The sequence below is a fragment of the Prunus mume genome, linkage group LG2, assembly GCF_029339155.1.
Source record: "Prunus mume cultivar Tortuosa linkage group LG2, ASM2933915v1, whole genome shotgun sequence".
Lineage (NCBI taxonomy): Eukaryota > Viridiplantae > Streptophyta > Magnoliopsida > Rosales > Rosaceae > Prunus > Prunus mume.
Window position 1 is genome coordinate 14,390,404 of NC_142699.1, and position 53,718 is coordinate 14,444,121.

A 53,718-nucleotide genomic window follows, 5' to 3' on the forward strand; every position below is an offset into this window, starting at 1 on the left:
AATTACAACCAACCAATCAAGCCAATCCGACAAGATGAAGACGTTGTAAAAGGAGCATGCAGAGCTATATGAAGCAAAAAATTAAGACGAATTCGAAGAAGGCATACTTACAGATGAAGATTCCACATTGAATTGCCTAATCTATCTATCAGAATTAGAGTTTGTAGGGACCAAATCTCACGTGTTATGACTTAATCCATATGCTATGATTAAAAGACGTGGGGTGATCGAACTTCCCTCCCACTAGAGAAGTGTGGAGCCAGAGAGACACAACCCGGTCATCTAAACCCCATGACCATGAAGTGGAGGATGGGATGCGCAAAGCTAGGGAAGTGGGGCTAAACCCAAGGACTCGAAGCGCTATGAAAGCCCAACTAGACCTCCAACAAAGGTACGAGAAATTCAATTGAGCACTAACAGTTATAAGAATAAAAAAATACATTAGGGCTAAGTTAGGACTTAGGACATCATGCCAAATATATTTAAAATAATAAGGTTAATTTATTTTTTATGGAGCAAATAAAACTGCTAATTAAATGTATCTTTTCTTCTTGAAGAGGGGCAGGGGCTATGTTAAAACCTAAAGCATAGATAATATCAAAACAAACGTTAAAAAATAATAGGACTCTATGAAACGACGACATCGCAAATGCGCCTCTTTCCTCAAGCAGATGCGGCTCGCTGAGCCTTAAAATGTCACTTTACAGAGCCTTCCTACGTCTCATCGTCGATGCGCACGCTAAGCTTGCAAACAACTAAACAAGGGAATATGATGTAGAACAAATGGCAGATTTTATCGCGGTTGAGCTAGAAAAAGGGCGTAGCGGGAATTTGCAGATTTGTCGTCCGAGCTTTGATTAAGACGCAAAATACCATTTCGAAAATGGAACGATGCCACGAGTCAAACTCACCGCTTTGTTGTGATGTATGATGGATTTTGGCATCTTGAGGTCGTTTGACCTTCCAAAAATGCATTCAAAGTTTCGTAGTTAATTTTCGGAATAAATTCTGTTTTTCAGTTTTAATGTAATAACTCGCCTAGCAGTTCAAGTGTTGAGAGATGTGTATTTAGACAGATTTGGTGAACGTTTTTCATCATCTCAGATTTTAATAAACTTATCCCAAGAGAATTACTCTTAATTTCTGATGGAATCCAGATTTCTTGTTACTCAAGGTTTTCGTTTGAAACCTTTGTTGCTTGTGCTGCGTCAGAATGCCTGATGCGATTTGCTATCGCCTCACTCCGACGTGCAATCCAACACACGCTTTGACGCAGGCCTACGCATGCCTTTGAAAACACTATTCAAAGCAAGTGGGGTAAAAATAAACCAATTACCCAAAGTAATTTTGACAAATTGGAATTTAATTATCACCAATGGTAATTTAATCCAAGACCCAAGATTAATTGGTTTAATATTTGGCCAATTTACAATCTCTTGACTTGAGATAGTTCATCACCACCGTTCTCAAAACCAAATTGGTAACCTTGAAGCTAGAAAGGTAAAAGCAGAATTCACTTTAAATCAAAAGCCATAGCCATTGGCCTCCAGGAAAATAGGTTGTGTTCCTTTCATCAATACCCATGTAGTTTCATTAGCAGGATAATTGATCCCGATTTACAAAGAACAGGCAGGAGGCATTTAGGGAAATTGGTTGGCAAAGAGCCAAGACTCATCTTATTGTTCCAATTGGCTCTTGAAATTTCCATCCCAAATAAATATGGTATTGTAATTTTTTTTTTTTTAAACATTCATGGATAATTGGCATGAGGCATCATATGGGAACTAGTAGCCATATACATAAAGCATTCAGATGTCTAAAAATAAACTCATAAAAGTTATAGTCAACTAGTGAAATAGAAAGGAGTTTCATAGTCTCCTCCACAGAGAATAATAGAAGTTAGGCAATATCAGTAGGAGTATCAGTAGGAGTAGCAGCAGCAGTGCTAGTACTAGTACTAGTAGCAGTAGCAGTAGCAGTAGCAGTAGCACTATCAGAAGCAGTAGCAGTAGCAATAGCAGTAGCACCGGAGCGTCTGGTATCATCAATGCGGGAGGCAGCAGCAGCATGCTTCTCTACTTTGGTCCGTAACTCGTCTTTCTTGGCACCCACAACCTTGTCCACTACCTTGCCTTCCTTGAGGAAGAGGAAGGTAGGCACTGCATCCACACTCCACTTTTCAGAAACAATCTTCAGTTCATCCACGTCCACCTTTAGGAACGTAACTTCTGGGTTCTTCTTAGCCAACTCCGCCAAGATTGGGGCTATCAACTGGCAGGGTCCATAAAACCAAGCCGTGAAATCCACCACCAACTATTAAATTAAAGGCATCAAATTAATGTACTAGTTAATCAAAGTATAAAACCAATTCCACAACCAAAATGTTAAAGGGATGGAGGACACAACCGTACACCTAGGTTTTTAAGCCATTTGCAAATTACAAAACCCCTATCTAGAGTCAGACAAAATTATTTCTATTTGAAATGTAAGCGCTGGAATACACCCAATTCTTGCTCTTGATTTCAAAATTTGGAACTAAATTTCTAGGCACAAACAATTTCAATATGGTGAACAAGAAAATGAAAAATTCCCCATTGAAGCTGATCACAGAATATAAAGGGAATATGGTAAGACAATCTTGTCTTAGCCACGAAATGAGATCTTCTAATCATATGAGGAGTCGGAGAGTTTGTATTGATCAAGAAGTACTGCTCAAACATATCTGCAGCTGTAGTCTAAGTGCAATTTGATTAGAATACTAGAGCTTTGAGGGTTCGTAGTCTTATATGGATTAAAATAACCTATCCTAACAGTTTGTCTAAGTGTTTCTTGATGGGCAAGACACTTGAGTAAGGTTCACTTTCTCTCTCCTTTTTTCCCCTTTTTTTATCATTATTTTTAGTTATAGTGAATTGATGGAAATGCCCTTAAACTTATGGAGACTAAAATTAAATGTTTTGTAAGCGAAGAAAAAAGAGTGCAAAAAGATATAGAAGTGTAATTGGAGATTTGAAAATTAATACCAGTTTCTTGTTCTCGTTTCCCTTATGGAGCTGCTCTTCCCATGCCTCAGTAGTGTGGCAGTCGATGACTTGATTTTCTTCAGCCATTTTTTCTTTGCTTTCTTTCTCTCAAAGGATTGTGATATTCTCAAGCAAGCAGGTTGTCAGAAAAAATTTTCTTCCTGTTTTTTTGTTTTTGTTTTTTTGCAACGAATGTAATGGGCTCAGCCGCAGCGTATATATACTGCCCACAATCGACCTTAACCAAGAGGTCAGATTTTTAATGTTTATTGCGGAAATGCCATTGCCATTAGGTAGCTGAGGCATTCATATTAAGAATTTATTATGATAATAAATGAAAAGAGACTCTGACAGTGAGAGGTGTGTTTACATGGAGACGATTCCCTCTGGTTGTAAGATTGGATTTTTCTTCCTCTTTTTACGGAGAGACTTGGTTGATTCCCTAGGTTATTCTTACCCCGTCTTGTGGTTTGCTTGATGCGTTTGTTCTTGTTGGTGATTGTTTTATCTTTGTCTTTCAATCAAGTTTCACTTATTAACAAACAAACAAGACTAGCTTTTGTGGAAATGGGAGATGATTCTTTGTGGAGACCTGAAAAGAAAGGGAAGTTGTAGGATTGAGTTGAACTCTTTGGAGTTGGTAATTATTGTTGATTATTAAGAAGTGTCAACTATTGTTGAGACAATTATTATTTATTTATTTTTCAATGTGATGTGTCAACTTTCATGCCTTTAGATGAAATTTAAATGTGTCAACTTTCATGCCTTTAGATGAAATTTAAATGTGTCAACTTTCAAACATTTTACATATAATTATAAATGAAGGCGGATCTAGGGGCGGAGGCAAATCTGGGGGCACCGGGGATGAGATATGTGGTTAAGATGAGGGAAGACGTTGGAGAGAGAGAGAGAGAGACAAAGAGGCAGACAGGCAGAGAAAGAGAGAGTGGGGCAATTTTTTAGCGGTAATTACATTTTTGGTCACTAGGATTAGGGTTGGGATCAAATTGGCAGCAGAGAGATATTAGGAGCAAGGCGAGAGACGTCTATGAATTGAGCCATAATGATAACATGGCAAGGAAAATTGCCGCCCTCAACAAGAAGATGGATCCTATGATGTCCAAGAACGTCACTCCTAAACCGGTTGAGGTCTGTTCAATTTATAATGGTTTTGGTCATAATTTTGATTCATGTCCTTCTAGTAGTGAATTTCCTGGATTTGTGAAAGAACAACAAATTACAAGATGCATTTTAGCCGTCATGTAAACTTCCATGTGACGGTTCTTACAAGTTAAATAATTTTTAATTGACACTCATTACATGTCAAATAACTACAATATTGATATTTAGAGCTATCAATGAAGTGTTACTTGACGGTTAAAAGGAGTCAAGCAAAACTATTACTTGACGGTTAAAAAAGGTCAATAAATTGGATACCCCTTCCTGACAATGGTATTCTTGACCGTTTATTAGCCGTCAAGTATTATGTTTTCAGACACTTTTTAGCCATCACTAAAGGGCATTTTTCTCGTAGATGTTAATTGGTCATAATAGTTGTGCTTTGATAGAAAATTGCAAATACGCCCAAAGAAAACGAAAGGGAAGAAAAAAAAATTATATAAAAAAGTACACGCACTTGCTTGATAATCCACACTACTATATCCCAAACCACTAGCTAGTAATCTGGATGAAGTTGGTTTATGAAAAAAAATTACATTAAATCATAAGAAATTTTCTACCTCCTAAGAAATGAAAGTATATTCCTTATACCTGAAAAATAAAATCAAAAGAAGAACTGGATTTTATTTCTAAATGTTGAGATAATGAAAAATCATTGATAAAAGATTATTGGAATTGCATATTTCGACCAAAAAAAAAAAAAGAAATTGCGTACAATATGAACTCATTAATCATGAATTAATAAAGGGGGTCCTATTATCTGTATCCGACACATGCATATCATGCATATAATATGAACTCATTAATCATGAATTAATAAAGGGGGTCCTACTATCTGTATCCGACACATGCATATCATACCATGTTGATCTATATGTCTACGTATACAGTACAAATTGGATGTTGAGCTGATGAGTCTCGGCATTAAGTTGTTACTATTACAATTAAGTTGGTTGGTATTGGTCCTTCTCCTTGGACAAGACTTTCGTGTTGCTATCCCAATTCCCAAGTGAAGGAAATTAGAGCATTTACAATTATACTCTTTATTTTTTAGTTAAAATTTTGTTTAAAATATATAAAATCTATTTTAGGAGCTCTCTATAAAATTTTAACTTCAATAATATACTCTCTAGTTTAAGGACTCATAAATACTATAACTATTTTTAATTGGTCCATCTCTATAAATAAATATATATATATATATATATAATAGTTAGTCTTAATTAAAAGTTTAAAATACTCATAAAATAAAGCAACATTAAATTATAAGAAGCCATTAGGAGTCCTTTCTCTCTCATCAGATTTATAAGCTCCTAGAGATCTTCATATTTTAGAGGTTGGATAGGGAGCATAGTTGGAGTAGTATTTTTTCAAATCCTCCCTAAAATTTGTCTAAGGAGGTGGTTTAGTGAGCTCATTGTAGATGCTCTTATTAGGCATTGTAACCACACCTCCAACTATGCTCCTTATCTAGCTTCTAAAATAGGGAAACCTCTAGGAGCTCCTAAATCTGAAGAAAGAGAATGACTTAACTTATGAGATTTTAGTATAAAGTATACATTGACTTATTGAAGTATCAATATTGGTATAAATTGTATCTTATACTAAAATTGGGTTTTCATATTTTGATTTGTTGGGAATTTTATTTTCTAGTATTTTTTATTGAATCCAAATGGGGTGTACTTCCTTATTTACATTGTAAATTTAAGTAATTGAGTAATATAAAACTAATTTAAAGTAAAAAGACAAGACATTTGTGATTAAAAAAAAAGCCTTTGTATAATATACCAGGTCTAACTGTTCACACTATCAAGTAGGGAAATTATTGCATGTGTCCCCAGTTCATGTGGGCTTGTTTAATGGAAGAAAAAGATATAATAGGACTAGATAAATGAGTAACTAACCAAAATTCTAACTAAGTAAGGACTCGCCAACAATGTGCTAATTTAACTTGAGAGAGAAAGAACACCGCCTTAGCCAATTGGTGGGTGGTGTGATCTCCTACAAATCCCCCTCCTCGCCATTGCATTTGCATAATAATGTATGGGATCAAATTTTAATTCAAAGTGAAAGACTAAAGGGAATTTTCTTTTTTAGAAGGAAGGGATCAAATTTTAATTTTAATTGCCTTTATTGTACAAAAGGAAGATACGTAACATTTGACCAAATTCTATTTTATTATACTCTTTTGGGCTTTAATCTATGAGGAATGCTAGCAACCTTCTCTCTAACCTTCTTCTTTGGATTTTTTCCTTTTTTGCTTGATATGTGTCATTCTCCTTACACTTAAAACAATGTCATTAATATATTATACAAGCTAACTTTTGCTTCCCAAGTTTACCCTTATTAAATGTATTCAATTTATCCAAAAGAATTTCACAACTTTCTTACCATCTTCTTTAAAAAAATAATTGACGTTTAAAAATAATAATAATAAGATTGTAAGAAAGTTGTGAAATTTTTTTAGATAAATTGAATACATTTAATAATGGTAAACTTGGAAAGCAAAAGTTAACTTGTATAATATATTAATGACATTATTTTAAGTGTAAGGAGAATGACACATATCAAGCAAAAAATTGAGAATGTCCAAAGAAGAAGGTTAAAAAGAAGGTTGTTAGCATTCCCCCTTAATCTATTTGGAAAATATGTTCTCTTTGAGCCTATACAGAAATCGATCGATAGGATGTCTTTGCATCCCTGGCCGTAGAAACGTCCAGAAATGGTCATACAATCAATTTAACTATCTGGACCTAGCTCGATATCAGTAGAAGATAGAGCCGCTAGCTCGACTGGAGATGGTTACGTGCTTGTCTGAGAGGAAATGTTTGTCCGGTTCATTTCGACTTTTCTCAATAAACGACAAAATCTATTAACGTCCCAACACATACACATGGGCATGCGTCACGTCACATAATATGAATGCCTCAGCCACCTAATGGCAATGGCATTTCCGCAATAAACATTAAACATCTGACCTCTTGCATAAGGTCGACTGTGGGCTGTATATATACGCTGCGGCTGAGCCCATTACATTCGTCACACAAAAAAAACAACTTGTAATAACCTAGCTTGCTTGAGAATATCACAATCCTTTGAGAGAGAGAAAGCAAAGAAAAAATGGCTGAAGAAAATCAAGTCATCGACTGCCACACTACTGAGGCATGGGAAGAGCAGCTCCATAAGGGAAACGAAAACAAGAAACTGGTATTTCAATTTTCAAATCTCCAATCACACTTCTATATCTTTTTGCACTCTTTTTTCTTCGCTTACAAAAAATTCAATTTTAGTCTCCATAAGTTTAAGGGCATTTCCATCAATTCACTATAACTAAAAATAATGATTTTAAAAAACGAAAATATTGATTTTAAAAATATTAAAAATAATATATATATATATATATATATATATATATATACAAAGAGCTTTATTGAGGATCCTCAAATAAGTTTTATTTGAGGACACCCTTTTAGGGCCCACTCCGGATTGTATTTCACTAATCCAAACCGTCTATTTTGTAGATACACATTCAAAGATTATCTCTACAAAAAATCACTTGAATCCGATATCATTTGATCATTCAATTGAGTTATTGAAATTTTAATACTTTCTTGAAGCACCGTGTTCATTGATTTTGTAGGACACAATTGGATGTCGAAACGGTTTCCAAATTGTCTAATTTTTTGTAAGGATGATCTATGAATGAAGACCTAAAAAATATATGGTTTTGATCATTGGAAAAAAAATTGTAGGGTACCCTAAAGGGCGTCCCTCAAATAAAATTATTTGAGGATCCTCAATAGAAGGGGACTGTATATATATATATATATATATAAAAGTTAACCTTACTCAAGTGTCTTGCCCATCAAGAAATACTTAAGCAAACTGGATTGCATTAGGATAGGTTGTTTTAATCCATATAAGACTGCGAACCCTCAAAGCTCTAGTATTCTAATCAAATTGCACTTAAGACTATAGATGTAGATATGCTTGAGCAGTACTTCTTGATCAATACAAACTCCTCGACTCCTTATGTGATTAGAAGACCTCATTTCGTGGCTAAGACAAGATATTGTCTTACAATATTCCCTTTGTATTCTGTGATCAGCTTCAATGGGGAATTTTTTATTTTCTTGTTCACTGCATTGAAATTGTTTGTGTCTAGAAATTTAGTTCCAAATTTTGAAATCAAGAGCAAGAATTGGGTGCATTCCAGCGCTTATGAAAATACCTGCAGGATGACTCAAAATGCCTAGAGGATGGTGAATAGGCCAATTTAAGATTCTAATCAAATAAATAAAAATAAACTTCGGTAGCAGGATTGATATGGCTTATCAATCCTGTAACGTGCTGGGCATAAAATAAAAGAACACGCAGAGAATTATTTTACGTGGTAAAACCCCACCTCTGGGGAAAATCCACGGGACTCCTCAGTCCAACACAAATCCACTATAGAACGATGATTACAAGAAGTACTCACACACTTATCCTAGACACATTCTAGATAATGTTTACCGACTTCTTCGTAACTCAACTTCTGTCACGGGATGATCTTCGACACTCCTTATGTTGAACGCAATACTGGCCACGATTGCTTCAAGCTCACCGGAGGAAAACCGCCACCACGGTCTTGGTGCCTTCAACCGTATGAGTCACCGACATGCATATGAATGCAATATGAATGATTAAAGTGTTTGATAAATCACCAAGTAAAAATTAAACACTTGATGATTTATCTCAAATATACGCACAGCAGCTTTCTTGGAATTTTAGATGCTCAAACCAACTATATGAAAACTCTACAAAACTAAAGAGATGCACACAAAGATTTATACAAAACTTATTCTCCACAATCCACGTGAAGGCCCACAATCACAACACAATATCTTGCCATGCATTCAATCTGATAGTCTTAGAATCCTATATGATTTCGTCATATTCTCCATTGCACTACAATCAATTGTTTATCCAATTAAACAATATATATCAAGATGTAAACACGAAACCAAATAGGATATTAATTAAAACATCATTTCCAAGTCCAAGATAATGAAAACATAATATTTTGATCTAAATCAAAATAGAGTCCAACTAGGAAAGTAATCTCAAGAGATAAAATATAATCCTATTAAAAATAGAATTAGCATAAAAATACTTGAGTGAAAATAATTCCAACTAGGAATCCTATAATGAATGCATGATTATGTCATGATTTACCTGTTGTCAAGTTTCTCATATGATCAGGTCATGCCTCGAAAGTGTGGGGTTGAAAGAGTAGTGACAAAGCGTTCAATAACAATTCCTCACAAACTAATTTTCACCCTATACTAAAGTCTAGGAAATGCCAATACGAATTTCGTACTAACAGCTTATATTTCAAAATAGAAATAATTTTGTCCGACTCTAGATAGGGGTTTGTAATTTGCAAATGGCTTAAAAACCTAGGTGTATGGTTGTGTCCTGCATCCCTTTAACATTTTGGTTGTGGAATTGGTTTTATACTTCGATTAACTAATACATTAATTTGATGTCTTTAATTTAATAGCTGGTGGTGGATTTCACGGCTTGGTCTTATGGACCTTGCCAGTTGATCGCCCCAATCTTGGCGGAGTTGGCTAAGAAGAACCCAGAAGTAACGTTCCTAAAGGTGTACGTGGATGAACTGAATACTGTTTCTGAAAAGTGGGGTGTGGATGCAGTGCCTACCTTCCTCTTCCTTAAGGAAGGCAAGGTGGTGGACAAGGTTGTGGGTGCCAAGAAAGACGAGTTACGGACCAAAGTAGGGAAGCATGCCGCTGCTGCCTCCCCCACTGATGATTCCTGCCCCACCAGTGATACCTGCCCCAGCGGTGCTACTGCTATTGCTACTGCTACTTCTTCTGAGAGTGCTACTGCTACTTGTACTGCTACTGCTACTTCTACTGCTACTTCTACAGATACTGCCTAACTTCTGTCATTCTCTGTGGAGGAGACCATGAAACTCCTTTCTGTTTCACTAGTTGTTTATAACTTTTATGCGTTTCTTTTAAGACATCTGAATGCTTTATGTATATGGCTACTAGTTCCCATATGAATATGATGCCTCATGCCAATTATATATGAATGTTTTTTTTTTTTAATAATTACAATGCCATATTTATTTGGGATGGAACGTTCAAGAGCCAATTGGAACAATAAGATTATGCATTGAAATATATTTTGGAATGACAGTCAAAACCGGAGCCAATCTAATCAAACCTCGAGGCAAAAGCACTTGCCTTTACTTAACAATACTTCTAAAAGCCTCCTTGAGGCAAAAGCACTTACCTCTACTTAACAAACTACTATACACAAACACTCTGTGAATCGAGGGCATGGTCAAAAAGTTGACGGCCAGGTTGTCATTACAAGTGGACTGCTTACATATGTATAAAACGAAGTTGTAGCGTACAAAAATAAAAAATAAAACTATTACAGATACAGATACAGCTAATCCTGGAATTTCATATTAGGAAAAAGACACTCAGGAGGAATAGAAATTGTACGACAAAAGCTTGTTATTTATTTATTGCTGTGTGAGCTCCAATTATAGCACTGAGACTGAGACATATTGATCAGAATTTCTTGAAGAGAGAGATCTTGGAGGTTTTCTGGCCACTTCCCAGCCAATGTTGCATATGAACTCCAATGGCATCCAAATACAAGCTGCTCCTGCCATGCAAGCCCACCACCTTGCCCTCTGTGGTAGTTGAAGTGAAAAATGTCCCAACTTCTTCCCCAAATGGACCATACTTGCCTCTGCTGGTATAAAATGTCAAAGACTTTATAATTTGAGGTCGCTCGTTTTTACTAATGCAACCATAATACCCAGATATACAAGTCAGCACTTCATGAGGATACTCCAATTTAATCTGCAAAACAAATTGAACAAGTAATAATTTGTTAGATGGACACATACAAATTGAGATTAAATTCGCTTGATCAAGATGTTAATTAAAGCATTTAATTTGTACTCGATGTGGGGCAGTTCCTCCATTGCCTCCATGCTTAGCGGACCAAATGAATTGACCGTTTCGATCATACTCAATCTGCACTGAGCAAATGCCCTCTGCTGCTCTTGTCAAATGAATCTGCCTAATCCCAGAAAACACTCCATCATCCCATGCTCTGCCTCCATCTCCACCCCATGGCCCTGGTCCACATGGGGTTGGCTCTTTTATCAACCCACAAGCAACCTGGCCACCAACACAGAATTACCTATCCAATTAGCACATGTATAATCTTTGTATTATCTACTAATATATATGCATGGAATTAGATTAAACTCAATTACCTCTTCAACTTTTCCTCTGTTTGTCATTAGCAGCTTGTTAGACCAGTGAGGATTGTCCACCTCTGTGATGGCCCCTGCAGGCTCCTTTGGGATGATTGCAGTGCAATTATTAGGAGTATTTGTGACAGGTGGTGTCTGTGTCTCAGTCTCGACATTGACCTTCCCTTCTGTGGCATGCACCCCAAGAGCATCTAAGAAGAGACCATTCCTCCCGTGAATTCCAACAATCTTGCCTTCCTTAAGCTTGGTGGTGAAAGGGGTTCCTTGTTCTTCTCCATATGGCCCGTGCTTCTTCTTCGTCGTGTGGAAAGTGAGGGACTTAATCACATTAGGCCCCATCATCATGGCAGCCCCAAATGTTCCTGTTATGTGCGTCAAGATTTCGTTCGGAAAATCAAAAACTATCTGCACATATATAGTGTAAAACAAAACATTGCAAGTGAACGTTGATGTGCGTTCAAATCAAATGAAAAAATAAAAATAAAAAACAGCTACCATAAATCAATATATAGTGTAAAACTAAATTTAATTTGAGACAAATTTCACCTTGTCACTTTTATAACCTCCAGTCCCGCCATGTTTGGCTCCCCATACAGCTTCACCGTCGCAATCATACTGAACCTTTATGTATATTACAACTCCCACGTTTCTTGATAACTTGATTTGTCTAATTCCTGAATAAACTCCATCATCAAATTCAAAACCACCTGTCCCTCCCCACGGACCATACGTTACCACCCCTTCAGCAGCTATTGCCGGAACCTTCTCAATACTTGGCGTCTAAAATGAAGAACTTTATGTTAATGCACATTTTCAAATTGAATAACCTTGAACTTGTAAAGGCAAGTTTCTCTTACCTTGAACTTGGTTTCTTCATCACTTAATTCTCCAGAATTAGAAAATTGCATTGAGAGCTTGTTGTTGGGTACTGGTACTGCAGCTTGGTTAGCAGTGTAGTCATCCTTGGGTCTTATAGCAAAAAACACATCACAGTTTTGGAGGACAGAGTAGCCGGCAAGGTTCTGATCAGTACCACCAATCATATAAGACTGTGTTTGAAGCATAGTTTTTGAGGGTTGGTTTTGATCATTCTGAATAGGCTTTAGGTAAGCTCCTATTGAATCAAGAAACCAACCAGACTTGCCGAAGAACCCAACAATCTTACTACTCCCAGCTCTTGCCGCTGGGAGCGAAAAATAGGTTCCTTGTTCAATTCCAAATGGTCCATAAGTTTTTTTGTTGCTCTTGAATTTAAGTGATCGAATTGAGACCGGTCCCCATTCACTAATCTTACCATAATGTCCCTCAATTGAAGTTAAAAATTCTTCCGGATAAGCAAGCTTGACCTGCGGTAGTAAGAAGTAGACAAAAAATTTGCGAAAAATTATGTGATTAGCTAGCTTTAATTAATCATGTCATGTACTCTATGGGATTAATAAAGTAATGGTGACTTGGTAATGAAGTAACCGTGTCTGTTTTCCAGCCTCCATTTCCACCATGCCTCTCAGCCCAAAATGAGGTCCCTTTCTCATCATATTCAACCTGAATGGAATCAATGGCCGCTCCATGAGCTATCACCAACTGCTTCACCGTTGAGTAAACTCCATCTTCCCAAATGAGCCCGGTTTGGCCTCCCCACGGCCCAACTGATACCAGTTTGTTCTCGGATCCTTCAAAAGTACTCTGCCACCATGCATTAATATAGTCCAACTCTAATTAGTCAGTTGAGTTGTAATTAAGTGACGAGTGGAATTAAGTTGAAGAACAATAACATGAATGAATTAGACAAAACAAACAGTTACCATTTTGGTGCAGTGAGCAGAGCGGGTGAGCGTGAGAGTGTGAAGGAAGAAACTGAATGTTGCGGTGTGAAGGAGGGATGGGTGAGCTAGGAATTTATACAGACAAAAAGGATGCTTTAGGTGTGAAGGTGCATGAATTAAGGGAAATAATTTATTTATAGGTGGATTAGACTGTGGAGAGGAAGAAGCTAATTCTCTTCTCCACTATGGAGGGAGCGAATGGCTTCCAAGTTAAAGAATCAAATGATTGCTCAAAATATCCCTTGTGCCTGATAAGAAACAGAAAAAAGAGTCTTATCTTTGGCTAGCTTTCAAGCATTCGTGACGGTCTGGAATTTTTCCCATACATTTTATGCAACGAATTCAAATTGGGAGACAGAAGATTACGCAGTAACTCCTTTATTCGGAATTTTCGAATATATATATTACATATCTTTCTGCATGGCATATATCGTGATCAGTTCGACATCCATAGTGTTACATTTCCCATCATTGTTCATTCGTCAGAGGTTTTTTTAAAAGGAATTTGTTCAGAATTTGAAAACAGGAAGGAATCTTGAATTGGGCATTTTAGATTTAAGAGAAAGGACATTCCGATTCGGCCCAACATAAAAAAGAAACTGAAACCCAATTCTCTGTTTCATATTCTTCAGCTGTCGTAAACACAGGCCCATGAAACTGATTTGAGCATGTATTTTTATTAATTTTAAAATCACCTTAAAAGAAAAAGAAAGGTGAAATAATATTAATAATAAGAGTAGCGATAAAAGTGGGATTTGATGACTCCAGAGCAGAGTAGCATCCCTCCCGGATAAACCAAAACCTGGGACAGCTAAATGCTTGGTTGGTCCGCAGCACCGACGTAAACGGAACGTAGATCTAGCTAGCAAGCCACCAAATTGCAAATTCACATGTAGACGGAAGAAACAAACGGCCCTGAGAGGTGGCCCGTTACACGCTTCTAAACTCATTTATTTGGGACCCACCCACATTCCCATAAACCATACTCTCTAGTCAAAAGCACCATCTGTCCTTCTTCCGTGTTTCTTTTCCTTTGTTTAATAAATCATTCGTAATCTTCTTTTTCCTTCTTTTTCTTGTGTCCTTGAGTAGACAAAGTTGTATCGTTGGTTGGCCACCTTTTTGTACCAAAATTGAAATGGCGACGATATCAAATCCCGCTTTTAGAGTTTAGAATGATCAATCAAACGTCCACAGTTGCATGTGAAAAAAGATAAAAGTCATTTCTTTAAATATGATTGATTTCATGCTTGTAATTGAAGTGAAAAAGCTAACCCCCATCATCCATCTGCAAACACAGTGCTGATTCAAGGAGGGAATTATTGTTTTTCTATTTTATTATTGAAATCATGAGAAACAAACATTATATACATCTTTTACGGATTGCCAATTTCCAACAATTTAGCCTTGAATACTGTATATGGTGCCTTAAACATAAGGATAAGGGTACCTCCCCTATTAAATGAAGAGTGAAAATGAAGTAAACTCTGCGCTGGTTGCACAATTGCATAATTGCATTGCCTTGCCTAAACAGGGAGAGAGAGAGAGAGAGAGAGAGAGAGAGAGTTAAAAAATGGTTGGGGTTTTTATTACAGAAAAAGCAACCCAACCCAACCCTAGGAGGAGTTTTATGTACAGACTACAGAGAGTCAACAAGTGGGCCAATGTCAAAGAATTCACAATATTCGATAGAACAAAGCATCTGTCTGTCTAGTCTTCTCTTCTGGCTCCTCCTCCATCAACCTCATTTCCTCTTCCCTTTTTGATTTTGAATATTTGTGGGAGACAGGTAGAAAATAAATATACATTATCTCTGAGTCTGAGTGCTTCTGAGGTGACGGTGCACACATATATATATATATTCACGTGTGTGCGCCCAAAATATGTAGTTTGGTTAATGATAGATAGCAGAAACACATGTCACATGGCCTACAACCCAATGGGACATATATACAAGACAAGGCTTTGCTTACTCACAGAGACTCAGAGACTCACAGGCAAGCATTACCATATATATATATATATATATATTGTATAAATGATTGATGAAATGGGTTTTGGGTAGTGCACTGTGCAAGCAAACAAAGCAAACAAAGCAAAGAGCACAATTGATGAATCGAATGGGGGATGATGGGGTCCATTTCTGGATCAAAGCATGAGAGCTTGTTGTTTTACATGCTTTTCAAAAGCAGGTGGTTTCATCATGAACCTACTCCACCTCACAACACATTTACTGACATTTAGAGACTCATTAATTTATGGTTAATCAATTCAAAATTAAATCGTTTGGTAATAACCTGACGTTCATTTTTTTGGCAATTTAATCAATGCAAGAAGCTTTTGTTTGTTTGAATTATCTTGTTTTTCGGTTCCCTGAATTTTGACTGAACCGACAATTAAAAGTCACATTTTTTATTTTCATATCATTGATTAAATTCAACCCTCCACCTCCAACCTGACACAATCATATCTATATTAAAGTAGTTAATAGTAAGTATCAGACAGCTATTTTAACTAGTTTTTGTACGTACAAACCAAAGGCCGGGCAGAGTTGCTGTCAGTGTCACTCTGTCATTGCAGAGTTATAGATCAGAAGCTCAGAGCTTCATTCTCACTTTGCCTTTCCAAACATTTCCAGCATTCTAAAGCTCTCTTTTCAAATTTCCCTCCACATATCAGACATGGAAACTCACTTGGTTTCCAAGCTCTTAACTCTGTTCTTGATGACCTTGTTTATGAGTTCTGAGCTGATCCAGTGCACCACCGTCACCTACGATAAGAAGGCCATTATCATCAATGGCCAGAGAAGATTACTAATTTCTGGCTCAATTCACTATCCCAGAAGCACCCCTGAAGTATTTTCACTCTCTCTCTCTCTCTCTCTCTCTCTCTGTCTTTCATTCTGTTACTCTGTCTTTTACTAGCCCAAAATCATAAAAATGTGATTTTTGTGACTTTTCTTTTGGTGATCCCTGTTAAATGATGAAATGGGTTTTGGTGCAGATGTGGGAAGGTCTTATCCAGAAAGCCAAAGACGGAGGCTTGGATGTCATTGACACCTACGTTTTCTGGAATGGTCATGAACCTTCTCCTGGCAATGTATGCTTCATCTCCTCTGTGTCATAGCTCTATTAAGTTCCAATCTGCTTACTTTTGCTGTCACTTCAATTTTGAAACGTTAGCTTAATTCCGTCTCCTTTTTATTTTGATCTTTAGTACAATTTTGAGGGGAGATACGATCTCGTACGGTTCATAAAGACAGTACAGAAAGCAGGGCTCTACCTTCATCTGCGCATTGGACCTTATGTTTGTGCAGAGTGGAATTTTGGGTACCGTACATCTTCTAATTATTTAATTTATTTTGTTTTTGTTAGAGTTATTATATCTGAATTCTTCTGTGCATTGTGGAGTAAATGCTATATATCAGAAATTTATTATTATTTTCTTTTTTGGGTTAGTTGCATATATTTCCTAACTTTAAGTTGAGTGCTTAATTCGACTCTCATTTGTACAGAGGATTTCCGGTTTGGCTGAAATATGTCCCTGGTATCAGCTTCAGAACAAATAATGGGCCATTCAAGGTATTTCTTCCTGAAAACCTTCAGATTTTGTTAGAATGTGGTCAAACTAGAGCTAATGTGGATAAACTTCTCTTCTCTCTGTTTTTTTCTTGGGGGAAGATGGCAATGCAAGGGTTCACCCAGAAAATTGTCCAGATGATGAAAAATGAAAAGCTATTTGCATCACAAGGTGGTCCCATCATCCTTTCCCAGGTACTGATTCTTGATGCATGGCCTTGTAACTATTTGCGTTCAGTGAATTCTTCTAGGATAAATAATTCATGAATTCTTCTTTATGTTTTGTGTTGTGCAGATTGAGAATGAGTATGGGCCAGAGAGCAAGGCACTTGGAGCTGCTGGTCATGCCTACATTAATTGGGCTGCCAAAATGGCTGTTGCATTGGATACAGGAGTTCCATGGGTGATGTGCAAGGAAGATGATGCCCCAGACCCTATGGTTAGCTATCTTGTTCTTTTCACTTTTCACATACCAAATCTACTCTGCTGATCCCATGACACTCCGATACCTAGAACTAGAACCCTTTCTTGAATATCAATATTGACATTTAGTTACAAATTCTTGCTTCCATTCTCGCATTTCTTTTTAGGCTTCAGCATTTGAAACACTGAGTTTCATCTACTTATATCTTGGTGACAGATAAATGCATGTAATGGTTTTTACTGCGATGGCTTCTCTCCCAACAAACCTTACAAGCCTACCATGTGGACCGAGGCTTGGAGCGGCTGGTAAGTGGATTTTTAGCTTACCAATATTCGGACGTTGACTGACTGTATTCTAATTTATTCTTCTAATATCTGTCAACCCAACAAACATGATCAGGTTTACAGAGTTTGGCGGCACAATTCACCATCGACCTGTTCAAGATTTGGCATTTTCAGTTGCTCGCTTCATACAGAAGGGTGGCTCATATATTAACTACTACATGGTTGGTTTGCTTGTTAATCAGCTCAAGTTTTGAAGACTAAATTGTGCCAGCCCAAATTTTGAGTTTCACTGTTTATGGTTTGTGACAGTATCATGGAGGAACCAACTTTGGACGCACTGCTGGAGGCCCATTCATTACAACCAGTTATGACTATGATGCTCCCATTGATGAATATGGTAAAACCTTTAGTTCAAGTCCATTATGAAAGGTTATGAATTTGTTGGCACACATGGCATTTCAGTTTCGATCTTAAGCTCTTACTCGGAACTAACTAACTAACTAACTGTTGCCAGGTTTGATCAGACAACCTAAATATGGTCATCTGAAGGAGCTCCATAAGGCGATCAAGCTTTGTGAACATGCTTTAGTTTCTTCAGATCCTACTGTTACTTCATTAGGAACCTATCAGCAGGTTTGGCTTCTTCAATGTGATACTTTCTTCTGTCAGTGGCACAATTTCCTGAAAGATTAACCTTATTGAAAAAGAAGTACATATCTTGGTTATCTTCCAGGCTTATGTATTCAATTCAGGACCAAGAAGATGTGCAGCTTTTCTCTCAAACTTCCATTCAACAGGAACAAGGGTGACTTTTAATAACATGCACTATGATTTGCCTGCTTGGTCAATTAGCATCCTTCCTGATTGCAGAAATGTAGTATTTAACACTGCAAAGGTAAGCAAAGATGAAAGGGCCCATATTGCAGTCTCTTTCTTTTTTTGGTAATAGCAGTTGGCAACTAAGATTCTCATTTCCATACTCTTCTGAATCTCTCTTACTCAAGTTACTGATGCAACTGTCGTCCTGTCATCAAGGTGGGAGTTCAAACTTCACGGGTGCAGATGATCCCAACGAATAGTCCGTTGTTTTCATGGCAGACTTATGATGAAGATGTTTCTTCTCTACATGAGAGATCAAGCATAGCAGCTGGTGGACTTCTAGAGCAGATAAATGTCACTAGAGATACTAGTGACTATCTGTGGTACATGACCAAGTGAGTAGCTGCACAGTGTTATCCTTGAATAATCATCTGTTAGTCAGTTAAATTGATATCTGATCAACCAAGGAAATATAAAGACCCGTCAAGAAATCAATTTTTGAAAATCCAACCTATAATAAAAACAATTGTCAAATTACTTCTTCACTGGAAGTAAAAGCTTTTCTAGAACATTTGCAGTAGTGATCAGTTGTGCTTTAATTGGTTTTTTTCCTTTCAAAATACATCTATGGCCATACTTTGACATTTTCAGTATGAATGTTATTCAGTGTTGACATCAGTTCATCAGAGCTCCGTGGAGGGAAAAAGCCTACTCTCACTGTGCAGTCAGCAGGTCATGCCCTCCATGTTTTCGTCAACGGACAGTTTTCAGGTATGTTGTAAAATATTTTGTTCTCCCACATCTAGTGAGCAGGAATTTATTCTTCTATTTGATTGAGGCTTCAATTTTTCCCATATCTCTTTGACTTGAATCAAAAACATTATTAATTTATTACAGGGTCAGCCTTCGGAACTAGGGAACAAAGGCAATTCACATTTGCTAAACCAGTCCACCTCCGTGCCGGAATAAATAAAATTGCACTCCTCAGCATAGCTGTTGGATTACCGGTTAGTACCCTGCCCATGGCTCATTGACTCTGAATGCACATGAGCAGTTAACCCGTGTACAATTGATCACATACAGTAAATGATGAATCACATTAGTTAATTCAGTTACTGATTATCTTTTTGTTTTGGTGTTGAAGAATGTTGGGTTGCACTATGAGTCATGGAAAACAGGAATCCTGGGTCCAGTTTTTCTGGACGGTCTTGGCCAGGGAAGGAAAGACTTAACAATGCAGAAGTGGTTCAACAAGGTCAGACAACCACCCCATCTACATTTATCCATTTTGGCCACTTACTATTATCTCCATCTATTTTTTTCTTCTTCCTTTTATTTTTCCGTGGTTTTAATCTCATAGGAAAATCTTCCAAACAGGTTGGCCTTAAAGGAGAAGCAATGGATTTGGTCTCTCCAAATGGAGGGTCATCGGTTGATTGGATCCGAGGCTCGCTAGCTACCCAAACCAAACAGACATTGAAATGGTATAAGGTAAGGATTTCAAGATGGTAAGAGAGAGAAGAAAGACAAGGAGGAGACAAAGGAGGAACAACTTATTGGCTATTAAGTGATAAGAACTAGTGAAGTCTTAGGCTTTACAAGCTAAACTGAATGTTAGCTTGGATTGTGCAGGCTTATTTTAATGCACCTGGAGGAGATGAGCCATTGGCTTTGGACATGCGGAGCATGGGCAAGGGTCAAGTATGGATCAACGGTCAGAGCATAGGCAGATACTGGATGGCTTATGCCAATGGTGACTGCAGTTTGTGCAGCTACATTGGGACATTCCGGCCGACGAAGTGTCAACTTGGCTGTGGCCAACCAACTCAGCGATGGTATTACCTTATAAGCTACTAAAACCTCTAAAATTGCTGCAAGATGAAATTCCTTGTGGTCATCAAACATTATTTTGATAATCTTTTTCAGGTACCATGTTCCTCGGTCCTGGTTAAAGCCAACAAAAAATCTGATGGTAATGTTTGAGGAACTCGGTGGGGATCCATCAAAGATAACCCTGGTGAAGAGATCAGTGGCAGGTGTTTGTGCGGATTTACAAGAACACCACCCAAACGCTGAAAAATTCGATATTGACAGCCATGAAGAATCGAAAACGCTTCACCAGGCCCAGGTTCATCTGCAGTGTGTGCCAGGACAGTCTATCTCGAGCATTAAGTTTGCAAGTTTTGGAACTCCTACTGGTACTTGCGGGAGTTTCCAGCAAGGAACGTGTCATGCGACCAACTCTCATGCCATTGTAGAGAAGGCATTTTCCCAACTACAATCTTTTCACCTCTTGTACTTGTATAGTGAACTCACAGATGCATATTCTTATGATAATAAAGATTTATTAATCTCTCTTAACTTGTTTTGCAGAATTGTATCGGTCGTGAGAGTTGCTTAGTTACTGTATCGAATAGCATATTTGGGACAGATCCATGCCCGAATGTACTCAAGCGGCTATCAGTTGAAGCTGTTTGTTCAACAGGAATTACTACCAATCAACCCGATTCAAGGAGATGAATACGCTGTAAAAGGAGGCACATCGTGCAAAGCCATGAAGCAAAGAATCAAGACAAAGGGAGGCATACTTACAGATGAAGATTCTACATTGAATTGGCCACTCTATCTATCAGAATAGTCTTTGGATTCACTTTGTGTTTGTGTATAGTTAGTTTGTTAAAGGCAAGTGCTTTTGCCTCAAGTAAGCTTTTAAAAGCATAGTTTGTTAAGTAAAGGCAAGTGCTTTTGCCTCGAGGTTTGATTAGATTGGCTCCGGTTTTGACTGTCATTCCAAAATATACTCAATGCAAAATCTTATTGTTTTCAATTGGCTCATGAAATTTCCATCCCAAAGAACAATGGCACTGTAATAAAAAGCATTCATTCCATCCCAAAGAACAATGGCACTGTAATAAAAAGCATTCATCCCAAAGAACAATGGCACTGTAATAAAAAGCATTCATAGATAATTGGCATGAGGCATCATATGGGACCAAGTAGCCATATACATAAAGCATTCAATTCAGATGTCTTCATAGAAAATTTAGAAATCCATAAAAGTATAAACAACTAGTAAAACAGTAGGAGTTTCATAGTCTCCACAGAGAATGATAGAAGTTAAGCAGAGGCAGTAGCAGTAGCAGTAGCAGCGGTGGCAGAAGCAGAGGTGGCGGAGTCAGCGACATGCTTGACAACTTTGTTCAGTAACTCGTCTTTCTTGGCACCCACAACCTTGTCCACTATCTTGCCTTCCTTGAGGAAGAGGAAGGTAGGCATTGCCTCCACACCCCACTCCTCGGAAACAGTCCTCAGTTCATCCACGTCCACCTTTAGGAACGTCACTTCTGGGGTCTTCTTAGCCAACTCCGCCAAGATTGGGGCGATCATCCGGCACGGTCCACACCACGTAGCCGTGAAATCCACCACCACCTATTAAATTAAGACACCAAATTAATGTATTTAATTAGTTAATCATAGTATAAAACCACTTGGACAACCAAAATGTTAAAAGGAGCGGAGGACACAACCGTACACCTAGGTTTTTAAGCCATTTGCAAATTACAAAGCCCCTATCTAGAGTCCGACAAAATTCTTTTCTCTGTTGAAATGTAAGGGCTGCAATACACCCAATTTTTGCTCTTGATTTTAAAATTTTGAACTAAATTTCTAGGCACAAACAAATTCAAATGGTGAACAAGAAAATCAAAAATCCCCATTCAAGAACTCAGAATGAAAGCTGATCTTAGAATACAAACGCAATATATCATCACAGAACTCAGAATGAAAGCCAGTCAATCTTCCTGGAGACTAAGATTGAATTTTTTGTAAGCAAAGAAAAAGATATACAAGTGTGATTGGAGATTTGAAATACCAGTTTCTTGCTCTCTTTTCCCTTCTGGAACTGCTCTTCCCAGGCCTGAGTAGTGTGGCAGCCGATGACTTGATTTTCCTCCGCCATTTTCTCTTTGCTTTCTCTCTTTCTCTCTCTCAAAGGATTGTGATATTCTCAAGCAAGCTAGGTTATTACAAGTTGATTTTTTTTTTGCGATGAATGTAATGGGCTCAGCCGCAGCCTATATATAGAGCCCACGGCCGACCTTAACCAAGAGGTCAACGTTTTAATGTTTATTGCGGAAATGCCATTGCCATTTGGTGGCTGAGGCTCTTATTGGCAAACGTGGCGTTCATCCATATGACGTGACGTGACGCATGCCCATATGTCAGTGACGTTCATAGATTTTGTCGTTTATTAGGAAAAGGTCCAAATGAACCTGGACAAAGGGCCAAAGGGAACATTTCACGCGGTGTAGCTGGGAGCCTGGGACTCACCGCTTCCAAATAAATTAATGGCATCTTTACTTTTCTAATCCAAATTGAATAGATGAGGGATTGAATTGGGGAGAATTAGATTTCATATTTTTATTGAAATTATTTACTTTTTATATTTATCAAAATATTGAAGTTGTTTACTAAATCATATAAAATTAGAATATGAGTAATGCTAATTATTAAAATGTTCTTATTGTTTGGTTAAAGTATATGGCCAATTTGGAATTTTAAAAATTGTGTGAGGATATAATGGGTAAAAAAGATGAATTCCTAATGGCTTAGTTCTCAAAAAATTAGAAAATCACCTCCCACCTAAGAATTGAATTCCTCAAATTATCCAATTGAAATTCAATTATTGATTCTAATCCTAATTTATGGTTAATAAATATACCATAAAGTCCAAAAAAGTAAAATAGAATAGAATTTGGTCAAATGTTACGTGCCTTCCTTTGGTACAATGGAGCCAATTAAAATTAAAATGTGATCCTTTACTTGTCAAAAGGAAAATTCTCTTTAGTCTTTCACTTTGAATTTAGTTCTAGTGTCAATTTAATTAATTGATAATTACTCCTATTTTTTTGGAATTGATAATTACGATAATATCATACGTGCAAACATTTTTCTACTTAGTCAACCAACCAGGACCTCTATAGCAGTCAACGAGGACAATTGGTTTTTTATGATGGGAAGTTTAAAGTGAAAATGCTATTTGAGGAGGTCAATCTTACTATCAATAAATGTAAAGAAATTATGAAACTTAAACATTTAAAATATTTTGATGGTGAGATTAACCTCCTTATTTTAAATTCCTCATTGTAGTCTCTTCCATACACACAAATAGACAAAGAAAGAGAGACGGGGGGCGGACCAAGTTACGGCCCATTAATGTACAATTGCATCAGGCTTTATTAAATGTACTGGACCTCTCACAGTGGGCACATTTTATGTCCCCGCCTATATTAACATGGCGATTGAGTTGGGCCCTTTCTTTAAACGGCAATTAAATGGAGCAAACGACGTTGCAGTTGCACAGCTGAGGACAAAGAAACGAAAATTGGGGTGAAGATTTTTTGTGTTTGGATGAAAATGATACATCAAACAATAGGCACCACCAGAACCAGGCCCAACTTCCACGTGGGAAAATCTAAAACCAATCCAAACATTCTCATTTCAAGTCCTTCCTTCTTCAAGACCAAAAGAAAAAAAAAGTCCTTCCTTCTTTCCCATCTACCAATCTACTAATCTATCTATAAATATGAGTAGCAAAAGGCAAATATTCAAAATATCAGAAAATGCATTTAGTTAATGTAAATATTAAGAATTGAAATTATTAATTAAATGAGGATAATATATTCATACTTTTTCATATTAAAAAAAATTAAAATTTAAAAAAAAAAAATAATTGATTCTATTTTTATAGAATACAACTATCCATTATTTTTTTAATTTTAAAATAAATTAAAATTTAAAAAAAAAAAAAAACATCTCTCATAGATGCGGAAGCGAGTAGAAAGAGGCTAATAATACGCTAATGATTTAGCCCCTGGCTGCTGACCACCTCTACCTGCCTTAGTTTCTCTCTCCATATTATCCACATCTCCCTCTCGCCTACTCAAAACCACCAGATTTTCCTTTTATATTATATTTTATTTGTTTTTGGATTGACAAAAATCAGATATAGATTTATCGAGTTTTAGAGGGAGAAACGTTTCGGTAAAACACTAACACTAGTCACAGTCGCACTCCCTTGCTCCACAAAGAACAAACGTCCATGGCAACATAGCTACTTTGCTCTCTCTCTTCTTCTTCTTCTTCCAAATACCGCGGAAATGGCTCTTCCCCAGCTCATTCCCTCATCTTCTTCTTCTCTACACCATAAACCCACCTTCAACCCCAATCCCATCCCCTCCCCCTTAAACCCTAACCCTAATTTCCTCTCTCCCCGTCTTCGCCGCAGCCACCACCACCGCCGTCAAAGACCGGGTTCTCTGAAATGCTCGGCCTCGTCCTTCTCTGAGAGGCACCCCACCAATCAGCCCAAGTCAGACGACGTCGTCGAGCTCCCGCTCTTTCCTCTGCCTCTGGTGCTCTTCCCCGGCGCAATCTTGCCCCTGCAGATCTTTGAGTTCCGGTACCGTATGATGATGCACTCTCTCCTCCAGACCGATCTCCGCTTCGGCGTCATCTACAGCGACGCCGTTTCGGGCACCGCCGACGTCGGCTGCGTCGGCGAGATCGTCAAGCACGAGCGCCTCGTGGACGACCGCTTCTTCCTCATCTGCAAAGGCCAAGAGCGTTTCCGAGTCACCGACCTCGTGCGCACCAAACCCTACCTAGTGGCGGAGGTGAAGTGGCTCGAAGACCGCCCGTCGAACGACGGCGAAGAAGACCTGGAGGCATTGGCGAACGAGGTGGAGTCGTACATGAAGGACGTGATTCGGTTGTCGAACCGGTTGGGAGGGAAGCCGGAGAAGGATGTGCAGGACCTGAGGAGGAACCTGTTTCCGACACCGTTTTCGTTCTTCGTCGGGAGCACGTTCGAAGGGGCGCCGAGAGAGCAGCAGGCCTTGCTGGAATTGGAGGACACGGCGGCGAGGTTGAAGAGGGAGAAGGAGACTCTGAGGAACACGCTTAATTACTTGACGGCGGCTTCGGCCGTCAAAGACGTCTTCCCGTCGACGTGAAAAATTCGCTGAATTTGTGATTGTTGTGCGGGAGAGGAGAGCGTCTTGAGGTATAAAAAATGCCCCAACTTGCCATAGCAAAGCAAGCAACTTGTAAAATTTTCAATTTTGCTCTTTCTTAATTTCTAGATTTTTTAGATATATTCTTAATTATAAGTTGAATTTGCACATACTTGGAAAGTTTATAATGGGATTCTTGTGTGGTGATCTCCTGTACTTTTCTTCTCGCTCATCTCATCTCATCTCATCTCATCAGCAATTAGGAACTCAGAAAACCCAGCAGAACTGAAGGATTTCCATCTGATTTAATTTGACGAAATGGCAAGGATTGATCACACAGTCCATTGTTGTTGCAAAAATCAGTATGTATTGAGAAGATATTACATAATCATCAAATGAATGGGTATTTGTGAGTGCAACAGGACGCATTTGTTTTCTTTCAAGTTATATACAGAATCTTATCCTCTGGCAAAGAAATATGGCTCAGCATCATTACCACTATAGAGAACTTTACTTTCATAGGATCCAACCCCGAATCATGGAGCCCCACCCGCGGCTTGACTTCCTCAAACTGCCTCTACTCTTAAGCGCTTTCGATGTTAAATTCCCAGTGGCATGCGACTGCGTTGATAGCTGCTCATTACTCTGCAATATTGAAAAAATTCAAATTCAGATTACAACTGAATACAAAAGAAATTTCTCAAAAATTCAATGATATCAAAAGCAAATAACATAACTAGTGGTAAGTAACAAAGTTTGTACAAGATGCTTTGTGCCAAGAAATGACCTAGGGACTAAATCTATTGGTTTGATATGTGGTGGAGTGACTTAACACGCAACGACAGTGACTTAGTTTTCAGCATTCTACTATTCTTATGTTTGATAAAGAAAGATTCGTATTTGATACAAACCTGGAGGCACAGCGTCCTTTCTGTATCACAGATGGGATAATCACGGGGACAACAGTGACGCTGATCCTTGCAACAAACAGCAGAGTCCAACTCACAGCATCTCCAAGAAAAGCATATTCCCACAACCCTCTTGGCACAACAGCAGGTTTCCCCTGCTGCACAGTGTGTAAAGATATCGCACCGAGTAGGCCCTGGCGGCGGAGAAGGCGGGGGAAGAGGAGGGTTTTCCCCTGTCTTTATTGGATATGAAGCCAACGTGTTGATGCCACAGATCCCCTTGGGATTGCTATGATCACGCAGCATGTGCATGTAGCCATTCATCCCCCAATTTGTCCCCCATGAATTCTTTACAATCCAATAGTCCACTCCATTTTCGGAACCATAACCTACGATTAACACAGCATGATCCAAAGAAGTCGAGCAAGGGCCATTGAAAATCCCCTATAACACAAGTAAAGATATTAATCAAACACAACTAATGATGATCACTATTCAATCTAATGCCACTGTAGTTGACAATTGAGGCAAACCTTTGAGTACAGCTGAAATGCCATGTCACTGCCCGATATACCTACACTCACTGGTTGACTTGCCACAGCTTGTAGTAGCTGTTCCTCATCATTTGAGGGCACATCAGTATAATCATCTATGGTCACAGCATTCCTCTTTAGCTGACAATGCAAACTTATATTAGAGCAATCTAAGAAAACAGAGGATCAATAGTCTCATATAAACACATAGGTTCAAGCAACGATTGGAATTCAATCCAAACACGGTACTAAAGAAAACATCTCTGCTCCAAGGATGGGGGGATTGAGAAAAGGAGATGGAGGCCGGGGGAAGAGAAAGAAGTAAATACCTTTTTCTTAATGCAGGTGTCATCCCAACCTTTATATGGGTAATCTTCCTCAGTGTCAATCCCATTGTTATCTATGACAAATCGAAATGCATCGTCCATAAGTCCGCCGTTGCAGCCGTTGTTTGGATAAACTCTGTCACAATCAACCAACTCTTGTTCAGAGAGGCTGATGAGCGATCCTGTGACAATCTTGTTGATACCTTCGATGGCACCAGTAGTTGAGAAGGCCCAACAAGCACCTATAACAACAAGAATTAGTCTCAAATTTGGCATCAAGAGATTAAATTCAACTATTGCCTCCTAATATAACATGAGTGCAATGACTCAAGAAGACATTTACAACTTACAAGAAACTGATACATGTTTTCATCGTCTAACGTTTTGCATGTTAGCTAACTGAACCAACTGATTATGAGCATCAAGAGTTTAGCAGATGCCAAAGCAAGCAAACCATAACGTGAAAAAATCGAATGAAACAACCCTATTTTAAGAAATGGAAATCAGAATGGATGAATTGATGCAAACATATTTAACTCCATAATCACACCAGCAAACCCCTCCATTAAGAATGCACAAGCACATGAACATGGTACAAGATTAAAGACCGCATGACAAGGTTCATTCCAATTTCCATGATACTTCTTACAGTAAAGAAATTTAAAATGACTTGATGCAATCAGCCAAGCCACGGTAGATCAAAGAAGGCAATCAAAGTTTACTCCATTGCTCACGAATTTGCCTTAATTTCTCATTTCTTTGGTGCTAACTAGCTGAAATGAGTTGTTCAACGAGCCAATGATTCAGCAAAAATTGTAAAAGGCTCTCGGGCAAAACCCCATCTCATTTCCAAACCAAAATTCAGCAAAACTTAAATCAACAAGAAACAAGAAAAGAAAAACCAAAACTATTGATGATGCCTGCTCCAAAATTCCTACTACATATATTAAAGCTAATAATTTACTAGAAGACAAAATCCAATTTGATAATTATACAAATTAAGACTGAGAAAGATTAAACAATTTCGATAACAGAACAAAGACCAACATACCACAACTCCCTTGATCTTTCACATTAGTGACTGCCCCTTTCTTCCTCCAATCTAATGAAGAAGGAAGATCACGAACTACGCTGGGTTTCCTATCTGATTTACGCTTAAGACTGAGAAAGGTGGGTGAGAAGCCTAAACGAGAGGACTTGAACTCATGGTGAGTGAGATCAGAAAAGTCATTGAGAGAAAGGGTATAAGAAGAATTGCCCATATCGTTATGTTGGGTAACAAAGGCAAGATTGTCCTCAAACACACTGAGCCTGTAGAGCTTTTCTTGTGCTGAAGAGTATGACTTGCCATACTTTTTGCACCAAACTTCAAAGAGTTCAGAGGTGGTTTGTGAAGAAGACGAAGAGAGGCAAGTATGGAAGACAAGGACAAGAGTTAGAAGAAAGACAGAAAGCGACGAGGGGTTCATTTCTGTGAGAGGCTGCTGGTCTGGGTTTTGAAGGGGTTGTTCGTTGTATTGGGTAGCTAGAAATATGGAGGACCATATGGATCTGTCTGATTGGACGAAATTTCTTGAAGGGTCTGACCAGTTAAAGTTGGACATTGTATGGTAGAAGTAAGGTTGTTTTTCCCATTTCTTTTACCCAATTTATACATGGGCCGGGAACTCTGGATACAGATAGTAACGTAGTCAGACTTTTCGACCCGAAAAATAGAAATATAGTTGGATTACAGTAATGAGCATTTATAAAGGGCTCATTAAATCATATTTTTGGACAAATTTTATAGAAGGATTGGAAAAATATAACTCCAGCCATGCTAAAATAAAAACATTTTAAAAAGCGAGACAAGACTCTTTAACTCTATAATTTAAAATGCTGCTTATTTTATGAGTATTTTAAATCTTTAATTAATGCTAGTTATTTTTTATTTTTTATTATAGAGATGAACCAATTAAATAAGAGTTATAGCATTTATGATTCCCTAAACTATAAAGTATGATTGGACTTAAAATTTTATAGAGAACTTCTAAAATTGCTTTTATATGTTTTTAGCTAAATTTTAACTAAAAATATATAGAGATTGTAGATGCTCTTCAATCATGCTCCCTATTTTTTCTTTTTTCTTTTTTGTTATTTCTTTATAATATGTTTATTATAATTTTTATTATTATTTCTGATTTGGCTATCTCTGTATTCGTATGAATAGCAAATTCAATTAGGAAGAGGTTGTGTGGCACAAGACTCGAGGTATGATCAATTATTATTTATTTGTTTAATTGACAATTTGATATTGATTTTCGTTAGATTAATTGATTGATAATTCAATATTGATTTTCACTTTAATTGATATACTATATAAATTATAGCCCACTCAAATTTTATTTTAAAGCTAAAGACTTTAAAAATTGCACATCCATTGAAATTTTTTTGGGTTCCACCAGTAGATGGGGAGGGCTCTGCTTGACGTCAGCACACCAAGTGGTGCGCTACAATCCCCAATAGCTCTATGATGAACGGCTGAGATGGATTGGAATTCAAAATGAAAGTCCCATATATTCATGCAATTTGCATTCCACTTCCAATGGTATGAAATATTAGGAAAAAAAAAATACCTACAAATGTTTAAAATCAATTATAATTTTCTACATCTATATATTTTGGCTTATTATAACAAAACGTCCCTAAGGTTTACAAAACTATCAGATTACATCCTTAATTTTTTTTTTGTCACTCGTGATTCTCAAGGTTAGTATATGCAATCACAAATGGTATCTGTCGTTAGGTTTCGTAAAAAACTCCGTTAGTTTGCTAACGTGACATATATATATATATATCACAAAACATCATTGAGGTTCACACACCTATCATAAATGGTCCCTACAAATTTTTTAAATTTTTTAAATTAAAATTCATAAATTTTTAGTTTTCTTTTTAAAATTATTTGTAAATGAAAAATCCATTTATTGAAAGATTTTAATATTGATGACAATTTATGAACCCTAAACCTTTAGTTTTTTATTTTTCCAATTTAAAATTTTATTAATTTTAAATTATTTTTAAAAAACTCCATTAGTTTGTTGATGTGGCATATATATGGAGCCCACATCTACAATAATATAGTGTCACATGTATTTAAAATATAATATGTATTTTTAAATAATTTAAAATTCATAAAATTTTAAAAAGAAAACCAAAATTTTATGAATTTTAAATTTAAAAAAAATTAAAAAAAAATTGTATGGACCATTTGTGATAGGTGAGTGAACGTCAGCAAACTAACGGAACTTAGCTGCATAGACTATTTGTGATCCCACATACTAACATTGAGGACTACGAATGACACAAAAAAACATTAAGGATGCAATTTGATAGTTTCGTAAACCTTAGGGACGTTTTTTGATAATAAACCATATCTTTATGTTAGTTTGTAGGTAAAATCATATGTTCGCAAAAATTTAATTTTTGTAGGTCCATTTGTTTGGAAAAAGAAAATAAACTTAACACACACAAAATTAATTTTAAAAAAATTAAAACTAAAGAAAAAAAATTAAAAAAAATTTATCACAAACAAATCAAATATATATTTGGAATTACATTTTTTCCCATTATAGCAAAAAACGCATTTACACTATCCAAATGTGTAAAGGAGATGTAAAAGTGGCTTTACACTCTCAAAAATACATCCCTCGCTAGTGATGCTCTTATAACATATGTTCAAGTACTCTCATTAGGACAAATAAATTAGGCTATGCCGACTTCAATTTTTATTATTTTTAATTTTCTTCTTTGCAATATTAATTTTCCGTCTTATGCCATTTAAATGTTAACCATGGTAAAATGTGTCATCTCCATAATAAAGAACCGTGTGAATTTGAAATAGCTCACTAAATATTAACCATATTATTATAGCTGTGATTTTATTCTTAATATTTGAAAAGTTGATAAGTTCAAATATCCCTTTTCACATGATCAATAAAACATTAACAATACACAATTACACGAATTATTATTTCACTTATTTCCCAACATATCCACTACTAAATTTATTTATTAGCAATTGAAAGTTAATATTATAATGTTGCCTAACATTAAACATTAGACAATATTTACCAATTTTTGTTCTTCCTACTAATCAACTCTCTCTCTCTCTCTCTCTCACACACACTCACAAATTCTCTCTCTCACTACATCATGCCTCTATTATGCAACTTAAAAGTGGCAGTAAGCATTTAATCTAACGATCAGTTCGCCTCATTTTGATTATTTTGTAGCAAAAGGAATTCAAACTTCCGTTTTAATATGCAATGATATTTTGCCCCTGAAGGCACGTGTGCAATAACCTAAGAGACAGTAGCGGTTGAGTGTTTGAGACATTACAGATAAAGATGCAATCACTCTCAGGTGTCTCGAACAGACTCGGATTCTGAATGCCACCCGATACATAAAACCGTCGTCCATCGTGTCAGAAACGAAACCCCCTGCTCTGAGCACGAAGCCACACCCCTCCGTTCCTCTCTTCCTCAACCTCTCACTCTACCAAAGGCGGCGAATCATGGACGTCGATCCTCGTCACTACAATCACGTTGTGAGTTTCTATTTTTCGTTTTTTGTTTTTGCGTTTATCAAATGATTGCAATTTCCATAATCTTATTTCACTTCCAGTCACGAAGATTATACAATTTACACCTAATTACTGTTCAATTGCATTGATTTTGGTCATTGACTCATCCATACCATATTAGGGCTTATTGCATATGCCTATTGGGGCACTTTAATGGATGAAGAAGAGAATTCTCTCTGAAAATATTCGTTGGTTGATTCTATTAATTTAGTTTTCCATTGTGCATAACATTTGTATTTATCGTGGCGATTTTGGGTTTTATTTTTGTAATTGACAGGCTATCAATGACAATGACATCCACAATATTGTTCTATCATACCTTGTGCATAATTGCTATAAAGAAAGTGTGGAGTCATTTGTTGCTTCGACGGGGATGAAGCAGCCTGCTGACTGTCTTGAGGATATGGAGAAAAGAAAAAGTAGGTTTGCAGCAAAGCAATGACAAGTTTGCTCGCATATTGTTGTCGGAGATGAATATTGGAGCGTTTGGTGATGATGATGCTAATTGTATGCTTTGTCCGCAGGAATTTTTCACTGTGCAGTGGAGGGGAATGCTCTCAAGGCGATTGAACTGACGGAACAGCTGGCACCTGACTTACTGGAGAAAAATAAAGAATTGCATTTTGACCTTCTGAGCCTTCACTTTGTTGAACTTGTTTGCTCTAAGAAATGGTGAGCAAAATTACAGGGATACATCTAGAAAGCTTGTATTATGCCCTTCTTGCTTTTTAATTCTTTATTTATTTGGCAGCACAGAAGCTTTGGAATTTGCCCAGAACCAGTTGACCCCCTTTGGGAAGGTGGAAAAATACGTCTCAAAGCTTGAAGTATGCTGCAACTCTCTCAAGTATTCCTTATATAAATTTATGCACATTTTGTATGTGTGTATGTATGTCACTGTGAGACTGAACTTTGGTATTTCTGTAGGACTTTATGGCTTTGCTTGCCTATGAAGAACCAGAGAAGTCCCCTATGTTTCATTTGCTTAGCTTGGACTATCGGCAGCAAGTTGCAGATAGTTTGAACCGAGCAGTTCTTGGTGTGTTACCCAAATTCCTTCTTGCTTCTGTGTGCCATATGTGTTTCAATGCTGCTGTAGAGAGATATCTGTTCATTGCAAATATCATATGCTTATTTCCCTGGATTGTAAACTTGGCATTTAAAACAATCAATAATGTACTGTTTTTTAATTGTGTTTCATGGTAATTGTCAGAACATTCAAACCTGCCCAATTATACTGCAATGGAAAGGCTAATACAACAGACAACAGTAGTTAGACAATGCATAAGTGAAGAAAATGCCAAGGTAATATGCAGTTAGTTAATATTTATTTTTCTGCTTGATTCTTGGGGCTGCAGTTGTTGAGAAAAATGAAGCCAATTTTAACCATCTGACCTCAGTTAGCTTTGCAGAATATCAGTTTTTTTTATCTTTATAAAATAACTTCATCCTTGTTAAAGGGGGTACTGCTCTCTTTCGTAACCTACATACTACATTGCAAAGTGAAGGGAAATTGAGATTTTATTGTTATGAAAAGAGGGTAATTGGGATAAGCTTACACATCTGTAAGTATTGATTGAAATTACATCTTGGTATCTTTTCCTTAGTAACAGGTTAAGAGATTCCTCAACTATAAGGCCTACTGTTGTGCAGAAAGATAAAAAGAGAGAGAGATTATTCAGGATAGGCACGTGCCCTATTAGATTCATTCATTATTCAGGATAGGCACATGCCCTTTTCTTAGTGGCTAGGACAGGTGAATTGTGTGTGTGTGTGTGTGTGTGTGTGTGTTATTATATACATGTAGATTATGCCTTTTCTGTCCTTTTAATGGTGAACGACTTCCTAGCGGCTAGGACAGGTGAATTGTGTAATGCATAGCAAGATTGTGTTACTTCCTCACTCGATGTTGATTTGGTTTTGCAGAATGGGCCTCCTACATTTTCTTTGAAGGATTTTATTAGAAGCTAATGGATGAAACTCTTGGAGTATCACTGTCTGTTCTCATATCTTGCAGTTTGGCAAGTTTGGTGCTCAATCTTGTATGCTACACTACATCTACATGTGGAGTTGGTGTAATACATTATTTCTTGTATATAAAGTACTCATCAAAGGGGGTACTAGCTCTGCGCCAATTGGTTTTGTCTAGGTTGGGTATTTGAAGTTGATCTGATGCAAGGCTTGCATATGTTATCGTGCTTATTTTGAGACTTCAAACTCGTGTAATCTACGATAAGTATAATGTCAGATTTTGATCAGACACTGTTGTAAAGTTTCTTTCACACGTGTTACATCCAGTTAGCTCTTCCTAGGGTCAACTAGTGTTGATTTTGGCTTCAAATTGATCCCAAGTTAATCCACATGATGCAATTCTTTCCCAGTTAATGTGAGTATTTGGTGAGGAGAATTTTTATTTTCATATTTTACCATAAAAATAGGAAAATTATATTAAAATTAGAAGACCCAACACTTATGACTCTGAGGAGAATCACCTTCATTGAAAGGGCCTCGGTTTGAACTACCAAGCTTGGTAGTGTGTTCGTATAAAACCCTCTCCTCTCTGTATTTTAGAGCATCTCTAACCGATGTGTTAAAAGTGCCACATATACATTTAACAGCTGGAAAAAATATCTCACATCATTCCAACTGATGTGTCCAAGCTGATGTGGAAGGCTGGAGGTTGAGATGTTATTTTTGACATCCCAAAAGCAAGATGTCAAATGAATATTTTATTAGTGTTTAAAGACAACTGATTGTTACTTTCATTTATTATTTTCTTTTTTTAATTTTTTTCTTCTTTATCTTAAATGATTTGACTGTTACAATAATTATTTATTTGACATATCGGGTGGAGTGTAAAATTGTGTAAATGTCAAATTACCACATCAGCTATCAAATTTAAATTTGATGTTTGGTATTTGACATCTCCATTAGAGATGCTCTTAGATCATCACTTGTTTTTTTATTTTTTTATTTTTTTAAAAGGAAAAAAAAAAAGGGCCCTGGTTTGGAAAAATCAAGTTGAATTAATTAAGAAAAAAGTCCCCAATATATTTGAAGAAACATAAAGTCGGTTTGCATAAATTTTAAATAAAAAATAAGTTAAGTCGGTTGTGGATATGGACACGGCCTTAAAACTTACGCGGACTTTTTCGGTCAAGTAAGATTTGGGCTTTCAAATGACGCACATCACCACCGACCCAAAGAAAATGGGCTTAAATTAGAAAGTCAGTCCCGCCAGACTTGCTAAAAATATCCCTGTCGTCTTTGTCTGTTGCTCTGTTACTGTTTGTCTCGCTCGCCTTCCTCACTGACTCACTCTCTCTCTTGCTGTTTCTCTCTATTCGGATATGGTGTCTCTAATCTCCCCGCCACCATCAACTTCCTATCTTTTCCGCCACAAGTCCTCGTTCTACGGCACCGTTTTACCTGAAAGGTAATTTCTAAATATTAGAGCATCTTTACATTTAAAATATTGCTAATAAAAATACAACGAAAACTTTGAAAAATCTTCTTCTTCCCCAATTCTCCAAAATTAAATGCGGCATTTTATGCAACCAGCAGAAACTTTCTTATGCTTTCATTTTACTGCGCTAGTATATGAAAATAGGAAACTCTTTGAGATCACTCCACTCTCTTTCTCGCGCCTTTCTTCAACTTGTTCCTGTTCATAATTCCCATGGTTTATTCGTATAGGTGTGGCCAGGTCTCGCAAAATTTGAATAATATCAGATACTACGCAATAAGCTGCCGACTTAGTACCAGAGCCAAAGAATCTCCTGCTCAAAAACCCAATACTTTAATCAAGGAACCTCACAAGTACTTTGATCAGGTCATCATCACAGTTCGCTCAGGAGATGGCGGACATGGCGCAGTCCTCAACATGCCAAACCAGAGAGCTAGTAAGCCTCAAGGAAAACACGAGAAGGAGAAGCTGAGGAGAAAAAGCTTGTTTAAACGGGATTTTGGTGGGTCCCTTATTCTTCCTGTGGGTGGCCATGGAGGTGATGTTGTGATCTATGCCGATGAGGGTAAAGATTCGTTACTGGAATTTCACACGAAAAATAGGTACAATGCAAAACGCGGAGGGAATGTGGCTGCAATGGGTGTTTTGACTGCACAATTGCATGATGGACTTTCTGCCCCGACTTTGCGTATTCCAGTGCCTCCAGGTTTGTGCATTGTTTTGCAGTGAATGTAAAGAATTGGGATTTTCATGAGAGATTTTCTGTTTGAATAGTTTCATATTATCACTTTGTTTATCTTCCATGAACCTTATCTCTGTTTCCGCCTACCTTAGGTACGGTAGTGAAGCGTAAACGAGGGACATTGTTGGCTGATTTAGCACGGCCAGGTGATGAAGTCCTTGTAGCAAGGGGTGGACAAGGAGGGGTGAGCCAACATGCCTTAAACGGAGTGAAAACTTCAGGAAGAAAAAAAAAAACAGTTGTTTGTTTATTTTTCTTCAGAGACTCAGAACTTTTGGCAATTGGGAAGATAGTCCCAATCTACATTAGATTATTCTTTATTCAGTAAACTGTTGTGTAAATAGTATTTTCAATTTGCCTTTTACATTTACATTTTTCTTGGATTTTGTGGCAGATTAGCTTGGTAGAAATGCCAGAGCATAGCAGGAAAAAGTTGATGGCTTTGACCACAAATGTGATGAGAGATGATAGTGATAAGGTAATGTGGTAGTGAATATATCTCGACTGAGACATGATAGTGTTTTGATATGCATTATATGGTAAATATCTCCATTGAGACATGTGCACACTCAAATTTATTGAAAATTTCAGGCAAATGTGATGTTTATACATTAAGCTGCTCAAGTATTACTCGTACAAATTTATAAATAAACCCAATCATAGACATGTATTTATAAAAAAATCCAAGCACTATTTAAACATAGAAACACACCCAAAATCAACCCCAAAGTTACTTTTTGGGTGTGTTTATAAATGGGTTTTGAGTGTGTGTAATGATGGATTTTGGGTGTGTTTATATGTTTAAATAGTGCTTGGGTTTTTTTTATAATTTCAACCCCTATTTTGGGTGTTTTTTTATCATTGCCTTTCTTGACTAACATCTTACCTCTCTATCTCTCATTCATAGAAAAATATAACTTATCCAATAACCAGACTATTTTAGTCATATGTGTGTTTCTTATTTTAAAACAGTTTGTAAGCCATTATCAGATGATTGCAGGTTTTAGCTGTTGGTCAACCAGGAGAGGAGGTTAGTCTGGAGTTGATTCTGCGAGTTGTTGCTGATGTTGGTTTGGTTGTAAGTATTGTTTTCCTGTTCTCTCCCTGGGGTTCCTTTTTATTTTGAAGTTCTGCTCTTAGAAGTTCAATGATCACATTGTGATGTGTTAATGAAACTGTTGGTAACTGACTCTTGGTACCTAGATTTCCAAAAAATAGACAATACATCACCAGTTGTTTGTACAATGAAATGGAATAATAAATCTTTTGATCAAGTTAATTTGGAATAGAATCGAAGAGGAAAACCGTTCTAACTCCATTAAAAATTTTAATTGAGTAAATGTAAATACGTATTCCTTGTTAAGTTTTTCTTTTTTGTTATAGATTATATTTGGCCTTTCATGGGTGGAGAATAAAGAAATTATAGAGCAAGGCTACTTAGTAAAGGTATTAGTACGGTCTTTAGATTGCTAATATGTGCCTGCCTTTGTTGTAGGGCCTTCCAAATGCTGGAAAATCAACCCTTTTGTCAGCCACTACACTTGCAAGACCTGATATTGCGGATTATCCTTTCACAACCTTAATGCCGAACCTTGGACGCCTTGATGGTGACCCAAGTTTAGGGCCACAGATGTATTCTTCTGAAGCAACGTTGGCAGATTTGCCTGGTCTTATCGAAGGGGCACATCTTGGGAAGGTAATGTTTTTCTATCTTGTTTACTCACTTATGCTAAAGCTCCAATTGTCTTAATTCAAACTCTGGTCATCCTTTAGGGTCTTGGTCGCAATTTTTTGAGGCATCTGAGGAGGACCCGGCTATTGGTCCATGTTGTTGATGCTGCAGCCGAGAATCCTGTAAATGACTACAGAACCGTCAAAGAAGTATGTGTCCCGTTATTCATGTGCTGTATTTTTTATTGATAAGTTAGTGTCTAATTACTGATATCTAACTGTCATTCTAGTTGCTTCTTGTTAAATGTCATTATTGTGCCGTTACCCTATGAATGATGATTCTTTAATGGTAGTTAGTTTTTTCCCTTGTGATTACTGGTTAGCCTCTGTTGTTTTGATGTGGAGAAGATTTGAATTAGTGGGAGTGTTTACCACGTGCTTGACTTTTCCTTCTTTTTTCCCCTTCCTCCGCATATCAGTATTTAACCTGATGCTAACTACCGGCCTCATATTTGCAGGAATTGCGAATGTATAATCCTGATTACCTTGAACGACCATACATTGTGGTGTTGAATAAAATTGACCTTCCCGAGGTTTGTGTCATTTGTTTTTTTATCTTTTCTACAGTGGAAAATGCATCCTGGTTCCAATCTCTGTTCTCTGCTGGTCACTAATATCTTGTTGAGAGTGAAATAACGTCATCTCCTAAATCTCATGTTTGATTGAAATGTATCTCCGCATTTCAGGCAAAAGACATCATCTTTCTTGGCTTCCATCTTTGACGGAAGAAATAATGAAACTTGGTGTTGATAGGCCATCTTCTGAGATATTCTCAGAAACCACGAGCAACTTGGGAGCCATAAGATTTTCTCCAGACTTCATTGTCTTCAATCTTGTGATCATGGATTCTCATCTTGTCCATTGACATAGCTTTTCCAATATACCCATTCACAGATCCTCCGTTCTTCATTTGAAGAGTTTCAAAGTCTCTTCTTATGGCTTGAAGCTGTGCTGATCCTCTGAAGGTCTTTACCTCTAAATATTTGTTGTGCCGCTGTCAGGAATGGTCAGTACTGGGAAATTTTCCAGCTCCAATCTCCAAGGCTGGCTGCACAAAGTTCTTGACTTCTCCTAAATCTCAAAAATGTATCAAGGCAAGACAGATAAAGATAATGAAACTTGGTGTTGATAGGCCATCTTCTGAGCCAGAAACGAGCAGTACAGGTGCAGTCCAACAGCTGTCCTCTGAAGGTGGGAATGCAGATGGGAGTTCTCCAAGAGTTCTTACTAAAGACAAGAAGGATAAAGATATTGAGGACTATCCACGACCCCTCGCCATTGTAGGAGTCAGTGTTTTGTAAGTTCTATCCCTAAAACTTTATCTTCTGTTTTTCGAGCGCTATCTTTTTCTCCACCGGTGTTATTTGTCATTGGTATTTGACAGCCTCCTATATTTTTCCCTGTGCGCATGAAAAATGCTCATTTGCTAATGTTTTGAAACTAAAGAAAAGGACTTCCCATTCTCATTGAAGAAAAAAAAGTGAAAGCTATTTAGTTGGGATTTTTTTTTTTAATGACGGCATATTATCAATGATTTTATTAGTAACTTCCATTTTTTTTTTGGGGGGTAAAGAATTAGTAACTTCCATTGGGAGGTAAAATAAAGTTAACATGATTGTTTGCTATGTTATCCTTATCCACATAGTAGCCGATATCCTCATTCAGGTTTCTCTACACCCTTCTAAACGGATCCCCATCCTTTTGGGTTTCAGTCAAAGCCTTGAGGGAGAGAAGAATTTGTTTTTTATGAATCTCCTACATATAAAATATTTATAGAATTTTTGGGTTCCACAATAAAAACTATTTAAGTTTTCAAGTTTTACGAAACAAATTCCTGGATTTTTTTTTTAAATTCTTCATGGGTAATTGTTTCTGTGACCGAAAACATAAGTAGAGAACTATTTTGCACAATGTTGAATATGCATGCCTCACACAGCATTTCAGTTGGAACTACATTTTAGCGTTCTTGTTTATTTTTCTTACAGATTATTTACTACAAATGTACATTCCTCACTATACTCCTCCTTAGTTCTATATATGAAGTAACAAGAGCAGCACCTTAAATAAAAGTTTCAACTATGTTGGTTTTTGCAGGAAAGGCATCAGAGTCGACGAGATGTTGAAGGAGATAAGGGCCGGTCTGAGAAAGTGCCGAGGTGCAAATTAAACATTGGATTTGAGTGCGAGAACATGACGTTTTCGGTGTGAAACAGAAACACCTACAAAATTATCATGCATGAGGTTTTCTGGATTAGACAGGTTAGAACAATTTTGATTTGTAACTTGTACATATGCCAAATATGTATAGATAAATTCTAGCTGCAGCATATACCATAACGAAATCACGAATGAAATTTTCTTCAGCTTTCTTTTAATTCATGAATGAGATTCTAGTATATTAAGTGAAATTTTATTCTTAACAAGAACCTTTTGGTAGGTGTATACTATATATAGAATGATGGATTCATAACATTCTTTTGTCTGTTTCTGTGTTTTAGCATGTCAGGGTTCGTTGGTACGGTTCGTACCAAGAATCCTAGGATTTTATTTTTGGTCACAATTACGATGATTAATATTTTTTTTTTTTCCTGCCGTTGTGATTTTAGCATCCGAAAAAGATCGGATAACTACAAGAGAGCATGTGTGTGCAACAGTGCAATGATTTATTTACTGCAAATATAACGACAAGAGCAGGAGCAGTGGGAAATGGGAATCAGTCCGGAAGATTCATTCCGATCTGTGGGCGTGAACTTCTATCCTTTTCGGAAAACTCGTAAGAGTGGCGGGTCCTACATGGATCCAAATTCTTATGATCCATCCATTGAATCAATCAATTGTGACACTGCGTACGTGGGATTTGGTAAAAGACCATGTCTCAATTCGTCTCCCTGTGCTGCTAAACGCTACCCTGGGTTTGGGAAATAACGTAGGTTCTTATCTCCAACCGTTTCAACACCGCCTCCGATAGTAAATGAGCCATTATCTGGATCCCCCTCCCTCTCTGTCTCTACTTCCTTAGCCCTTCATCCAACCAAACATTTTCCTTTCGAATTTTTTCAAAAAAAAATAAAAAAAATAAAAACTCAGAAAAACAGGAGACTTTTTATCCTTTTTATATATAAAAAAGTAAAATATATGAAATAGCAAAACTGGAATTTTGCTCCTGCCCGATTGCCACCTGAGCTAGTAAGCAAACAAAGAGGTAGGCCAAGTGTTGTATAAGAGGGTTAAACAGTGAGGCTGGCCATGGACACGACATGTCCTGTTCGCCATGCCAAGTATTCAACCAAAAGCCACGTTACAGGTTATGTCTCATAACTCCTTCCTTCCTTCCTTGTCGTATAAATACCGCCACCCTTTTCACTTATGGCTTATCACACGCACCAAAAGCAAAAACAGAAGAAAAAGAAGAAGAAAAGAGAGAGAGAGAGAGAGAGAGAGAGAGAGAGAGAGAGAGAGAGAGAGAGAGAAAGAGCTCGGAAACACAAACACAATCCCTTCCTCTTTAAATCCCAGAGTTGTGTGTCATTGTCAATCAACCACAATGTTGAAGTCAGAGATGAGCAGCGTTAAGCTTGGGGAAAGAAAGCAAGTGAAGAGGCCTGCACAGGCCAGTTCAAGAAAGGGGTGCATGAGAGGGAAAGGAGGCCCTGAGAATGCCATGTGCACTTACAAAGGTGTGAGGCAGAGGACTTGGGGGAAATGGGTGGCTGAAATCCGTGAGCCCAACCGTGGTGCTCGTCTCTGGCTTGGCACTTTTGACACCTCCCATGAAGCTGCTTTGGCTTATGATGCTGCTGCTCGCAAACTCTACGGTTCCGAGGCCAAGCTCAATTTGCCTGATCAATTAGTCCCTCACTGTCACCATCACCATCAAATCCCTTCCTCTGCCAACACCCACATGCTTCCACAGACGCCAAACCCATCTGCCCAACTAACCCTTCTGCATCAGAATCCATCAGGTACTTCCAGTGCCGGTTTATCAAACGATTATGCTGCTCCTCTCAACAATGTTGCAGTTCCAGTACTTCGCGATCATTATCCGAATGTGAAAGCTCATCAGCCCCATGGTACTTACCCTGAGCCTAAGCCAGAGGCCGAGCACAGCAAGATGAAAGTGGAGGAGAATATGAGTGGCAATGAAGGAATGGATTCTGGAATTTTCTGGGGCAACGTAAGCGGAAACTTTCCGATGTTCGATGACTCGATATGGGCGGAGGCAGCCATGTCCCTTGATTTTCCGGTGATAGAAGATCATGGCATTTTTTCCAGCAACTCCGTCGACGGAAGTGGCTGGGAACCATTGCAGCCATCTCCATGGTGCGTGTAAATGTGAAGCTACAGAGCTAAAGACGGTGTCCTAGGAAATGAAGTTGCACAAATTAGAACCTCAGTACTTGTATGTACATCCATACTATATATATATATATATATATATATATGTACGTAGTGTAAGAGGTAGGGGTATATATATAAATATATATAGCACAAATATAAATATATATATATATATATATATATATATATAGGGAGAGAGAGAGAGAGAGTTGTATCTAAAGGGCCGCGATGTCGCATGGGTTTTTCTGTGCTTGTCGTTGTCATTGTAGTGTGCTGGTATATCATAAATCAATATGGTTTTTATCTTCTTTTCTCGTCTTTTTTTTATTTTGAAAAAAAAAATTAATATTTTAGGGGTTGTATGTATCTGCAGGTATAAATGATCACTCGAGGTTGCGCCTTGCAAGCCCTATTGTCCTTGTGTATGATATGATTATGAACAAATACAAATATACAAGTATAGAGGTATCGTGATATATTATGTGAATGAATTCTCTTTCGATATCTTCTTGTTTGAATGAGACTTGTGCCAGCCTTGGCATGACGTTGGAGCTAACAGAGCTCCTCCTCACCTAAGTTTAGCATTGGATATATTCGTCGTCTTATTGGAATTCCAAGTTTCCTTTCCTAGTTTGCTTCCAACTTTTAATTCCAAAGTCTCCTAATCTTTCATTATTAGGATTTATTTCCCTTGCCACAACGGTGGTTGTCCTCTCCTCTTGAAGCTTTGAGTTTGAACTTATCCATATCACAGCTGAGCTGAGACACAAGTCACATTAATTCATCTCTCTCTCTCTCTCTCTCTCTCTCTCTCTCTCTCTGTGTTTCAAATCGGGGCCTGCTTTGAAACAAGGCATCAATCACCAAAGACTCAAAACTTTTCTGCACTTATTGCAATTGGGGAGTTGATGGATGAGCCGTAATTTTATCCTTTACCCTACTTTGAAGGAAGTGGTGTCAGACAACATAAAACACAACAGAGCAGCTAATTGCTTCATCTTTGGAATTGCATGAGAATGACAACTGCAAACTTTGCAAGATTTCATTCATTCTATAATGATAACATGAAACCTCTTTTACATATCAAATAACATCATATTGCGGCTAGGAGCTGCTCTTCCAGAGATTTCCAGTATCTGTTTTTCAACCATAGAGAATCAGCTTCTACTGCATACCCATCTTGATTCCGATGCCAACTAAAAAATGCATGACTTCTGTTTTTTATGTCGAAAATCCCATGACCAAAGCTAGCTTCCCGGAAAGCTGAGTAACTTGGCTGCGGTTCTGTCATTCTGCAGACAAAAGAAAAACCAGTACGTTTTTCAGAAACTTTTTATTAATAAGAAAAAAGACTGCTCCCTCCAAATTAGCAGCATTCATACTTACTCAGTAACCAATCCTTCTAGATTTCCTCCATCTCCAATGGTTATGTAAACCGGCGCTGATTCGTCACTTATAGGGCTGCACAGTCCATTCACAATGTTGTATGCAATATTTGATACCCGCTCCTGCAATGCGAACATATTTGATTTTAGAGTTACACTATTGAGAAATCCAAATTTTTTTTTTTTCAGTCATTTGAAAGCACTGCGTGCCATTGTAATAAGGAGAATCTGCACTTACGGATCTTTCATAGGCATGAACATGACCAGCAAAGATAATGTCTACTTTGTACTTGACAAACCATTGCTCGTACATCACTCTCATGGATTCTCCTTCCATATAGTGATGTGCATAACTATTATATAGTGGAGAATGCATAAGAACAATAAGCCATGGTGTCTCTGTTCTGTTCACTTTTGGCAGCTCCTTTTCAAGCCACTCGTATTGAGGAGTATATTTCCCTGAAAATTAAAGTACAATTTATACTCACAAACAAAAACATGACATAGAAGTGAGAAGCAAGCATTCTTATACCATATGCGGAGTAAGAGGACAAGACTATGATATATGCCGAAGCTCTCTTGATGGAGTACCAGAGAGGAGATGTACTATGTGAGGCTTCGTATGGAACAAAATACCGGTTTGTGTAGGGTTTGAAGGGTTTGCTTTCACCCTGCAATAACATTGCAATTACACATTTTCTTTCAAATTATAAGTTCAAGAACCAAATAAGAAAAAGAAACATACAAGTTCAGGAACAAAATCGATTTCGTGGTTTCCTGCAGTCCATATCCAGGGTTGATAAGCAGCATTTCTCTCTGTGAACCTCCCCCATGTATCCCACCTGTTATTGTCATGAAACGGATAATCATCTGCATAAGAGAGGTCCCCAACAAACAATACCGTCTGCCCTTTTGTTGGGTTCAATTCATAATGGGTAAGTGTTCGATTTGAATCGTGAGTTTGACCAAGATCTCCTGCTCAAAATGCACACCAGAGTGAGAACAAGATAGAAAACACAAGCATAACAGCTTTGTATAAAATTGTGTTTATCTGGTATCAGTACAATGGTACATTATATATCAAAGCGTACAGCCTGCAGGGAGAGCAACCTTTCAACTAAAAATGGAACTAATAAGAAAACTTAGATGGATGAAATTTGAAATACCTATGAGGCCAAAAGTATAAGCAACATCAGGACCAACGCCAGGAGGGGTTGTGAACCAAAACCGCCTCGTGGTATTACCAATCCCAACTTCATAGTAGTATTTGGTGCCAAACTGCAGCGGCGATTCAATTTAAACTCTCTACCTTCAATCCAATTCAAAAACTAAAGAATGATATGGGGGAAGGGGGACTAGTGCCTAGTGGCAGGTACTTTACTTACCTCCAAATTGCGAATGGTGCAGTGATGAATGTAACCAGAAGTGTAATTGAAGTAGTGGTATGTGAGAATAGTGCCTTGAGCTTGGTTTTTGAGGTTGGTATTATTTTCTGCCCAGTAAAGCACTGTACTTGAACCAGGTTCATCTGGAGTGACCCAAGAGACAATCACACCCCTCCCCTCATGATCTCCTTGTGTTATATGAACCTTGAACAAATCATAACACTTAGAAATCAGAAAATCAAATCATGCAATCTTGAACAATTCGTAAGAGTTTTTGAATCAGTATTTAAAAGAATGGTTTATAGAAACACCTGCTGAGGGGCATTATATCCGGGAGGCACTTGGAACACATCACTGTCTAAAGGCATATCAAGGGACAAGTCATCATTTCTAACATAACTACTTGTTATCCCACCCTCACAGACCTCCAGGACAACCAGTAACATACCCACAAGCCCAGCACTGTTCAATCTCCCTGTTACCTTCCTCATTGTTCCAGCTACAAAATTAAAAACTATTGCCCATTTTTCGTTACAATCTGATCTTTTTATTTTATACAATTACCAGCAGTCCTGTCCTGCTCAATTGCAAGTTGCAACCGGCTGTAATCAGAAACACTGTAACTCAAGTCAGGAAGAGGAGGAGGAGTGAGTGTACGGATTGCAGATGATTGACTGGTGTTGTGGACACGTAGGCCAGAGTGGCCAACCGTCAGTCAAAAGCACAAGTGCCTGCCATTTGTACTTCCAATCAGAAAATTCTTTGTCAACACAACATTACATAATGATTCATGGCATATTCACTTGTTGGAATCGAATATGCACCTCCTCTCTGGACTCTTATGATTGCTGTTTGCGAGTTTGTTGGTTTCCATCAAATGGGCCGTGGCTAACGACTTCACATAAGTTTTTAGCCATAGGCTAAGGCAACTCATGATTTTGGGCTGCCATTTGCATATCCAAATCACATGAAATTTCTATCACCAAAAATCTCGAGTTTTTGGGCATATGGTATCAAACTTTATAATAAAATCTTGGGTTCTTAAGGGAAATGTCCATGTAATGCAACTATTATATTGTAGACATAAATTTATTTATTTTTTATGTAAGCGATAATCTACTTTATACTAAACTAAAATACGAGGAGGGGGATTCGAACTCAGAGTGGAAATCACATCTGCAACAACTTGGCTAAATCCATATCTACAATTAAACCTTTTTTTTTTACTTCCAACAAAAATTCCAATTTAAAATATGTTACCATGTAAGATAATATTTATCCTAATAATATACACCTGAATTGCAATCTATGCCATATACACTTCAAGATTTTTTGAACGAATGTTACGCTTGTTTCCTAATTTACAGTCCATAATTTATAGTCTATCAATAATTATGGTTCTTTTTAACATTGAATGGAATTTATTTTCTCAATTTTAGAGATTATGTTTCCTTCAAAAAGAACAATGATTTACCTACCTTGATACTAAAGAAAGAATAATAATAATAATAATATCTTGTATATATTCACAAAAGGATAGGTATCCTACCCAAAAAAAAGATAGATAAATTATAATATCCTATAAATTTGTATTAGGTATATTATCTATTATTCCATAATATATAGAATGCGCACATAACAGGGTAAACTCATTATGGGTAAACCGGATTTTAAGCGTAATTAGGTAGATAAGATGATTGATTCACTACTAAAAAAACTCACACTAGCTACAATATTGTAGGTAAGAAAAAACCTAGTGTAAAGTGAAAAAAAAAAAAAAAAATTTACTATAAAATCTTTATCTTCCATGAATATTGATGAAAATTGTGTTGAAAGAAATTTATTCGTCATTTATAAATTTCCCCCAATATAATCTCTTCACACACTCAGACTCGGTGATTAGGGGAATTGGGTTGGTTCCTTCCTATGCACTTTGGTTTTTCATCATTCTCAAGTTTGGGGAATTGAGGAGAGTAGTGTGTAAATGTTATGTAATGTGCCATATGGAGGACACAATCTAATCTAGTCTTTGTCCATTTCGCTTGAACAAGTGCTTAGGCGGCACTGCAGTGAGACTAGTTCCTGCATCTCCCTCCCCTTTCGTCGCCTTTTAGGTTGTGTACACAATAGCAACATTGTAACCTCCTCCAACAACCTGCCTTATTATGCAACACTTTGCTCAATCTCCCAACTCGGAGATATTTTTAATTTAAAATTTTTCAGTGCCGCTCCCGACAAACACTTAAAAACAGCACAAAATTACTGTAAGAAGGGCCAATTCATGAAGGTAGGTCAAAGTCTTCTTTTGCAATGACAGCCGCGAGCTTATTTAAATTGGTTCCCGCACGTAGTTAGCTTGAATAAATCTCCTAGCCAGCTCCTTTTGCAAATAGCATAGTCTCAATGGAGCAACCAAAATCAGCTGCAGGTGATCCATATGACAAGTCCTTCATTCAGCCCTCCATGGAAAAATTTGAAGATTTTGACCAAGTCTTCGAGAAGGTAATTCACAATCTTGATCCAAAGCCAAACTAGCTAGCAAGAGCAACATATGATATGAGTAGAGTTTTATTTTCTCTAACTAACTGATATATCAACATGTAGGAAGAGAGCCTATCCACTAGTTTGGTAAGCAATGGACGTGTGGACTTCCATGGAAAAGTTGCAGACAAGAAAAAAACTGGAGGATGGAAGGCCTCTCCATTTATCATAGGTAATTACGTACTCTGATAACATTGCAAATTTATGTTCATTAATTGTATGTATGTATCATATCTTTATGTTGCCTGATTAATGGAATGCATGCAGTGAATGAGGTAGCTGAGAGGCTGGCATTTTTTGCCGTTGCGGTGAACATGGTGGCTTACTTGGTGTTTGAAATGCGGCAATCGCTACCACGTGCAGCCACCCATGTCACAGATTGGATTGGAGCTGCCTATGTTCTCACACTTGTTGGAGCCTTTTTAGCTGATGCTTACTTGGGCCGCTTCAAAACCATCATCATTTTCTCATGTGTCTACGCCGTGGTATGCATAATGCATTGTCATTTGTAACACCACTTTGATTTTGGATCATTGGGCCCACAAGCCTTCTTGGATATCTAAAGTGGACTGCTTGTTATCTAGACAAAGCCCATATGAATGATGTTGCTTGTTTTTTATGACTTTGCTTTGCATACGTATTATTACATACAGGGAATGGTCTTGTTGACACTATCCGCCTCCATAGACAGCCTACGTCCACCGCCATGCACGACCCGGCCATGCAACAAGGCAACCGACGGCCAAACTGCCTTCCTCTACGGCGCACTCGGCCTCATAGCTCTCGGAACCGGTGGCATCAAGCCGTGCGTCTCATCCTTCGGAGCTGATCAATTCGACGAGGCTGATTCAAGAGAAGTCCAAACCAAATACGCCTTCTTTAACTGGTTCTTCTTTGCCATAAACATAGGTGCGCTGTTGGGAATTACGGTGTTGGTTTACATACAAGATAACAAAGGGTGGACTTGGGGATTTGGAATTCCAACGATGGCCATGATCTGCTCCATTGCCATCTTAGCCGCTGGTGTTCCATATTATCGTTATCAAAAGCCCATGGGCAGCCCTTTCACTAGGTTTATTCAGGTGGCTGTGGCCTCAGCGAGGAACCATTTTAATGGGGTTGAGGTGGTTCGTGAAGCTGATCTGTATGAGGTTAAGACCAACCAGTCTGATATCTTGGGTGCCCGAAAGCTACCTCACTCTACACAATATAGGTAAGTCTATATATAATTATATCTGCCTCGTTTATATAGCAATATGCATATTATATGAAGTTCTTTGTTTTGTCCAAAGCTTGAAATAAAGGTGTTTTTTTGGTGAAGGTTTTTGGACAAAGCAGCGGTGGTGACAGACCCAGAGGGCAGCCCAAAGAGTCGTTGGATGCTATGCACAGTGACCCAAGTAGAAGAATTCAAATGCTTCATAAGAGTCCTCCCCGTATGGACATCAACCATAGCCCTCTCCATCTCATTCTCTCAACTCTCCACCTTCTTCGTCAGCCAAGCCAACAAAACCAACCGCCACCTCGGCCCCAACTTTGAAATCCCCGCAGGTTCCGTCCCCGTATTCGCCGCAATCAACGCCCTCATCCTCGTCCCCATCTACGAAAAATGGATGGTTCCGACCATCCGGAGACGCACGGGCCACCCACGTGGCCTCACATCGCTACAAAGAATTGGGGTCGGGCTCTTTGTCTCAATCTTTGCCCTGGGCTCAGCTGCCTTGGTTGAGAAGAAACGCCGAGACCACTTAAACCCGTTGAGCAAGATGAGTGTGTTTTGGTTGCTTCCTCAGTTCTTTCTCATCGGCACCGCTGAGGTTTTTACGTACGTGGGACAGTTGGAGTTTTTCTACGATGAAGCCACGGATGGTACGAGAAGCATAAGCAGTGCAATGTTTTTGAGTGAGATTGGGATCGGGAGTTGGTTAAGCACTGCGCTTGTTAAGATCATAGACAGTGCGACTGGTGGAGAAGAACAAGGGTGGTTGAGGCACGACTTGAACATGAGCAAGCTTGATTACTTTTATTGGATATTGACAGCCATCAATGGGGTTAATTTCTTCGTGTATTTGTGGGTGGCTCGGCGTTATAACGGTAGGCATGGTCCAAGCACCAGTGTGAGAGATGGGGACGAAAATTGATGTGTCAATTAGTGAAACCTTTAATTAATTTCATGAATTAATACAATTCCAAAGTGTGCGCATTTGTTCATTAATTATTTTTATCATGCCTTTTTCAATATAGAGATTCATTTGAGTTGAACTTTCACTTGTTTTTGTGGATGGCGAAAATATACTTTGAAGACTAAATTAAAGTAGTACAGGATGGTCAGGGGGGAAAAATGGAAAGAACGGATGCCATTCACACATATCATTAAAAGGAAAAGCATCTTACAATCATAAAAGAAATGCATGCTCTCCAGAGAAAAGGTGATTTTGTTACTATTATGGAGCCTTTTACTTAACACTTTAATGATGTAATGTTGGGATCTAATAATTATACATTTAAATCTTCAGACAATCTTAGGGACATCAAATTTGTGCACCAAATTTAAGTCCCAAATAATGTGACTCGTGCTATATAATTAATCAATTCCAACTTGGATTATAATTTAGTTAATTTATTTTAGGAAAAAAATATAAAAACCTAATTAATCAAAAGCCCTGCAGCTAACCCTAAACAATTAAACTTGCCGTCATACCACCATAAGCGAGGCTTGTTCTTACTAAATTAAATTGTAATTTAATCGGTTTCAGTGGAGACTCTTTCTTTCAAACCCTCTTGGTGTAGGATCCGATGCACACACATAAGATTCTACATTGATGATGATGCACAACATATACACAAAGCTAACGGAGTCAAAACTGAAATATATAAATAGCTAATTTAGCCTTCTCTTTCATTCAATCGGTTAATGTGGTTGAACTCATCAGACTTCTCTTCTCATCATTCATTTCCCCTAACCTCAATCAGCTTCATGGAGTCAAAATTGAGCCAGGTCTTTCGTTTCAAAAGTCTCAAAATCAAATCCTTGTTTCCAAGAGGATGATGATGATAAAAGTCTCAAATTCTGATGCTTGTTTCCAAGATGATGATGATCAGAGCCAACAATGGTACAACTTACGATAAGTTTAATTATTTAGAGATGGAATTAGTTTTACTAAATATTTATGACGTAGCATGTGCCCTATGATTTGAGACTCAAATTTGGTGTCCCTATCATTATTCTTAAAACTTACCAGTAATTTTGTCACCACACTGGTAACATGATAGAATCATAAACAATAATTAGATCACCTACCTACCCCTCACCAATATCGGATTTTTCTTCTTGTGATTATATATAGACGTGAGGCGTTGGGTCAATTAGTGCTATGTTTCCTTGCTTGGATCGTAATTAAGTGCATGAATTAGCGAGTCTTGACAATGTAAGAAAGACAATGTAGGCAATAATGTTTCGTAAATCAAACCATAAATTAACATATAAAGCATATGGGATTTGAGGCTCTGAGGCCCACATAGTTGATAGCAGACAATGATCATCATGATATCCACCCCTATGAGATCTCTCTCTCTCTCTCTCTTTGATTTTTCCTCCCTCCCCTACTAAGAAAGCGATTGAGTAAAAGTGAAAAAATTAAAGAAAAACGAAAAAAGGAACACCTTCATACACACACAAAGCTTTCTGATATATATAACTGAAAAAGCAGTACTTTTTTCTTCTTCTTCTTCTGATCTTGAAGGCCAAGGGGCCAAGGCTGTCGTCAAAAGTTAGGAAATAGGGATCTCAAACATTTTCGGTTGATGGAGGGATGAGTGGCTGAGTGAGGGACGTCTTGGCTTGGCTTTTCCTGTTGTTTGCGTGCTCCTGAGTGGACAGAATTCCAGCCCTGCTGTTTGCTTGAGCTATTTGACCAAACTTTCTTTCTTCGCTTTTACCCCACAGCACTAGGTACAGTCCCACTATGATCAGCACCGCCCCAATTATCCTGTCAAATATACATCGCCTTTGTTATTATTGATTACTACATGTAAATATACATATTAATTCCACGACAACAGAGATGAGGCCAAAATGTCATATGTCTTGAAATTTTCTTTATACTTATGATCAAGTATGTATGTATGTATGTATGTATGAGCTATATAATCAAGTACCCGCCCAAGTAGAATTCTTCGCCTAAAGCGACGGAGGCCATTATAGCGACAACAAGGGTCTGAACAGGTTGATATACAGCAACAAAGACAGGGCCCCCTCTGTCTATGCACCATATCTGTACAGCGAATGCGATCCCTGAAGCAACCACTCCCTGCATTTTTCATCATATTTCATAATTAATTCATTTAACCACAAAATATTAATTAATCAAAACAAAGAAAGAAAAAAAGAAGAAAGAAAGAAAGAAAGAAAGAAAGAAAGAGTTTCATATTTCACTTTCAATACCCACCACCACCACCCTGCATTATTGCATTTGCAATGCATACTTGAGTATTAGCCAGCCAGCCTAGACACTTGTTCGCATATGAACAAGTATTGCCCCCTCCTTTTATTTCTGCTGACTTTGACACACTAAAACTTTGGCAAGCCTTTTGTTCACTAACCAGGAAACTATTGCCTAAATCTCGAGCCAAAGAATAACACTTGTTCCTAATAATTTGACCCACTCTCATTTTTTTACTGGCTCCCACCTCAGCAGAACTGGGGCATGCTCGTCATTTTAAGAAATAATTCATGTGTCACACTTTTATTTTTAATCTAATAAGTTACTTACCGCGTATACGATGCTGAAGACTTCTCCTCCGTTGTGAAAGATCCAAGCCTGACCGTCTCTCTCAAAAATGGCAGCGATTACGATGAACTGTATGAGACCAAAGAAGAGGGTGTAGGAGGTCACAGAGAGCCGAGCAGGGTACTTCTTCAGAACCGGGGCTTGGAAGACGAGCCAGCCGGACCACGACAGGCAATGCCCGATCAGGTACAGGCAACCCAGAGTCCAGCTCTTGCCATTTGCATCACCAAGTGTTGACATTATTGCTGATGAAGATGATGAGGATGATGATGATGATGATGATACTATGGAGGTAGCATTGCCCATCAATCTCATCATCTGCAGTGGGGGAGTTGGGCTGTATATGGTGGGACCCTTGTACAGAGTAATTACGGAGGCTCCGGCCACGCAGAAAATCGTTCCGATCACCTTTGCGATACCGTCTTTTCGGTTTATCCTCACGTGCTCAATCCTGCAATGTGTAATTATATAGGGACATACTTACTAGTTAATCTTAAGAACGTATTAAGAATTGAAACATTAATTAACTTGTATTGTTCATACATGCAAGAGGGAAATTGAGTTAAAGCTTACCTGAGTACGGCTGCCATGAGGAAGGTGATGGCTGGGACGGAGTTTTGGATGGCAGAAGCAAAGGTTGGAGATGTGTTGTCCAACCCCAGCAAGTAGAATCCTTGGTTTGCTGTTATTCTGTGGGGAAAAAGATATATAATTAGTTTGAAATATACAAGTCTTGGAATTTTCATCAAATTAATGTGCAACTCTTTTTTTCAGTCATACCCAATAAGCGCCAGGAGGAAGAACTGAACGAGAAAGTTTAGTGTAATTGCAGGCCTGTCCTTCCTGATATTAATAATAAGAAGTACAACATGTTAATTCATATGAACTATTGCTAGAGAAGAATTAATTAATGGTGGGTACGTAGGTTATGAGTAGTGAGGATATATATACGTACTTCTCTAGAAAATAGGCAAAGGGAAGGAGCATAAGCAGAGCGATGATGTTCCTGTAAACAGGGAAGACAAGCTTGCTAATGCCCATGTTGAGGGCAGCTCTAGAGACAACATGGAAACCAGCATAGCCAAACTGCAAGGCCAGCATGGCCCCATGCAGTTGGAGTCTCTCAGGCACCGAACAACACATTCTCTTCGCAGAGGCTGAACCTACTGCATCAGCCATTGAAATACGATCTCACCTAAGCTAGCTGATCAAGCTAGCAAATCAGTGAAAGCTGGTGTTGTAACAAAGTAAGAGAAGTAATTAAGAAGAAGAGAAGTGGTGGAGAGTTAGGGATGAAGTTAGAGATATAAATATAGAGAGGGAAGGGAGGTCAACAGAGTCAAGACTCAAGAGAGAGTGCTCGAGAGTGAGAGGAAAGGGAAGTGGGGGTCCCAGGAGGGCCCTAAAAAGACGTTATGTCAACTGTTGTTAAGCTTAAAATGTTTTTGGTTGTCTCCCACATCACATAACATAATATTCTGCTCTCTCTCTCTC

The 53,718-nt window shown here is 37.9% G+C and overlaps 12 protein-coding genes and 1 pseudogene across 14 annotated transcripts; 7 read left to right on the forward strand and 6 right to left on the reverse strand.

Annotated features, from left to right (window-relative positions):
• Positions 1–1,762: 1,762 nt before the first annotated feature.
• On the reverse strand, positions 1,763–3,201 carry LOC148919699 (thioredoxin H-type-like). Of its 2 annotated transcripts, none has more exons than XM_089045323.1 (2): positions 3,024–3,201; positions 1,763–2,271 (listed from the first exon to the last, which is right to left on the reverse strand). In XM_089045323.1, exons 1-2 carry the CDS (start codon positions 3,108–3,110, stop codon positions 1,900–1,902), a joined length of 459 nt encoding a protein of 152 aa, XP_088901449.1. In that variant the 5' UTR covers positions 3,111–3,201; the 3' UTR covers positions 1,763–1,899. The 2 variants fall into 2 exon arrangements, with proteins under 2 accessions (XP_088901449.1, XP_088901448.1); XM_089045322.1 differs by having other exon boundaries at positions 1,763–2,313.
• A 4,053-nt stretch (positions 3,202–7,254) lies between these two features.
• LOC148919700 (thioredoxin H-type-like) lies at positions 7,255–10,281 on the forward strand. Its single transcript, XM_089045324.1, has 2 exons — positions 7,255–7,409; positions 9,748–10,281. Exons 1-2 carry the CDS (start codon positions 7,323–7,325, stop codon positions 10,147–10,149), a joined length of 489 nt encoding a protein of 162 aa, XP_088901450.1. The 5' UTR covers positions 7,255–7,322; the 3' UTR covers positions 10,150–10,281.
• Positions 10,282–10,543: 262 nt separating this feature from the next.
• LOC103321320 (Mannose-binding lectin superfamily protein) lies at positions 10,544–13,448 on the reverse strand. The gene is made up of 7 exons (XM_016792060.2): positions 13,317–13,448; positions 12,982–13,197; positions 12,372–12,860; positions 12,061–12,294; positions 11,515–11,919; positions 11,195–11,416; positions 10,544–11,092 (listed from the first exon to the last, which is right to left on the reverse strand). Exons 1-7 carry the CDS (start codon positions 13,317–13,319, stop codon positions 10,796–10,798), a joined length of 1,866 nt encoding a protein of 621 aa, XP_016647546.2. The 5' UTR covers positions 13,320–13,448; the 3' UTR covers positions 10,544–10,795.
• A 2,248-nt stretch (positions 13,449–15,696) lies between these two features.
• On the forward strand, positions 15,697–21,269 carry LOC103321319 (beta-galactosidase 5). Its single transcript, XM_008223117.2, has 19 exons — positions 15,697–16,192; positions 16,341–16,436; positions 16,554–16,666; positions 16,852–16,918; positions 17,018–17,110; positions 17,211–17,354; positions 17,556–17,644; positions 17,739–17,844; positions 17,933–18,020; positions 18,138–18,256; positions 18,357–18,518; positions 18,659–18,837; positions 19,110–19,213; positions 19,340–19,449; positions 19,587–19,697; positions 19,820–19,933; positions 20,075–20,277; positions 20,369–20,705; positions 20,816–21,269. The coding sequence occupies exons 1-19, from the start codon at positions 16,019–16,021 to the stop codon at positions 20,960–20,962; spliced, it is 2,556 nt and encodes an 851-aa protein (XP_008221339.2). The 5' UTR covers positions 15,697–16,018; the 3' UTR covers positions 20,963–21,269.
• A 117-nt stretch (positions 21,270–21,386) lies between these two features.
• Positions 21,387–22,499, reverse strand: LOC103321318 (thioredoxin H-type-like). The gene is made up of 2 exons (XM_008223116.3): positions 22,314–22,499; positions 21,387–21,871 (listed from the first exon to the last, which is right to left on the reverse strand). Exons 1-2 carry the CDS (start codon positions 22,398–22,400, stop codon positions 21,560–21,562), a joined length of 399 nt encoding a protein of 132 aa, XP_008221338.2. The 5' UTR covers positions 22,401–22,499; the 3' UTR covers positions 21,387–21,559.
• A 1,941-nt stretch (positions 22,500–24,440) lies between these two features.
• On the forward strand, positions 24,441–25,662 carry LOC103321317 (uncharacterized). The gene has a single exon (XM_008223115.3). The coding sequence runs from the start codon at positions 24,601–24,603 to the stop codon at positions 25,453–25,455; it is 855 nt and encodes a 284-aa protein (XP_008221337.2). The 5' UTR covers positions 24,441–24,600; the 3' UTR covers positions 25,456–25,662.
• A 137-nt stretch (positions 25,663–25,799) lies between these two features.
• XBCP3 (xylem bark cysteine peptidase 3) lies at positions 25,800–28,823 on the reverse strand. Its single transcript, XM_008223114.2, has 5 exons — positions 28,274–28,823; positions 27,226–27,464; positions 26,897–27,037; positions 26,367–26,807; positions 25,800–26,100 (listed from the first exon to the last, which is right to left on the reverse strand). Exons 1-5 carry the CDS (start codon positions 28,689–28,691, stop codon positions 25,972–25,974), a joined length of 1,368 nt encoding a protein of 455 aa, XP_008221336.2. The 5' UTR covers positions 28,692–28,823; the 3' UTR covers positions 25,800–25,971.
• Positions 28,824–31,562: 2,739 nt separating this feature from the next.
• Positions 31,563–34,104, forward strand: LOC103321314 (LisH and RanBPM domains containing protein). The gene is made up of 7 exons (XM_008223113.3): positions 31,563–31,810; positions 32,124–32,265; positions 32,371–32,518; positions 32,598–32,673; positions 32,774–32,885; positions 33,060–33,151; positions 33,773–34,104. The coding sequence occupies exons 1-7, from the start codon at positions 31,778–31,780 to the stop codon at positions 33,815–33,817; spliced, it is 648 nt and encodes a 215-aa protein (XP_008221335.1). The 5' UTR covers positions 31,563–31,777; the 3' UTR covers positions 33,818–34,104.
• A 991-nt stretch (positions 34,105–35,095) lies between these two features.
• LOC103321313 (putative GTP-binding protein OBGC2) lies at positions 35,096–40,153 on the forward strand. 2 transcript variants are annotated; one of them, XM_089045327.1, is made up of 11 exons: positions 35,096–35,282; positions 35,543–36,018; positions 36,147–36,238; positions 36,449–36,532; positions 37,055–37,132; positions 37,550–37,750; positions 37,828–37,935; positions 38,244–38,322; positions 38,472–38,538; positions 38,918–39,082; positions 39,880–40,153. In XM_089045327.1, the coding sequence occupies exons 1-11, from the start codon at positions 35,197–35,199 to the stop codon at positions 39,950–39,952; spliced, it is 1,509 nt and encodes a 502-aa protein (XP_088901453.1). In that variant the 5' UTR covers positions 35,096–35,196; the 3' UTR covers positions 39,953–40,153. The 2 variants fall into 2 exon arrangements, with proteins under 2 accessions (XP_088901453.1, XP_088901451.1); XM_089045325.1 differs by lacking the exons at positions 38,472–38,538; positions 38,918–39,082; positions 39,880–40,153 and having other exon boundaries at positions 36,147–36,331; positions 38,244–38,443.
• Positions 40,154–41,002: 849 nt separating this feature from the next.
• Positions 41,003–42,261, forward strand: LOC103321312 (uncharacterized). Its single transcript, XM_089045328.1, has 2 exons — positions 41,003–41,216; positions 41,257–42,261. Exons 1-2 carry the CDS (start codon positions 41,152–41,154, stop codon positions 42,113–42,115), a joined length of 924 nt encoding a protein of 307 aa, XP_088901454.1. The 5' UTR covers positions 41,003–41,151; the 3' UTR covers positions 42,116–42,261.
• An 875-nt stretch (positions 42,262–43,136) lies between these two features.
• On the reverse strand, positions 43,137–45,654 carry LOC103321311 (purple acid phosphatase 2-like). The gene is made up of 8 exons (XM_016791785.2): positions 45,205–45,654; positions 44,894–45,097; positions 44,675–44,786; positions 44,254–44,483; positions 44,041–44,179; positions 43,747–43,967; positions 43,510–43,631; positions 43,137–43,415 (listed from the first exon to the last, which is right to left on the reverse strand). The coding sequence occupies exons 1-8, from the start codon at positions 45,382–45,384 to the stop codon at positions 43,217–43,219; spliced, it is 1,407 nt and encodes a 468-aa protein (XP_016647271.2). The 5' UTR covers positions 45,385–45,654; the 3' UTR covers positions 43,137–43,216.
• A 1,837-nt stretch (positions 45,655–47,491) lies between these two features.
• Positions 47,492–49,587, forward strand: LOC103321396 (protein NRT1/ PTR FAMILY 8.2-like; annotated as a pseudogene).
• A 1,302-nt stretch (positions 49,588–50,889) lies between these two features.
• Positions 50,890–53,504, reverse strand: WAT1 (Walls Are Thin 1). The gene is made up of 6 exons (XM_008223110.2): positions 53,180–53,504; positions 53,005–53,067; positions 52,798–52,914; positions 52,207–52,675; positions 51,593–51,744; positions 50,890–51,423 (listed from the first exon to the last, which is right to left on the reverse strand). The coding sequence occupies exons 1-6, from the start codon at positions 53,401–53,403 to the stop codon at positions 51,222–51,224; spliced, it is 1,227 nt and encodes a 408-aa protein (XP_008221332.1). The 5' UTR covers positions 53,404–53,504; the 3' UTR covers positions 50,890–51,221.
• Positions 53,505–53,718: the final 214 nt, after the last annotated feature.

Bases quoted from the DNA above. Each gene is read 5' to 3' on its own strand.
- LOC148919699 (XM_089045322.1), bottom strand. From the start codon at position 3,110: ATGGCTGAAGAAAATCAAGTCATCGACTGCCACACTACTGAGGCATGG. The intron at 2,314-3,023 runs GTATTAATTTTC...TTAATTTAATAG, and splicing joins GAAACGAGAACAAGAAACTG to TTGGTGGTGGATTTCACGGC.
- LOC103321312 (XM_089045328.1), top strand. From the start codon at position 41,152: ATGGCTTATCACACGCACCAAAAGCAAAAACAGAAGAAAAAGAAGAAG. The intron at 41,217-41,256 runs AGAGAGAGAGAG...AGAGAGAGAGAA, and splicing joins AAGAAAAGAGAGAGAGAGAG to AGAGCTCGGAAACACAAACA.
- LOC103321317 (XM_008223115.3), top strand. From the start codon at position 24,601: ATGGCTCTTCCCCAGCTCATTCCCTCATCTTCTTCTTCTCTACACCAT.
- LOC103321313 (XM_089045327.1), top strand. From the start codon at position 35,197: ATGGTGTCTCTAATCTCCCCGCCACCATCAACTTCCTATCTTTTCCGC. The intron at 37,133-37,549 runs GTAAGTATTGTT...CCTTTGTTGTAG, and splicing joins TTGCTGATGTTGGTTTGGTT to GGCCTTCCAAATGCTGGAAA. The intron at 38,323-38,471 runs GTGTCATTTGTT...TCCGCATTTCAG, and splicing joins AATTGACCTTCCCGAGGTTT to GCAAAAGACATCATCTTTCT.
- LOC148919700 (XM_089045324.1), top strand. From the start codon at position 7,323: ATGGCTGAAGAAAATCAAGTCATCGACTGCCACACTACTGAGGCATGG. The intron at 7,410-9,747 runs GTATTTCAATTT...TTAATTTAATAG, and splicing joins GAAACGAAAACAAGAAACTG to CTGGTGGTGGATTTCACGGC.
- LOC103321320 (XM_016792060.2), bottom strand. The intron at 12,295-12,371 runs GTAAGAGAAACT...TCTTCATTTTAG, and splicing joins ATGAAGAAACCAAGTTCAAG to ACGCCAAGTATTGAGAAGGT. The intron at 11,093-11,194 runs GTACAAATTAAA...TTTGTTTTGCAG, and splicing joins GAGGAACTGCCCCACATCGA to ATTAAATTGGAGTATCCTCA.
- LOC103321311 (XM_016791785.2), bottom strand. From the start codon at position 45,384: ATGAGGAAGGTAACAGGGAGATTGAACAGTGCTGGGCTTGTGGGTATG. The intron at 45,098-45,204 runs GTGTTTCTATAA...GATTTGTTCAAG, and splicing joins GATATAATGCCCCTCAGCAG to GTTCATATAACACAAGGAGA. The intron at 44,484-44,674 runs GTATTTCAAATT...CATTTTGAGCAG, and splicing joins TTATACTTTTGGCCTCATAG to GAGATCTTGGTCAAACTCAC.
- LOC103321319 (XM_008223117.2), top strand. From the start codon at position 16,019: ATGGAAACTCACTTGGTTTCCAAGCTCTTAACTCTGTTCTTGATGACC. The intron at 17,111-17,210 runs GTACTGATTCTT...TGTGTTGTGCAG, and splicing joins GTCCCATCATCCTTTCCCAG to ATTGAGAATGAGTATGGGCC. The intron at 18,519-18,658 runs GTAAGCAAAGAT...CCTGTCATCAAG, and splicing joins TAGTATTTAACACTGCAAAG to GTGGGAGTTCAAACTTCACG.
- WAT1 (XM_008223110.2), bottom strand. From the start codon at position 53,403: ATGGCTGATGCAGTAGGTTCAGCCTCTGCGAAGAGAATGTGTTGTTCG. The intron at 53,068-53,179 runs GTACGTATATAT...TATTAATATCAG, and splicing joins TTTGCCTATTTTCTAGAGAA to GAAGGACAGGCCTGCAATTA. The intron at 52,915-53,004 runs GTATGACTGAAA...TTTTCCCCACAG, and splicing joins TTCCTCCTGGCGCTTATTGG to AATAACAGCAAACCAAGGAT.
- LOC103321318 (XM_008223116.3), bottom strand. From the start codon at position 22,400: ATGGCGGAGGAAAATCAAGTCATCGGCTGCCACACTACTCAGGCCTGG. The intron at 21,872-22,313 runs GTATTTCAAATC...TTAATTTAATAG, and splicing joins GAAAAGAGAGCAAGAAACTG to GTGGTGGTGGATTTCACGGC.
- XBCP3 (XM_008223114.2), bottom strand. From the start codon at position 28,691: ATGAACCCCTCGTCGCTTTCTGTCTTTCTTCTAACTCTTGTCCTTGTC. The intron at 27,465-28,273 runs GTATGTTGGTCT...TTGTTGTTATAG, and splicing joins GAAAGATCAAGGGAGTTGTG to GTGCTTGTTGGGCCTTCTCA. The intron at 27,038-27,225 runs GTATTTACTTCT...TTGCATTGTCAG, and splicing joins ACACCTGCATTAAGAAAAAG to CTAAAGAGGAATGCTGTGAC.
- LOC103321314 (XM_008223113.3), top strand. From the start codon at position 31,778: ATGGACGTCGATCCTCGTCACTACAATCACGTT. The intron at 32,266-32,370 runs GTAGGTTTGCAG...CTTTGTCCGCAG, and splicing joins GGATATGGAGAAAAGAAAAA to GAATTTTTCACTGTGCAGTG. The intron at 32,886-33,059 runs GTGTGTTACCCA...GGTAATTGTCAG, and splicing joins TTTGAACCGAGCAGTTCTTG to AACATTCAAACCTGCCCAAT.